The sequence below is a fragment of the Hevea brasiliensis genome, chromosome 2 (assembly GCF_030052815.1).
Source record: "Hevea brasiliensis isolate MT/VB/25A 57/8 chromosome 2, ASM3005281v1, whole genome shotgun sequence".
NCBI lineage: Eukaryota > Viridiplantae > Streptophyta > Magnoliopsida > Malpighiales > Euphorbiaceae > Hevea > Hevea brasiliensis.
Window position 1 is genome coordinate 104,335,866 of NC_079494.1, and position 72,089 is coordinate 104,407,954.

The 72,089-nt window shown below is 35.1% G+C and overlaps 5 protein-coding genes and 1 non-coding gene across 8 annotated transcripts; 2 read left to right on the plus strand and 4 right to left on the minus strand.

Annotated features, from left to right (window-relative positions):
- Positions 1-14,097: 14,097 nt before the first annotated feature.
- Positions 14,098-26,529, minus strand: LOC110632481 (serine/threonine-protein kinase 1). The gene is made up of 18 exons (XM_058137074.1): positions 25,725-26,529; positions 25,126-25,214; positions 24,930-25,037; positions 24,644-24,751; positions 24,103-24,193; positions 23,125-23,177; positions 22,531-22,593; positions 20,895-20,939; positions 20,267-20,302; positions 18,380-18,435; positions 18,169-18,250; positions 17,758-17,880; positions 17,544-17,658; positions 15,991-16,144; positions 15,485-15,701; positions 14,989-15,189; positions 14,817-14,902; positions 14,098-14,533 (listed from the first exon to the last, which is right to left on the minus strand). Exons 1-18 carry the CDS (start codon positions 26,452-26,454, stop codon positions 14,434-14,436), a joined length of 2,457 nt encoding a protein of 818 aa, XP_057993057.1. The 5' UTR covers positions 26,455-26,529; the 3' UTR covers positions 14,098-14,433.
- Positions 26,530-27,020: 491 nt separating this feature from the next.
- Positions 27,021-30,812, plus strand: LOC110632474 (ubiquinone biosynthesis protein COQ4 homolog, mitochondrial). The gene is given in 3 exon segments (XM_058137078.1): positions 27,021-27,087; positions 28,454-30,552; positions 30,554-30,812. Coding segments are annotated over 2 exon segments (573 nt in total). The 5' UTR covers positions 27,021-27,087; positions 28,454-30,051; the 3' UTR covers positions 30,626-30,812.
- A 1,694-nt stretch (positions 30,813-32,506) lies between these two features.
- Positions 32,507-35,474, minus strand: LOC110632487 (protein SPIRAL1-like 1). 2 transcript variants are annotated; one of them, XM_021780732.2, is made up of 3 exons: positions 35,318-35,474; positions 34,081-34,366; positions 32,507-32,768 (listed from the first exon to the last, which is right to left on the minus strand). In XM_021780732.2, the coding sequence occupies exons 2-3, from the start codon at positions 34,339-34,341 to the stop codon at positions 32,688-32,690; spliced, it is 342 nt and encodes a 113-aa protein (XP_021636424.1). In that variant the 5' UTR covers positions 34,342-34,366; positions 35,318-35,474; the 3' UTR covers positions 32,507-32,687. The 2 variants fall into 2 exon arrangements, with proteins under 2 accessions (XP_021636424.1, XP_021636425.1); XM_021780733.2 differs by having other exon boundaries at positions 34,081-34,370; positions 35,318-35,463.
- Positions 35,475-37,234: 1,760 nt separating this feature from the next.
- Positions 37,235-41,465, minus strand: LOC110632485 (putative methylesterase 11, chloroplastic). The gene is made up of 5 exons (XM_021780730.2): positions 40,677-41,465; positions 38,811-39,047; positions 38,574-38,717; positions 37,849-37,980; positions 37,235-37,743 (listed from the first exon to the last, which is right to left on the minus strand). Exons 1-5 carry the CDS (start codon positions 41,085-41,087, stop codon positions 37,459-37,461), a joined length of 1,209 nt encoding a protein of 402 aa, XP_021636422.2. The 5' UTR covers positions 41,088-41,465; the 3' UTR covers positions 37,235-37,458.
- Positions 41,466-43,066: 1,601 nt separating this feature from the next.
- Positions 43,067-51,624, minus strand: LOC110632482 (uncharacterized). Of its 2 annotated transcripts, none has more exons than XM_021780721.2 (13): positions 51,011-51,624; positions 50,702-50,895; positions 50,407-50,542; positions 49,690-49,899; positions 49,402-49,469; positions 48,025-48,139; positions 46,590-46,695; positions 45,995-46,088; positions 45,489-45,685; positions 44,401-44,500; positions 44,205-44,321; positions 43,876-43,932; positions 43,067-43,556 (listed from the first exon to the last, which is right to left on the minus strand). In XM_021780721.2, exons 1-13 carry the CDS (start codon positions 51,405-51,407, stop codon positions 43,455-43,457), a joined length of 1,893 nt encoding a protein of 630 aa, XP_021636413.2. In that variant the 5' UTR covers positions 51,408-51,624; the 3' UTR covers positions 43,067-43,454. The 2 variants fall into 2 exon arrangements, with proteins under 2 accessions (XP_021636413.2, XP_021636412.2); XM_021780720.2 differs by having other exon boundaries at positions 49,402-49,499; positions 51,011-51,623.
- On the plus strand, positions 51,516-51,587 carry TRNAT-CGU (transfer RNA threonine (anticodon CGU)). Its single transcript has one exon. It is a non-coding gene; the product is annotated as a tRNA-Thr (tRNA).
- Positions 51,625-72,089: the final 20,465 nt, after the last annotated feature.

Consider the following 72,089-nt stretch of genomic DNA (forward strand, 5'->3'; position numbering starts at 1 on the left):
GATAGACCGATTACCGAAAAAGTCTTCGAATTGGATCGAGGTTTTGGCTACCCCACCATTGTCAGACGTCCCGAGCGTGTCCCCGAAGTCAGAATCGGCAAAGGTAAACCCGAACCTTGCTTTTTCGTAATTTTCTAGTGCTTGAATAAGATTAAAAATCAATAAAATATTCGTGGTAGCTCAGAAAATTTTGATTCTTTTTGCAATAGCCTAGTAATATTGCTATCGACCACGGGGCAAAGTTTTAGAATTTTTAGAGCTTGTTTGGGCAGTTTTTGCAAAAATGATCAATTATAAGGATTAAATTAAAATTTTACATATTGTGATGGATGATTGATTTGATGGGCCCAGGAGGGGCTGTGTGATGTAATTGAGTTGTGGATATATGGATTGTGAATATAGAAGTGTGTTTTGAGCCCTTTTGCAAGTTGGGTAGGTCCTAGGTATAGGGGAGACTCTGCCGGATTTTCGGCACGACTTAGGACGTATTTGGTCTTTATAATGGATTTCGATGTAATTTTGGGAATGGATTAGTTGGCAACTCATTATGCCACTTTAGACTGCAGGAACAAAAAGGTGTATTGCCACATACCTAGTGTGGAAGAGTTTAGCTTTGATGGTGACAAGAGTGTAGCTCCATATAATTTGGTGTCAGCAATTAGTGCTAGAAAAATGTTGAGGCGTGGATGTCAAGGGTATTTGGCATTGGTGAGAGATACATCTGTAGAAGGTGTCAACATGGAAAATGTTCTTGTTGTCAGAGAATTCGTGGATTTCTTCCCTGAGGAGCTTCCAAGGTTGCCACCAGGAAGGGAAATAGAGTTCTGCATTGATGTCGTGCCAGGTACAAACCCCATATCAATGCCGCCTTACAGGATGGCACCAGCAGAATTAAAGGAGCTAAAGGAACAGCTACAGGAGCTTTTGGACAAGGGTTTCATATGTCTAAGCACTTCAACTTGGCGTGCTCCTGTTCTATTCGTGAGAAAGAAAGATGGGTCCTTGAGGTTGTGTATTAATTATAGACAGCTGAATAAGGTGATTGTGAAGAACAAGTATCCACTTTCTTGAATCGATGATCTGTTTGATCAGCTCCAAAGAGCTAGATTCTTTTCCAAGATAGACCTACGATCAAGCTATCATCAGCTGAGAATCAGGAAGGAGGATGTGTCCAAAACAGCATTCAGGACAAGATATGGTCATTATGAGTTCTTGATGATGTCTTTTGGACTTACTAATGCACCAGCAGCCTTCATGGACTTGATGAACAAGGTGTTCAAGCCATTCTTAGACCATTTTGTCATCGTATTCATAGATGACATTTTGGTATACTCTCGGATCGAGGAAGAACACGTGTGGCATTTGAGGATGGTGTTGTAGACTTTGAGGGAGCACCAGCTATATGCTAAATTTTCAAAATGTGAATTTTGGCTAGAAAGCATCTCATTCTTGGGACACGTGGTTTCTAGTGAAGGCATTCAAGTGGATCCTAAGAAAATTGAGGCTGTAACTGATTGGCTTAGGCCTACAACAGTCACTGAGGTGCGAAGTTTTCTGGGCCTAGCTGGCTACTATAGGCATTTTGTGCAGGATTTTTCCAGGATAGCAGCTCCCCTAACTAAGTTAACTCGGAAGAATGTTCCATTCATTTGGACAGATGATTGTGAGGAGAGTTTCCAAAAGCTTAAGGAGTGTTTAACCACCACCCCAGTGTTGATATTACCAATGAGTGGTGAAGGATATACCGTGTACTGTGATGCCTCCAGAGTTGACTTAGGGTGTGTTTTGATGCAGAATGGAAAAGTAGTGGCTTATGCTTCAATGCAGTTAAAGAGGCATGAATAGAACTACCCCACCCATGATTTGGAAATGGTGGCTGTAGTCTTTGCACTAAAGATTTGGAGACATTACCTGTATGGTAAAGTGTACGAGATATACACCGACCACAAGAGTTTGAAGTACATCTTCCAATAGATGGATTTAAATTTGAGACAGAGGAGATGAATGGAGCTTTTAAAGGACTATGACTGTACCATCCAGTACCACCCTGGGAAGGCCAATGTAGTAGCAGATGCTTTGAGCAGAAAATCTTATGGCAGCTTGGCGCACATATCAGTGGAAAAGAGACCTTTGATTCAGGAAGTACATGAGTTGATGGATCAAGGTCTGATCTTAGATATTTCAGATGAGGGGGTATTGTTAGCTCATTTTTCAATGAGACCAAACCTGCGAGAGTCAGAGTTTCCCAGCACAGAGACCAATAATTAATGAAGATCATAGAAAGAGTACAGCAGGGTGAAGGTGGTGAGTTTGGATTTGCCAATGATGGCGCCCTTATGCAAGGTTCTAGGATATGTGTGCCCGACGTGGACAATCTCAGAAATGAAATCATGCGAGAGGCATACTATACACTGTACAATGTCCACCCAGGCTCCACCAAAATGTACCATAATGTGAAAGATAGCTACTGGTAGAATGGTATAAAGAGAGATATAGCAGACTTTGTGTCCAAGTGCTTGACTTGTCAGAAGTTTAAATACCAGAGACCATCAGGGAAGCTGCAAGAACTCCCTATCCCAGAATGGAAGTGGGAAATGATTACTATGGATTTTGTGATGGGGTTGCCTCGTACCACACAGGGATATGATTTGATATGGGTAATTGTAGATTGTCTGACTAAATCAGCTCATTTCTTGCTTGTGAAGACCACATATTCTGTTGTACAGTACGCCCGGCTCTATATTCGAGAAATAGTTAAATTGCATGGAGTTCCTGCTTCCATAATATCTAACAGAGGGCCCCAGTTCACTTTTCGGTTTTGGAGAAAGTTGCAAAAGGCACTTGCCACACAGTTGAACTTTAGTACCGCTTTCCACCCTCAGATAGACGGGCAGCCCGAAAGGACAATCCAAACACTGGAAAACATGCTTTGCATGTGTGTTTTGGATTTTGGAGGTCAATGGGATGATCAACTACCCCTGGTGGAGTTTGCCTACAACAATAGTTATTATTCTAGCATAGGGATGGCACCCTATGAGGCACTATATGGCAGAAAGTGTAGGTCTCCTCTGTATTGGACAGAAATGGGAGAAGCAAAGGTGCATGATGTAGACCTAGTGCAGTACACTTCAGAGATAGTTCCTTTAATCAGGGAACGATTAAAAACAGCTTTCAGCAGGCAGAAGAGTTATGCAGATCCCAGACGGAGGGATGTAGAGTTTGCAGTAGGCAATTACGTATTCCTGAAGGTTTCTCCAATGAAAGGAGTCATGAGATTTGGGAAGAAGAGCAAGTTGGCACTTCCGTATATTGGACCTTTTGAGGTTATTCATAGAGTTGGAGCAGTTGCCTACTAGTTGGAGTTACCACCCAACCTTTCTCATGTTTATCCTGTATTTCACATCTCCATGCTCCGGAAATACATACCTGATCCTTCTCATGTGCTACACCTGGATGTAGTAGAGCTGAAAGAAAACCTGACATTTGAGGAGCAACCTGTAGCCATAGTGGACTACCAAGTGAGGCAGCTAAGATCAAAACAGATCCCTATGGTTAAGGTTTTGTGGAGGAGCCAGTCAGTGGAAGAGTGCACATGGGAGTCAGAGCGGGATATGCGTAGTAAGTACCCTTATCTATTTAATGTGTAATTCTGTACTTTATTCTGCCTTGTGTAAAATTCGAGGACGAATTTTCTGTAAGGGGGGAAGAATATAACACCCCTAATTTTTAAATTTATTATTTTGTGGGTAAATATTAATATTTTATTTTATTTAAATTTTAGGAAATTAATTGAAATTTTTCTGATTTTAGAAATCAAGTTCGATTTTCCGAAAATATAAAACTTTGATGATTTTTAAAAATTAATTTAAAGACCATGTGGCAAAACTAAAAATATATTTGGACTCTATGAATTTTTCTGAGTTTTCTAGAATTTTTTTGAAATTTTTGGGCATCGTTTTCGATCCCAAGGCAGGGTAAAAATTCAAAATTTTGTATCCTGAATCAGACCAACCTAATCAAACCGGACCGGTCGAATAAGACCAGCATTCTCCTTTTTTTTCCTCTCCCCCGCGCGTTCCCGTCTCTCTTCCTCTCTCTCCCATTTTCTCTCTCCTCCCTCCTCCCCACGCCACGGTGCCGCCTCTCCAGCCTCCCCACCTTGCCAACGCACCGCCCCAGCCTTTCCCCATCGCCAGCCGGCGCTCCAAATGACCGGAAAACGAGCGCTAACTCCTCCCCTTGCGGTCGCGCAATGCCTCACATTCCCGGCCAAAATTTGGCCCATCCGACCACCAATCGGACCGAGTCTTGTGTCAAACTTCATCTACACCTCGAGAGCTTTTCATAGACATCAAGAACACCAAAATTCATCAAGTAGTTTGCCCAATTTTTGTCTGGTAAGTTTTAGCCCATTTTGACTTTTGGGCTAGATTTCTCGCAAACCGTGAACCCCACGAGAAAACCGAGAGTACTAGAGCCCTCCACTTGTCGAGAGCTTCGTGGCAATATAAATTTCAAAATTTTTTGTAGCCGTTTTTCGGTGGGTCCCACGAAACTTCTTAGTATTTTTTCGAGCAGTAAATGAGCTTAGAAAATTTTGTAAAATTTTGTACTAACCCTCGTGTTGTGGGCTTCGTGTAGGTACCTTAAATTAGTGAAAATTCGATGGTTGCCTAGGTCTGCAAATTTCTGGCCAGACAGACAGGCTATTGAAAAAGTCTTAGAATTTAGTCGAGATTTTGGCTACCCCACTATTATCAGACGTCCCAAGCGCGTCCCTGAGGTCGGAATTGGCATAGGTAAACCCAAACCTTACTTTTTCTTAATTGTTTAGTCTTGAATTGAATTAGAAATCTATAAAATATTCATGGTAGCTCAGAAAATTATAATTCCTTTTGCATTAGCTTAGTAATATTGATAAGGACCGTAGGACAAAGTTTTAGAATTTTTAGAGCTCATTTGGGTAGTTTTTGCAAAAGGGTCAATTATAAGGACTAAACTATAATTTTACATATTGTGATTGATGACTGTATGGATGGGCCCAGGAGGGGCTGTGTGATGTGATTGAGTTGTGAGTGTATGATTTGTGGATATAGAAGTGCGTTTTGAACCCTTTTGCAGGTTGGGTAGATCCTAGGTATAGGGGAGACTCTGTCGGATTTTCGGCACGATTTAGGACATCTTTGATATTTTCTTAGCTTGTATTGAGTCAAATGTACTAAATAATTGTAATAAAATCATCAAGTGAGCCGGGACAGCCTTCCTCCTCCGCCTAGCCACCACAGTGACTGTGGTTAAGTTTGAGAGTAAAATATTATTTTTAATTGTAATTTCGATATTATTATATGTTCAAGCATGCCCATGCATCACTTATATGTATATATCTATGTAGTTAAACTCTAGACATGTTTTGTGTTGCATTCACAACTGTTAAAGTGCTATGGATGTTGTTTGTGGTCATTTGGAGCAGTGTGTGTGCATTGGCGTGCGTGTGGTATAGTGTTGGATATGGACAGAACGGGTAGACACGGCTTGAGATCTTCGCTAGGACCTGGTCCTTCGGGGTAGACACGGCTTGAGTTCTTCGCTGGAACCCCGTATTTGGTTTATTAAGCGAAAGTCCAACTTGAGATCTTCGCTGGCAGAGGTTGGATTAAGAGGACTGTATAAGGGATCAACTCCCATATATGCATTGTTTGACACTCTCAGGTGTGTGAGTGCTCCAAATTGCCATTTTAATGTGATTTGTATGAAATTTTTGACGATGTTACATTTCACTCTACAGGGTGCATTAGCTTTAAATAGCTATAGAGATTATGGTTAAAATTGATATTTTACTCTCTGAGTCGAACGCTCACTCCTATTCATTATTTTTTCAGGCTACAGGAGATTTCTTGTTGAGTTCTAACCTGCCTCTCTCTCTCAGGTCGTCTATTAAAGTCTGTAATGTTTGTATAATTTTGTTAACTCCTAGAATTTTCACATGTATTAGAAATATTTATTTGATTGGGTCTGTAATATAATTGTCATGTTGGACCTGTAAGCTTATTAAATGCATGTATGGTTGGATTGGATGAGGGAGCCGAGCTCCCATTTATTTTTATGATAATTTGATTATAAGGAGGGTGAGCTGAGCTCCCCAATTTATTATATATTGTGTTTATAGGTCGGGCGAGTTAAAAACTTCCCGTCAAATGATCCATATTATGGCCGAACTCTGTTCGGTTGAATTCTCGAAATTGGGCCCAAATAGGCCTTAAAGTTGATTGAGGAATAGTTAGGCTTACTACGGGTTTCGAAGGCTTTAGGCTGGCCTAGGTCCTAGTGTCGGTCCGGCCCATAGGTTGGATCGTGACACTGTAGACTGGGTGTTACAGGTAATGTATAGTACTTTACCATACATAATTGGAAATTTTTGAAAAAAAAAATTAATATTCTCTTCATATCGATTCTTTCATAAAATCCAATGCCTAATTGATGGAAATATAATCTTATTACCTAATTGATGCAAACAATAATTAAATTTTATATGGATTATTTTTCATATTTTTTATTATTAAACTCTGTTGAACACTAAATTCACATCAATATTTAAAACTTATAAATTTTTTGATATTACTTTCTTCCACCTTATCTTAAATCTCTCACTTACCCTTCTCACTTTTTTCACTCTTAACTTATCATACTTTCATTGTCAATGAGAAATATTTTAAAAAATATATATATATAAAGGTAATAATTTTAATATTAATAATTAGATCATTTTAAATTTAAAACATTCCTACTTTTTATATTTATATTTTTAAAAATGGAAGAAAATCAATTAAGTTATTATTATTATTATTATTATTATTATTATTATGAAGTGATATACATTTTCATCTAGCTAAGGATGACATCTAGGCCACAGAGTTTGAATTTGTGTGTCATATATGTGTCAATGGTGGGCCTTCTTGTTTCTCAAATTGGCACCATCAATTAATGGTATATTTTTCAAAATTATTTGTTTTAATGGCATTAATTTGGTCTTCTTCTTGATGATTATATTTGTTGAAATTGACTGCCTGAATGCGTATTTATAGACACTACAAAATGCCATCTCTTATTCTATTAATAGTTTTCCACACTTCTTTATAGAGTAATTATATCAAACAAAGTAGTATATATATTGTCAATAAAAATTGTATTTATCTCATTAAACTATTGGTATTGAAAATTATTAAGGGATTATCAAAATTTAAGCTCAATCTCTTAATTACATTACAATACATGCATTGCACTATCAACTCTATGACACATATTCTATTTAAGAATAATAACTAAACCTTAATTTTAATTAGTTGGAGTTGGCTATATAGTTTTTGTTTTTTTTTTTTTTTGTCATTCAATTCTGTTAGGTATTAGATTAAGGATTCATATCATTAGAGATGACTGAATTTTACACTAGCCATCAATTTATTACAACCCTCTTTTTTTATTCGAGTTTAGGATCGGCTATGTTTTTGTTAAGTTCACTTTCTACTCAATGACTTAAAAATTTGGCCTCCTAATTAATGGGTTATTCCCTCCCTAATTCTTTCAAAATTAATCCTAGTATTTTTCTCTTTTAATTTGGCTATTAGAATATGTATCAATATTTGCTAGTATTATTGTGCAATTGATGCTAACCAACTTAGTTGTTTCAATGATTAAGTATATACAAATATATAGGCTAGAAAGGGCCCAAATGATGCACAATAAACCTTTCTTCACCAATGGAATTGGGGTAACCTAATTTTGTGCTTGTCTATTAGTGCAAAAGAAACGTCCATATCACTTGATATAAGATGGAAAAATCCACTCCTTTGCTGGTGGTCTACTTATCTGTAACTGAGCCTTTGAGGGCCTGCCAAAGATGGACATATTCTCTTTTCTTGACAATCCCTATTATGCTCTATCTCAGCCTTCCATCTTATTGGAAATTTAGATATGACTTGAACTTGAGTTCATACTTTTAAAACTGATTTCAATATCACGAAAGTAAAGCTCATCTCTAATATCATTAAAGTAAAGCTCATTGATGAATATGTCCAATAATATTTAAGGGTTTATTCTTTTATGTCTGTCTGCGCTCCTTGTTTCTTTTATTTCCTTTATCTACAACCACTTTTCTATGTAAAAGTTAAATGATATAGAAAAAAAAACCACTTTGACAAGGCCAAACAATATCTATCAACTTCAATATCTTTGTTCCCTTCATAATGCCAATTAAAATCGCGTATAATCCCTTTTTTTCCTCTTAATTTCCTTTCAAATTATCAGGAAAAAAGGAAGCTACTTTTAGTCCATAGAAAATGGATATGACAATCCATGAACGAATTTATTTTTGGACAAATTAATGTTTCTTTGATGCAGTGCTGCCTTATCTCATATTCCATGTGTACTTGAGAGAAGAAATGACTTACTTCTCTAAGTTGATGTAATGTTTTCATCTTCCTACTATATATAAATCTTGACTTATGCCTGTACTAGTTGTCAGGCTGAAAATCTAATGAAATTGCACTCACAAGGTTGCTGCCCTGCCAGAAACCTTATTTTCAACCTGACAGGTGACAACTGACAACTACTAAAGGCATGCATCCTCTGCCGGCACTTCAACATTGACATGATGAAAATACTGTATAACATCAGCTGTAATCTGTTTTCAAGAAACATCAAATGAAAAATTAAATTTTTTTTCTTCTTCTTATCAAACACTAAAACTTCAATCCCATCATCTGCATCTATGATCCTTCTTGGCATACCCCATTGGGATGCGATAGTGAACCCAGGCTAAGGCACTCAGGTTTGTGTTAGTCCTAGCATCCCAGGCAATTGCATAGCCAATGGAGGTTGTGCTAGGTTTAGGCAGCACTCAATTCAACAGATCAACATAGACGATTTAAAAACATTTCTAACTACCTCCACAAACAATAGAAACAAGCAGGTTAAATATTTAACTTCTGAGCATAAACCTTTGTGACCGGGGAAAGAATAGTTCTATTTGCATTGAAATGTGAAAATTTAATTAGCCATCCCCACCATCACCAGACTACATTTATGAATGACAAAAAAATCAAGAAAGATGAAATTGGTTAGCTGAATTTTAAAGCCAAGCAAAGAGAACATTCAAGTCAAAACACTTACCCTGGGCTCTACCTCCTCTTCTTCCCATCCACCTGATTCTCCCTCTTCACTTGTTTCAACTACAATACTAAAACATGCATGAGCAACGAAGGCATCAAAATTCTTTAGTGAAACCATTAATTAAAAAAAAAAAAAAGAAAAAAAAAATCTGAAAGGCTAAAACTATTACCACCTTACTGAATGGTGTAATTAGTCACTGGTTATTAAATAATTCAATTCACAACGCCAAGCTCCGTAGAGAAGCCTATTCTCACTTCAAAACAGGTTAATCCTACTCAACCCAACAGTGAAAAAAGAAAAAACCCTTGAGGAACTTTTATCAAACATTTATAGTGCAGAACAACCAACAGATAATAAAACGTCGCCAAATGTTGTTTTTGAAGTTCCCCACCAGTATCAACAAACAGAGAAAATAAAGTTAAATTAACTATCAATAAACAGGGGGAAAAACAACAATAGCTTGAAAATCAGTACCTGTTTAGTGCCTAAGCAACTATCAACTACCATTTTTAATCTTAATATTTGACTTAGTTAATAAATGTAAAACCATAATTATTATATCCAGTATGAAATAAGGATGACAATAAATAGGGTAACTGTGAAAATAATCGAACCTAAATTTAAACTCGAATCTGATTAATATTATCAAAATTAGAATTCATTTTAAATTCGATTAAAATTTATTCTTAATTACTCTAATTCATTTAAAACTCGATTATTATTACTCAAAAGAAACCTGAATATGTTTAAATTTATATATTGTAATTAATAATTTACATAAAATATTATTTTGATTAATACTATATATTTTAAAAATTTAATAATCCTATAAAATATTTAAATTCCATTTTATATAAAATAAAATATATAAAAATTTATACAAATTATTATAAAAATATATAATTTATATTTAATTAAATATTTATATAAATAGGTTCGGGTAGCGAATACCTAATATATAAAATCCGAACTCGACCCAAATCTGTAACGGGTATTATTTTTCAAATCCAAACTCATCTCAAAGTCAATTATATATGTCATGATCCGATCCTAATGGTCGGACCGCTATTAGGACCTAGGCTGGCATAAAGCCCCCGAGACTTGTAGTAAGTCTCACTATTATCAAACCCATAACCAGGATCAAAATCAAGACCCAACATGTAAATAAAATAAAATAAAAAATTATAAATTTATTTGGGCCAACTCAATCCGATAACTATCAGAAATCCAATATTATGAGAGTTTAGCTCAATCTTGATACACAATATGTACAAACCATTTAATATTATTAACTTATTCATTAATTAATACAATATATTCATAAATCAATGTCGATAGATAAATAAACAAATAAATAGACACAATAAAAACTATTAAACAAAGAAATACCATGACCTACTGAGGAAAATGCATGTTAGACTCAAAAAATAAAATCGCTCCTCCTGCAACTTGGGAAAAATATTTGAACAAGAATATGCGTTCGACTCAAAGAGTTTAGATATTGATTATAAATGTAATTTTTATAACTATTTAAAACTAGTGCAATCCTACCATGAAATATACATTCATCACACATAACAATAATTCATTTAATATTCACACGAGGAGATAATTTGGAGTTACTCTCGTACTTTGTGTATCACATCAATATATAAATATAGGAGCTGATCACTTATACAGCTCTCTCAATCCAAATCCTACCAGCGAGTTTAACTCAAGTTGCACTTTCGCTTAAATCCAAATGCGGGAGCTAGCAAAATCAGTTCGAGCTGTGTCTCACCCTGACTTTCCATATCCCTAAGGATCGGGTTCTAGTAAGACTAGCTCAAACCGCGACTACCCGTCCAATCCATATCCATATCCATTTATAAATAACACACTCAGGTCCAAATTATCCTCAAGATGGCAATCACAAATAAAAAATAATAATTAAATATGTAGTAATCAAAATGTCCTTAATATATTAATTATTTATGTACATAATTAAATATTTATAAAATATATGAGCATACCAAATATATAATTAATATTAAAATTACAAAAATAATCAATATTTAATTCACAAACTAGTCAACCTAATTACAACTGGTACGACTGGAGAGAAGAAAGGTATAACAACAACATACAGGGCCTCAAGCATACCACAATAATAATTATAATGTCCATTCGAATCTACAAGAAATCTAATCTAGTCCTAATTTTTCAAACTCTAACTCAGATTTTCAACTCCTTTATAGTTTAAATAATTATTTTCAGCACTTCAAAAATTTCTTGTATTAATTAAAGTCATTTTACTTAATTTTATTAAGCTAAAAATATTTTACAGATTTAATCAGTTAAATTAATTAAGACACAAACTATGTACACAACTTGAGTTAGAAACTATCTTTACAAATTCTGCTACCTAAAACGCGTTGAAAATATCTGAAAATGCTGAGCTCAACTATAAGCATAATCCCTTTACGGGACAGCCAGTCGCACACTCGTACCGGCCTGAAAACTTTGTCTCGTGATCTATCACCTATCTCATAAATTGTTAATAATTATTATATAATTATATTTAATTTAAGAAAAAACTCAAAAATTTCACCTAAGGATCTAAACTATCTGATGGTCGCCTTTTCTAAATGATATCTGATCGGAGTAGAGTTGATTTCATCTCAAAAGTTTTACCGCTCTAAGTTAAATGGTGGTCTCTTATCTTCGATCTAATAGTCGGATTGGCCAGAATTGGCCTAAAAATTTGCTACTCTCTCTCCTCCATCTCGACGGAAACTCCATTAAATCCGGCGAGACTAGTCCCATTGGCAAGCCCAAAGCACAAGGACGCCATAGAGGTTGGTTTTGCGTTGATCGGATGGCTAGATCGCTGTAGACATGGCCGAAAAACTTTAGCGCCACTCTTTCTCTCTTCTATTCTCTTTGCCACTGCAGCTACTCCGATAACCATTTACTGGTCTGTGGGGGTTTGCCGGAAGCTATGGTTATTAGTGGAGAGGGCTTGATAGTTAGTGCTTGCTGGAAAATAAAGAAAGAGAGAAGGAGGGGGGGCTATCGGAGAAGACAAGGGAGAAGGGGGGGACCAGCTCGCTGCTGCGCAACTTTTGGGGTCTTTTTTTATTAGTTGCTCTTTAACTCCCTTAACTTTTCTGTTTTCTTCAAGTAAGTCCAAAATGTTTAATACATTCAAATTAAATTTTAATAATAATTTTAAAAATTGTAAAAAATATTGAAACACTAAAATTAAATCAATAAGATAATATATTTTATTAAAATGATATTTTGAATTTAAGAAAATAGTATTTCAAAAAAAATAGGATATTATAATATAAGACTCAAAACCGTCTTAGTAGAGTTTGAATTAAGTTACCCAAAAAAATATGACTCGTTATCGTCTCTAGTATAAACTTAATAAGGATGATAGGTTGAGTTGATTAGTCATTGATTTAATCAATAAAATACAAAAAAAAAAATAATGTACCTATTAATATAAGTAAATATATTTAATTGCCTATTTTTTAAATTTCAACGGTCATTAAATTATATTTACATATATTTTAGTGATATTTTTAAATTATATATAAGTAAATTATTAACATTATTAAAAGTTATATAAAATATGTGTATTTTTATAAATTACTTAAATATTTTGTTAATATTTATAATTTACAATTACTAACGTTGTATAATATGAGAAATATTCAGTTAATTTTATTGATAATAAAATAAAAAGTAATATATTTAATATATAATAATTTAATTGATATATATAAAATAATTTTATAAAAGAATTATATAGTAAAATAATTATTTTAAAATATATGTTTAAAGGAAATTAATAATCTTTATAGTCCAAAATTAATTAGATATATTATTTAAAAAAGAAAAAAATATAACAAACTAAAAAAAGTATCTTTCCTGCTTATAAATTTTAAGAAAAAATCCTTATCACTCTTTTTTGAAACAAAATCCTTATCACTTATTGATTTTAAAATTGTCAATCTTTATCCTTTCAACTTTGTTCATAGATAACAACTCCACTAATGATTCTTTATAAGAGCTTTACTCATCCCCATTGGCAATTTATGCTTCAAAAGATTTTTTTTTTTTTTTTTTGAAAAAGAAAGTTTTGATGGGATTTGATTTTGTAGAGTTTCGAGTATTTTTTGAAAATGAGTTTTGATTTTACATTAACATTTGTTTTCTCCATTGATCATCTAGTTAATGTTGATCATTTAATTGGTGTTAGGGACATTCAAAATTTCAGCGCCAATAAAACTCCTTTAGTTAAAGATGATAGTAAAAACAGTTATTTCATATATTTTGATTATGAAAATAAAATTTTTGATGGAGATCAAGGAAGACTTTGAACAAGTAATTTGCTAATGCAAGGAAGGAGAATCATCTTACGTAATTTGCTAATCCAGGTACATTCTTAATCTTACAATTTGTGATTTTTTTTTTCTTTAATTCCTTCATTCAATATATTCTTTTTTCAATATTTAGAATTTATGGCCAAGTTTCCATGCATTGTCTTGCATATGATTTTGGTTATATGAAAAATGCTAATAAAATTATGTTTGTATTCATGGAACTTTAGAAAAGAAAAATATTCATTGTGCATTAATAATTGAATTTTTATGTTTTTTAATGTTTATCACGTGACTTGTTATTAAAATTGTGCCAAGATATGATATTATTAATAATTATATGGTAAGGTCCCATTTAATTCAATTGTTCATCATTTGCTCTTTCTTTTTTTTTTCTTAAATGCATTTCGGAAAATTTATAATTTTGGTATGAAATAGTCAACTTAAATATAATGATAAGCATGTAAATTTTTCGCTTTATACATATTTTAAAAATGTAAATATTCTCCTAATAAATCCCAAAAAGAAAATTTTCATTTACCCGTGATAGCCATTTCAGAAATTAAGGACGGAATTTTTGGTATCTTGAGGTGTCTTCTTCAGAAAAATTATCTGCAAAGAGATGGTCAATTTCGTTCATACATTATTTTCTTTTTCCCGGCAACTTGCTTCACCATCAGAAGGGAAGAAACCACGCTTGGGTTTAGGTTAATTTGGATTCGACTGGGCTGAAGCACTTGATCAATTGCATAAGGCCATGAACTCATCAAAAGTCAGCATCTACAAGTTGGAGGACTATAAAATAATATACACAGAAATGTCACCTCTCTCGATGCCCAACAAAAGTAAGCGAATGCAACTTCTCTCTCTCTCTTTCTCTCTCTGAGTTTGAGACTATTTACAAGCGGAGGATAGTTCGGAGTGTATCACACAGATTTTGAATGGTCTGCTGTTCTTGAGTTGCTTGCAACTCTTGGAGTGGCATCTCTTCATAACACCTGCAACAATGCAAGCATAGGGTAAACAATAGGAAGTGAATTAGCGCTGCAGGAAGACCACCCACACGATACCACAGTTAAAGAAAACTTAGGTAAGCAAGAAATGATTTCTGAAAAGTGCAAGGGGAGGTAATTAACCAAATAAAATACAGGAAATATATGGCACAGAACTTGTGCAAGCATTTGCAATCAGATTAATGTTCTAAAGCTTGAAATCACTTTGAAAATCTAAACATGCCATTAACAGAACAAAGATATGATTGAACAAATCAGTAAGTACTACATTTTGTGGTAGGCCAAAGCCTGTGCCAGATTCAGCAGTGTAGAACTTGTGGTTAGTCTCTGGTACACACTTGGAGGAAGGGGCATCTGCAGCACATCAAATGAACAATGAACCCATAAGATATCTGTATTCGGACCCACATGTACACACATGAATGAGAAAGAAGTACAACCTCATTTTGTACCCGTCGGCCTTTTTTAGACAGCCCATCACCAGTAAAAAGTTCTTGCAGTGTTTCCACTGCTTGAGTGTCACCGTTATCCCTCTGTGTACCTCCAAGCACATTGTCTGACAAGAGAGCAATTGGGGATATATCTGTTGCCTTCAAGAATGGTATGGGTACTGTATTACCAGCCGCATATATGGACCAAAGCTGCAAAACAATGACTTCCAAATAAGCAGTCATCCAATTTGCAGCCACAATTAAACTCCAACAAAATAATCAAAGCCAAAGAATATGATTTTTTTTTTCTACTTTGAAAAATTATAGAAATATAATGGGGATACCTATCCCACTTGGTTTTCCTAACAGGGTAGGGATTAGCAAAACCTGCCTGCCCCACCCCATTGTCATTCATTGAACATGCTTGCTTCCACAGCAAGTTGGAAGACATTAGACACTGTTCATCTATTATCTTCTAAAAAAACAGTTCAAAATGAAAGACAACCTTGTCTTGTAACGCAAAAGCTTTTTTGCTGACAGTTTCATTCTTCAAAGTGGGTGTTCCCATACCCCCACCTCCTCCGACCTGCGATTGAGGTATGCTATTTTTGAAATTCTGTGCAGGAGAGCCAGATTCTGAAGGTGAAGCCCTTATAGTCTGTAATACAGAATGTGTTTCTCCAGCCAAAATGTGGTTTGCAGCAACTCTTGCATTATCCACCCTAGCAGAAATGACCCAATAAAATATTGCAGTGTAAGGATTTTTTATCAACTAACAAACATACATTAAAGTTGGAAAATTTCAGCTCTGATGGGAGGCCAGAGAATATACAAGCATTAAGGAGCATGGCACTAACTAAATGAAAAATATTCAAAACATTTGCAATTCACTGGGCATAATCTATGTTCAGAAAAAAATCCTCTTGCAAGAACTCAAATCTTCATTTTCTTTTGGAAAGAGAGAAGAAAATCATATGAATAAATAAATATCTTAAGTAAATGATTAAGTACCAAGCATCAGCTGATTTCCCTCCAGTGCCACTAACCGAAGGGCTTTCAAAATGTCCTAGATCCTGTAAGGGCTCTCTATTGTTATGGAGTTCTGTCTGCATAGCTGTCTTCTTGGTCTCTTCCCCACCATGAACTACTACAGTTCCAAAATCAACTGTATACACAAGCTATGTAAGAGTGGGCAACTAAGAATATAGTAAACATCTCATTCTCAAAAATAATGTGTTTCAGAAGAATATTAGTAGCAGAGTCAGCTAGGTAATCTGCCTGGATAGGGTAAAAAATAACTAGACACTGCATTAATCCTCACTCTCCAATTAACAAATCAAATTCTTTTATCCATGCCTTGAATCAACTAATTTATAGGTTTATTTTAGGCCGATATGAAAAGAAAACTCTTAAAAAAAAAAAATTCAGGGTCATAAGAAACTACCATAAGCATTCTCACCAGCTTCAGTCAGAATGTAGTACCAAACTTGCAAGAAAAATTTTTTCAGGCTCTATTGAAGAAGCCAGTGGTCAGTGTAATTACAGGTGCTAAAAGCAAACAAGTTGCCAAGCAAAATCCAGTGAACTAGCATTATGTAAAAAAAAATGAAATTTTATTTTGGAGGGTGGTTATTTAGGGGCAAATGCATATAATAAACTGGCACAATCAGCATTAACCCAAGCATGCTAGAGGACAAGGCCAACATTATAAAAATATATATATATAGAAAAACTAAAACCAAAAAAAGACTGCCTGTTCTGTTCTTCCAATTGAAACAGCGCACTCTAGTATCAAACATTTGGGCGTCCATTTCAGATGTATTATTATCTATGCAAAATATAAATACTGGTTAACCAAATAAATTTTATACTTATGCAGTACAACAAAATCCAAGTTAATAGCATGCTCTCAGACAACTAAGAACTAGATTGGCCCATAATGATAAGAAATTCCTAAATGTTCATCAATACTTATAAACCATTTTTAACAAAATGGATTACCATTTTTTCAAACTTTTTTTTTTCCCTTTTTTCTTTTTAGCTGGATAGGAGTCAACCAGCTGAAAGGGGATGGAATGAATGGCAAGATGGATAGAAGAGTTCCCTTTCCATTATGTTTGGCTGTATCAAAAGCTCCAGCAATTTCAGCTGAGTTGGACAAGATCAATAAGTTTGGTTGAGGCTCAAGTGTGGGAAGTGTATCCATAGACTGATCCACTACTTAGTAACTTATTGGGTGGCAGTCTTTAAGCATGTGGTAACAATTATATAAAATCATTATACAGCTGACAACAACTACCTAAAATCACCTTTCTCAGGTCATTAGTAAAGATCAAGTTGAGGCATGCAATAGAAAACCACTCTCTTGCATTTTTTCAGTAGTTCATGTAAAAGTTGTGTCTATAGCCCTCTCCCATACCTCATAGAATATGATATAAAACTAGTTATGAAGCACCTCTAAGGCTGAGGATACCTTTTTTCCTCCTCATAAGCCTCCAGTCAGAATATAATAATATTTTTTTGAATAAGAATATAAGAATTAAAATGCAAGCAGAAAAGCATACCTTCTCCAGCCAGTTCCACACCATCTGCAGAGCTCGGTATTTCATCTGCCATTTGAGGTCGCTTTGATGGAACAGTATCTCCATAATCCTCGTTTAGTTTTGGACCTACTGGTGGCTGTTTCAAGGGTTAAATATTATATATGAATTCCCATAAAGAGTTAAACAAAGAGAAAGTGCAAATAGCTTAAGGAATGAAATTCTGCTATATACTAACTTCTGATACAACTGGAGCAAGATTTTGTGCTTGCAGAGCCATTGAAGCCCTAATTTGCCTGGCCTTTTCGATCTTTGGTAACATTGCTGAGGCTCCACACTTGCATTTTTCGATCAACTTGTGCTGAGTTCCAAATATGGGAAAACAGTTCAAGTTAGCCATAATATAAAATTATTTTTTTATTTGAATAAAAAAATAGCTTTATATCTCTAACTCAAAGCTAATTCATAGTACAAGGTTGAACAAGATAATAATGAATCCATTGATAAGCATAGAAAATGAAAGAGCTACGAGTAATGAATTAAAAATTTAAAACCATGTCTACTGTAAGATAGGCAAAGGATATATGGTAAATTCGCGAAAAACCAATGCATAATTTTCATGCTCACATTTATCATTTTTTCATCATACCTTCAGCATCTCAGAAGCAGTTGGGCGTAAACGTGGTTCTTTTGTAAGGCATTTCGCAACAAAATCATGAAACACAAGAGACCTGCCAAAAAAAAAAAAAAACAACCCATGCTTTAACACCATATGCACATGCTCTTATGACAAAGAAATAGTCAGCCAACAACAAGAAAAAGCTATTAAAGGATTGTGGGTAAAAAAACTTAAAACAGACCATTTTTCTTTATCCTCAAGCATTGGAGCTGGCTCAATAGATATCATGAATAGAACCTATTAAAGACAAGTATGTCCAACAAAATTAGAAATGCTTGTTGAATTGCAAACATAAGGGATTATACTGAACATCATAAACCAAAAAAGCTCAAAAGATGCACAAGATTTATATACAAGTGCCAGGAAAATTATGAATTGCCAAGAATGCACCCATACTCCCAATAAATTCCCCAATAATGCTTACACATCATTCTACTTAGGGCACAGAGAGATCCCAAAATTTTCACAGTTCTCATCAGTTTCAGAACCAAATGTCAATGCAACAAGCAAAACACGATTACTTCATATTTGAACCATTTCATTAATTGACACTGCACGGAAAATGCAAACAATACCTACTAAACCTAGATCATTTGTTTACCCTCAGGAGATATTAGTTTTTTAAAAATTTCAGACCAAGAACCTATATCCGAACATGAGAACACAGGTACATGGATAGAACTCAGAAAAAAAAAATAGAAGCAAATTCCCTTGTTAACAATTTTGCATTGCTCATGAGAATAGGTCTTTTAAAGCAAGGTTCAAAGTTTCCACAATCCTTGATTTGAAAGGAAGGTGTTGGGAGAATCAAATCTTCCTTCCCACTCCACATCCGCCCGCCGCCCACCCCCCCCCCCCCCCCAACAAAACAAAACACAACCTACCTTAATCTCAGCTTATTCAGGTCAATTTGGCCAGATATCTAAATGCTAGAAGAAGAATCCAATTCAGCATTTATCATGTCTGTGCACTGCCACAAGTTAGTAGATTTGAAGATAAGCAGTCAAGTGTCCAGACCAGACATCAATACTTAACATATCAATAGAAGAGTATGAAACATAACAACATAATGCACAAACAACAGGCAATACAAGAAAAATATTTTTTTAATTTAAAAAAAAAAAAGTAGAAGAGGAAAAATATTAATACAATTGAATAGGAGCCACCTGATTTGTATTTGGATTTTCTCCTTTTTTTCAGACTGAGCAGTGGATACCTGTTAATTATATACCACTTTTGTAGCAATGACAAAACTAGTATGGCTTTTTTTTTGGTTAATCAACAAAGCAGTGCTGTAGTAAAAAGAAGAGCCAAAAGGGGCTGTCACCAATGCACATGAGTATAGCTTTAAAATCCTTCACAATAAAACCATACACAAAATGTACAACTCAACTCAACTAAACCTTTATCCCAAAAATTTGAGGTCGGCTATATGGATTCGCTTTCTCCACTCTAAACGATTTTGGGTTAAATCCTCATAAATGTGTAATGCTTCTATATCATGTTGTACTACTCTCCTCCAAGTCAATTTAGGTCTACTCCTTTTTTTCTTTCTATCCTTTAACCTAATGTGCTCAACTTGTCTAACTGGAGCCTCCGTATGTTTAAGCTTCACGTGATCAAACCACCTCAATCTCCCTTCTCTCAACTTATCTTCAATTGGCACCTCTCCTACCTTTTCTCTAATACACAAAATGTAAAAATGCAAAATGAATACAACTATAAGTCCATCAACCAAAATGAATTGCTGCATCAACTTTTCTTTACACTACCACGATCCAAACATTGATAATTAAACAAAGCCTGTGAACCATTCTTCCCAGCATAATAATAGATAAATTACAGTGTCAATTTCTACTCCTAATAACAATGAGCAACTTGTTCTGTTTCGTAAGAATTTTATTTTGATTACATCCTACACTTCATTAGTTATGACTTCACCTCTCCATTTCTCTGTCAATGAGACCACAAGTGAGAGTTAGACTTCTCACAAACAAGATTACCAAGAAATGAAGGGAAAAAGCACAGACAAGTATGAAAGTTAAGAACTTAATGATTGTGTACTGACCCTCATAGGATGCACCGTTGATCTTGGAGGAAGTCCCTGAAGAAATTTTAATTAAAAATAAGTAAAAAATTGAGATGAAGCTAATCGATTCTCTTGAACAAGCATATCTACAAGAAGAAATATCACTCCCAACCCCACAAAAGGAAGAGGAAATGAATCTTTTGAGAGACCTATTTCAGTCTCGGTCAAGTGCAATCAATGTCAGCTATTCGTCTGAATCCCCACCCAAAAAGAAGGCTCATGGTTTTTTATTCTGTTCCAGTATGTTAGGTTCAATAACAACTCGTCACCATTTGGTCCCTGCTTCTAACCGATGTTAGCTATTGCATAAGTGTTGAACTAGGTCCCTAAACCAAGAGACTTGTGCAGGATACCAAATTTCTACCCTGCTTCTAACCGATGTTAGCTATTGCATACTGTGTTGAACTAGGTCCCTAAACCAAGAGACTTGTGCAGGATACCAAATTTCTACCCAGACATAAACTTGCATAGCTTTTCATCTTTTACATCAAAAAGAGGGGAAAAAACCTCGTAAGCAAATTGCTACAGTACTAAATAAATTTGACATATGAAGAACCATCATTTTTTACAGAAATTCTTAATAGATTTGTGCACCAAATGAGTATACCTCGGCCATTTCAATTGCAGAAACACCAAGAGCCCATACATCCACCTGGAAGGAAAACATTAAATGAATTAGCGATAACATTGATTCGAGAGCAGCAATGAGACTTATAGAAAACTGGTGTATCTAAGAATCCAACCAACGATATCATGTAATGCATCTAAATTTTAAAATATGTATACCTATTAAAAAGAAAATCAAAATTTCAGTTGAAAGATTTTACCGGATAAGCATAACAGTCAGGCCCAAGTAGGGGTAGGTACGGACTGGCCCTTACTAAATTTAAAGTCTTCAGGTCCTAGGCTAGGATGAAAATTCTCTCAATTTTTTTTTAATAGAAACAAAAAGTATTTGGTGAAAGATGCACACAAATCTTACAGAAAGACATCACATATTATATACTTTCTGGCCTGGCCGAGCCAAGGACTTCAGGCTGAAGTTTCATCCTCAAACCCTTATATTCAGGATACTCTTAGGAGACCTGGCCCATGCCCACTCCTAGCCCCAACAGGTCACTGGCCCTGCTTGAGGGAAGTACTTGCCCTGGCCTACTTTAGAATCTAAGTGCAGGCAGGTTGATGCAGAACCACTTGCAAAGATTTTAGTACTACATATTTTCGGAAGAAACTTAGAAAACAGTTTATTTGGGTTTCTCAGGTGTCTTAATTTTTGTGTGACATTTTTGGTGTTTGACTTTGCTTTAGGGTTAGGGTTGATTTATGGTAACGAAATATAAATATTTTTATAAACCTTTTAATGTTGGGATGTATTTTGATGATCAAATTTGAAGTTGAAATTTACAGCATTGTTTCCTTTCCTTTGTGTTTTTAATTGTCTTTTGTGGTTTACATCATAGGGTTAGGAATTCTAATCTTTTGTTCAAGTAGGACCAAGGAAGATATAGAAGTAGTGAAACCTATCAGGTATCAACAAATTCCCACCATAATTAAACTTGTCATGAAGGATGTTTCATCCTAAAATGCATCTTTCGTTCCTGTATAGTAATATTTCAGAATACCATTTGTTGTTAGACAATTTTCATTTGGGTCTTTTCAGTCAATTAAATGAGTTCTGCTGCCAAATCATTTTTACATGCATATTTTCTTAAGTACTCTAAACCTTTTCCTTGTTTGTGTATCATTTTAAAATATTTCTCATTGGAAAGATAACTAAGAGCCATGGGAACAAGGTATTGCCATGTCCTTACAAACATTAGAATAAACATATTGATTAATTGGCAGGACTACAACGTCCATTCACGCTTACAACTGTCTGTCTCAAAAGTTTTTGACACTACATTAATGTAATGCACATGTATTGCATGGCAAATCAATTTCTTGCTTTTTTTCCTTTGCTTGGTCCTTGAGCACTATGATGTGTATTGGTCCAAACTCCCAGAATTAACAAATGTTCACCAACTAATCCAGGGCATAAAACAAGGGTTTTTTCTTTTTTTTTTGGGTGGTTAAAACAGTAATAGTACCTTTTAAATGCTATGGTCCTATGGACCCACCACAACAGAAAAAACATGTGAACCACATTGCTGCAAATGATTTACTATCTAATGCTATTAATGGAAAAGGCAAGAATGTGTGAAAATAGTTGGAGAACCAAACCCAACAGAAAAAGGATATAATACCTTTCCATCATAACGACTTTCCTGAATAACTTCTGGAGCCATCCAATGTGGAGTGCCAATGAACTGCAATTAAGATAAAACATTTCTAGAGAAGGTACATCAAAATAAAGTATGACTATACTATAGTATCAACAAAAGCCATATAACCAAGATTTACGGTACAAAGTATAATACAATGAGCCAAGTAACTTTGAAACAATTAGCAGGAGATCAAACAAAACAAGGATAAGGACGCAATAATGCAAAGGAGTTTATCAATTAACAGTAGCTTCAGAAAGGTAGAATGCTGACTATTAGATAACATAAGGACATGATGGACACAAACAAATTCTAGTGAGTAGGGTCAAGTGGTAGAAAGCAGTCCTGAGTAACATGGTTTTAAGTTATGATATATGCACAATATTACAAGGGAAAAAGCAATCTTGATTTGAAATGTGTCCTAATGCTGTTAAATATGAGTAACATTCACATCTGTGATTCATTCCCTAGGCATACTTTTAGAGAGAGATATACAATCTCACAGATAAATTTGAGGTAAATAGCAAGTTGTGGTACACATAAAAATAAACCCATGAACAATGCATGCCAATATACCGTGTTGCGCTTTGACATGGTCCTCGTAAGCTGCGCTGCAACCCCAAAATCACCTGCTCATAATGTCATCAAAGTAACAACAAATTTCTTAATCAGTTTGCCAGTAATCATGCACTGTAAAAAACAAATTTAAAGGAAAAAAAAAAAAATTAACGCTTAAGAAATGCAAGGTCAAATGTAAAGTTTGACTAGGTTAACAACACAAGCCATTACTTGAGAGACAAAGTTGACCATGATTTTCAAAAATGAAACTGCAAACACATCTGCAGGCTCCAAACCAGAAAGTATGAGTTTTAGTATTAACATAGTTGAAGTCAACTTTTGAACAGCCTTTATCGAGTTCTTTCAATTTATTACAAACTCCAGACATGATGATGTTGTCTCATACAAATGCCAATACTATTTGTTTTCACCATCCACCATTAACAAAGAAAGGCAAAAGTTGGGATTAAACTGAAACCTGTCATTCAATCGGCAGGAAAATCCTATAAACACCTATGTCATCTACGTATCTTAGGGAGAAATTATTATGAAATTATTGTTGACAATTAATAAAATTTGAGAATTTATTTATCTAGAGAATTTGTTTCCTTATTTTTAAGAATTTAATTCTCACCCCTTTGTTCCCCATTATTCTACTAGTTACATCAATTTAGTAGCAGGGCTTGTTTTACATCAATATGGTATTAGAGCTTGTTCTACATCAACCGCCTTTCTGCTTCATTATATCATGTGAATCAACACATAATGGGTAAACAAGCAACATATGCGTGAATGAAATGAAAAGCTGTTAACTAGCACCAAGAGCTATGAACACATCAATGTTCTTGCAAGGTTTTGATGCATGGAAAAGCCAATGATGTTATCAGATGGGAAAGTAATAAGATTCAAACATCACAAAACATTCCATTTCTTTCTTATAAACTAAAATTGACTTGGATTGTTTACTATTTAAATTTATGATGAAAAGGTACTCACCCAACTTGACCTCCCCTTGTTCAGTTAACAAAATATTACCACCCTTAATATCTCTATGGACCTTGAAAATTGAATGCAAATAGGCAAGGCCCTACACAACATTTCAGGAGAGAAAAAAAAAAAAAAAAAAAAAAAAAAAAAAAAAAAAGAGGAAGAAGAAGAAGGAGGAGGAGGAGGAGGAAAAAAAAAATCAAACCAGCATATTTAAAAATAAAATAAATTGAACAATCAACCAACAGTAATTCAGGAACTCGAGTCAGATTAAAAGAAAATTACTTTCCTATGGTGCATGCATGAACCCACACACAGACACACACGCAAATGCATATAGCCAGATACACTCTTAAAGAGGCTCCATACATATGAAAGTTTATAAGTTTTATAGCAAAGCAGATAAGCCATGGTAGGCCTTCCTTCATGAAAGTTGAAACCATGGTTAAGATACACACTTATTCTCTCCATTTGCTTCCAGAATCTAGCATAATTTTCTATAAATGACTCTCAATAATTTCTTCTTCCAACCAAATAAAGTCCCAGATACCTTAAGTGCTTCTCTACATATATATGCTATTTGATACTCCTCCAAAGGCTCTTCAGTAACATTCATCAAGTCAGCAACACTTCCACCCCCACAGTACTCCATGACTATCTGCAAAAACCAAGAAACTAGTCTTCAAAAACACAAGACAACAAAAAGTGTGTGCACATACACACATATAAATATAAATTACCATAAAATAATGCTTCCAATAAGGTGAAAGTGAAACCTATTGAACTAAATTAATTCAGCATCAGCCTCAACAGAAGTACAAAAGACGAGTTCATACCCAAAGATACTCTTCACCTTGATAGCTTCCCAAGTATCGAACAACGTTAGGATGGCTACACTGTTGCAACATCTCAATTTCACCTCGAATTTCTTCATAGCCCTCCTCCTAGATACAAGCAACATTGTAATTCAATTCCAGTAATTGAACCAAACAGTTTAACAACTTGTTTATATGTGAACAACAAAGCACTCACCCCCTCGGTTAATGATATAACTTTGATGGCAACAAGCTCTGAAGTTCGTAAATCCCTTGCCTTGTAAACAGCTCCGTAAGAACCCTTCCCTGGCACTCAAAAATCCAAACTCAGCATAGCTTGTGAAAAGAAATACAAGACATGCAGCTTAATCATATGCCATAGCAATTTTCCATTATCAACTTAGACACTTGAAATCAAAACTGCATTAACAGCCATAATAAACTCAAAAACTCACTCATATCATCGACTTGCTCAAAATTCTAACTTGGAAAATAATAATAGCAAAACTGTAATGAACCGAGAACGATACCATGAATGCCCTGATTTTCTAACTTGTACGGTTTATGAATCCAACAATCACAATCAAGCCCCTCAAAACCCATAAATATAACAAAATTTCTCCCTGCCTTAATATGCATAAGTAAATAAGACTTTCCAAGTGGGCAAGAAACAACACAAAATGCTGCTGAACAATCGAAGAGTCTCAAAAAGTAATACTTAACTTGAATCCCACATGATCCGCATCAGAAAATTAAACAATATAACTACAGTAGAAATGCATTTCGAAAATGAATGAGTACTCAATATTCACGCACCGAGTTCATTGAGCAATTCGTACTTCGTGGTAGGATCTTCCCTGGTGACACTATCTGGAATAGAGCTCGATGACATTTTACTCTGCTGCTGCCTGGCCTCCTCTCCCTGCAATGACGGAGACCCACTCCCTTTCCTCTGCTTTCCAGATCCTAACTCCCCCACCGCCTGCATGCTTGCCACCGCCCTCCCCATCGTCGATCCACCTTCCGCCCTTCCAGTCCTCCTCACCACCGTCCCACTCACCGTCGACTTTACCACGAAAGTGCCAAACCCCTCTGCATCATCTTCACCATCACTATCGTCTCCTCCATCAATTCTCTTACTATAATCCGCGAACGGAGAGCCTCTAGGTTTCCTCAGAGTCGACGCCATTGACGAAGACAACGACGACGATTGGGTCGGGGGACGACTCCGACTGGTTTTGACAATCATCGTTCCAAAGTCGCCACTGTTGTCGTCATCGAGATCTTCGTCGAGAGGAGCGCCACCGCCGAAGTCCTTAGGGAGGCGTTTGAGGAGAGGAGGGAGCGAGTCTTCATCTTCCTCGTCGTTGTCGTTTTGGTCAGCTCCACCTTTGTAGACCATTGTGGCGTAGATGCCGTCGTCGTGTTCATGGGTTTTGGGTTCGGGTTCTGGTTCGGATCCGGAATCATGGACTACGACCGTAGAATAAATCTCGGATTTCTTCGGGGTTTTGCGGGTCCGGCGACCGGTGGGCGGGTAATCCATTTTCCCTGTAATAGAGTATCCAGTCAGAGCCTTTTGCGAATCTTGTCACCGTTGCTGCTGGTAAGAGAAATTCCTCCACTCAAAAACTAAACGAGATCTCTCAACGGGCTCAATCTCGGGCTTGCTTGGCCCAAAATCTTGCCAATAGAGGGCCAAGAAAAATTTACAACTGGTTTTGGCTAGGCTTTTATTAAAAATTCAACAATATTATTAAATTAAATTACTATCAAGTCTCCATAATTTATCAAAATTAACCATTTAATTTTTATTTTCTAAAACTCAATTGAATGCCTTCATAATTTATAAAATCAAACTTTTTAATGTTTTTATCAAAAAAATATTATTTAACATGTAATCTTAAGTATTTATTCCGTTAATCTTTATAATTTTAATTATTTATATTATTTAGTATTTTTAATTAAGACTATTTTTTTTTACAAAAATTTATAAAAAAAATTAAAGAATTTGATTTTTTAAGTTTAAATTTTAATTGGATTTTAAAAGAATAAGGATTAAATAGTTAATTTTGAGAAAGTATAAGTACCTGAGAATAATTTGCCCAAATTATAAGGGAGCTTCTATTTTTCTGTTTCTATTCTCTCCCCAGCTGGTCTGTGCAGCGAAAGAGAACAGGTCTGTCCTCCACTTCTGATCATACTTTTCTTGCGCTCTCTGTTCATTCTTGAGCTTCTAAGGTTTGATTTTTCTATGATTGATTTACTTCAATTATTTTCAATTTGGGGATAGATTAACCATTAGAAAGGAACTGTTTGGAGCATTAGAATGGGAGGATTAGAGTTACATTACCCAAAAATTTAAAAATTAAAGGAACTATTTGGAGCATTAGAATGGGAGGATTAGAGTTACATTACCCAAAAAATTAAAAATTAAATGATTCATTTCATTACTTCCATCAAAAGTTGAAACCATGCGAGCTTTATACAACTACACGAATATTGCTATCTAACTTGGTGATTTCTTTCCCATGCCTATTTTATTCTCGTGAATTTGCATCCATTATTCTAAAAAAATTATTACGTTTGCTGCAGAATTGAGCTTATTAATGTGGGCTCTGTTTCTTGTGTTCTTAATCTGGTTTTGTGATTTTGTTTCCCATAGTTTGATTTTGGTTTGGATAATGCAATGACTAAATGTGGGATAAGGGTTAAAAAAGGCCTCATGTTTGAGCAAAAAGTTCATTCGGCCTTTGATGTAAAAGTTGGATCAATTAAGCCTTTTTACATCCTAAGGGGAGGTGTTCTTTACAGAAGGAAAGAAGCAGGGGGGTTTGGCTAAATCTCGATTTTAGGAATTGGAGGTGAGAGAGAGAGGACGATGCAGAAAGGAAAGGGGGATTATTGGCCACATAAACAGCCCAATTCATTGTCGTCTCTCAACATATGCTACACATGCTTCTTTTTCATGAAATTGAGTTAAAATTAGGATGTAAAGGGACCTACTTAAACATTAAGGGCCAAATTGACTTTTGGCTCAAACATGAGGGACTTTTTACCCTTATCCCACTAATTATTGTGTGGATTGGTTTACTCTGATGTGTGCCTATTTAATTGTCTGCTTGTAAGTTTAAATCCTTTTGAGGTAGAGCTCAAGACTTAATGTGATTTCTGGCGTTCCTATGCATTAATGGTGATCTAACATTTGTAGTTATATCTTTGTGTTGTTACCACTTATCATGGATAAGAAATGTTTTTGCTTTCAATTATTAATATTAATGCGTTATTAAAATGTTACTTTGGAAAAATGTCTATCCAATTCCCTTATTAACAGCGCTCTGCTAAACCCAACAACCCAACCCCCACCCCAACCCAACCCCTCCTTCCCTTTATTTATTTGTTAAATTGCTTTTATTGAGTCATGTTTAGCTAATCCTAGGCTATATTCTTTAAACTAGAAGCAGTTGTTACTTTCGCATTACGGTGCCTGTAGCAATTTTCCATTTTGGGTTAAGCTGAATTATTTTTTTTGTTTTGTTGGGTAGTTTGTGCAATGATATAGGGTGCACGTGTCTGGCTGAATGGGTGGCAACAGGCTGCAGTTGCACTTGGCTCAGTAGGGGGTGCATTGTTAAATCCATGAAGAGTAGATTTGATAGCAACTCTTAGAGAAACAACTGGGAAGCTTGCTTTTGAAAGGGTTCCTGAGAGGATGAAGAGGAGCCCAGAAGGCAGAGTGAGTTTCTTTGTCCAAAATTCTTTTTCTTTATAGTATTCTTTATATTTGGATTCATGAAATATGAAATGGTGATATGGGAATGCGCAACGAACGATTTGAGTTTTTCTGTATGATTGTTGTTTTTATCAATCTCATGCCTACTAATGCAAATAATTAAATCTTATCCAGCCTTTTGGCATTTGACTGTTCATCATGTTCTTAGATGACATATCCATAATTAATCATATTTAGAACTAAGCCAATCATATTTAGACTATCAAGAAGCTATTGAAACCAATCAAGCCATAGAGACTTTGGAAACTCCATGGAAATTGATGTAGAACCAATGGGGATTTAGGGTGAGAACAAATTCTCAAAATGGGGGGAAACTAATTCTCAATATATTTGCTCAAATCGATAGTCAATAGTCATAATAAATCCCATAAGTATGTGAAGAAACTAAGCCCTATTTGTCGAGTTTTGTAACCGTAATTATATTAGGATTAAGAAACCTAATTCCAACTCCAGGTGTATATTACAAATCAAATAAAATTATTAAATAAAATAAACCTCTTTCTATATTTTTTTTCTGAAAATAAGTAGTTCTAATAACTTTAGGATTTCCTACATGATTAAGTACTTCAGTCATTGTTTGGAAAATTGAGATTCATGTGAAATAATTTATGGGAGTCTCTTACTAAGAACATATCTGGAACTTTTTGTTGTGTTTTCAACATAAGAATTGACACATATTCAACTTATCTAGGTATGGTAATTAGAAATGTAGTAGGCGGTGGAACAGCAGCAGTGTAGTAGAAGTTTAATATTTCCATTTCTTGACATTGTCCACAGTTATAGTTAATAAGCTTCAAGTGATGGAATACCAATGAAATAACCTTGCAACTAGGTATTGAAAAAGTGACTTTGCTCCAAAATCATCAAATGAAATTCATCAATTTACTCTCTCTAGCTTATTGTTGGGCTTCAGGTGCATAGCAATGTTCTTCCCTTTTCCGTTGCAGAATTTACCATTTTTTATGGTCAATTGCTCATCCTTTCTAGAGCTTTTTTTTTTTCTTATGTGGTTGATAAGAATAGAATGCCATAGGTGATTTGGACAAGTGAGATCCAGTGGGCTTTCTGATTTGCCGTGGGCTCAACATCATGGTAGAGTTCATGGGATTTTATTTGAAATCTCAGGGAATCAACAACTGGTAAAGCCTAGAAAGCTGGACATCTTATAAAGATACTTGCCTTCAGATACATGAGTTTATCAATTTGTTGGTCTGTTTAACTAAGGATTTAAACGTTCTTCAAGATTTTATGTTGAAGACGAGAGAACTCTTGAATAAAGAAGCAAGCCTATAAAACTAGGATCCAATTATTCCCATTAACCTCTGTGTGAAGCTTTGTTTTTATATATCTATGAAAGGAAATCATTTGGGACTCATGTTGCAATTAGCAAAACCAACAAATTTATCTTTCCAACAAGCAGTACTCTTGGAGAGACCACGTGTCATATCTACACAAGTGGGGCATGCATTGGATATGCCAACAAATTCATTTGGTGCCGCCTATGCAAGATTCATGGGATCTAGGAACTTTTCCCTAGATGATCGCCCTCCAGTGTGATTTATGGACAAAGATGAACTAGCATATGTAGCCATGAGAGCTCCTGAGGTGCATGACTTCTGGCACACACTATCTGACATCCCTACCAACCTAATTGGCAAGTCAGCAGTAAAGGTGATAGAGTTTGAGCAAATGTACCTTCCAATGTGTCTAATGTCCGTTGTAGGGGGCACAACAAGATTTAATGAGAAGCAAAGGAGATTGTTCTTTTAGCACTACTTCCCATGGGCCATCCGAGCTGGAATGCAGTGCACAGATCTCACGTGTGTATATTATGAGAAGCACTTTTCACTAAGATTTTGATGATGTCCGTAAAAAATGAAGTTTAATTCCTGCTCCTGTTGCTCCTAAACAAGATGTAGCCTAATCGGTAGTAGTTGCAAAGGGTCTGTTGGATGGATGCTATGCATCATTTTGAGGATTACCATACTGTCACTCTATTTGAAAATATGTACATATAGAGATTTGCTAGCAAACATCAAATTGTTTCTTCGTTACTTGTTATTTATGTTCACTACCAAGCCTGCTAAGAAATGCATAATTATTTGTGTGCATGGTTGAGCGACTTCATTTGTATTTTAAAAGCATTAACAAACCGCCACAAACTGTCGGTCTGCAACAACCATTTTCAAACTTGATAAAGGTCAGTTTAGTGTTATCCTTAAAACTGCTATTAAGAAAAAAATATTTTATTAAATATATTAATTTGAAAGTGTTAAAAAATAATTTAAAATTAAATTTAATAAATTTTAATTATAAAAACACAAAATCTTTTTACTTAACAGCATCTAAAATAATATATTTTTTTTTTAAACAGTTTTGGCATTTTAACTTCAATCAAATAGACATTGTCATGAAGCCAGTATGTTATTAAATAAATTATAATAAATAAATAATCTTGTATTATTTTTGTAAAATTTACTTGTTATTTATATGCCGTTAGCATTAATTCTAATATTAAGAGAAAATTGATGACATGAAAACAAAGCAATACCATGCACACACAAATAGGTAGATGATTATTAGAGAGAGAGAGTTTTAGAGGATGTATATATATTGCAATTTAAATATTTTTATTTTTGTGATGTGATATTTTATAATATGTTGTTCTGGTATATGATACATGTTCAATTGTTCTTTTATATAGTTTATTCATTTAATAATATAAATTATTTTTTTAAGAATAATAATTAAGACAGATCTTGAAAATGATGTGAAGATAGAGTGATGGTATAAGGAGAGAGATAAATAGCAATGGGGAGAGGAAGAGAGAGATGGAAAGAGAGTAATAGTAAAGGCAGTGGGGAGAGCAAGGGAAAAATATATGAAGAGAGAATAGTATTTAAGGTAAATATTCAAAATGATGTGTAGAGAAAATGATAGTGGTAATGGAAGAGAGAGGAATAGTAATGCGAGAGAGAGAGAGAGAGAGAGAGAGAGAGAGAGAGTAGTAATGGCAAAGAAAAACTCATTTGCAAATTTTACTTGTTTATTTTAATTTACTGAAGTTTAGATTATGCTAAAAAGTATATATTTAATGTTGTTAGTGTTATAAAATTATTATAATATTTATTTGACCTTATAATGTAAAATTGTTAGATATTTGTAAAAAAAAAATTTATTTTCTTTTTACTTTTCCAGAGCAATTCAAAGGCTATGAAATCGGTGTACCGCGTGGCCTGGCCAAGCAGCGCCACATAATTAATTTTTTAAAAAATCTAAACTAAATTGAATCAAATTGACGGTTCCAAAGCAATTCAAAGGTTGGGGGAGAACCATGGCCAGCCCCCTTTGTGATGATTTCAGTCCGGGCTCGAGCCTAAAAATCATTGACGCTTTCTATCCTCATATTAACCGAGTCTGTCCTGATTCAGTTCTAGGCCCAGCCCGGACCATGGCCCACCCCCGCTTTAGCTACCGCTAATACCAGCGTTACTAGATCAAGGCCTAGCTATTGTTTACATTTGCCACTTGTCGTGAATAGTATGGCAGACTCCCAAATGGTATTTAACTCTTCATACGATTTAATTACCCTTCAATTCACCTGCCTTGTGCTCTTTCAGATTCAGTTCCTCGTCTCCATTATCAATTTAAGCACACCATTCTTGTCACAAAAAATTTTCTAACAAACGAAAACCCCAACCAACATCATCATGAATCCACAAAAAGGAAGCCAATCTACCGCAAGGAGCCAAGATCGCTCTGCAAAGCAAAATATTGCTGAGAACACGATTGTAACAGATGTTCATGCATATAAAATGCTCTTTGATTGAATTAACAAAACACCACCGCCATCTATATATTACATCGCATGATCCAGCAAGTTTGCTTAATTGCATTATAGATGAATGCGTTGCTTCATCCAAACTAAAGGTTCCCACAAGAATTGAAAAAACAGAACTTCCATCAGGATGGGATTTAGGTATATCTCAGTTACTACCACCACCAAAGAGGTACCCCAGAGAAGATCCACCACCAGGGGCAGCGTGGACTTTGGTTGAAGGTCGATCCTGAACCCAGTAAGAAAATTGTTAAGACAAAATATTTTGAATTATTCAAATCTGCCTTCAATCAAGCTCCATAATGTTCCTATTAAGCCTTGCTCAAAAGGCAGTAGAATGCATATGACTAACACCATTAGGAAGTTGAAAACGTTTTAACATATGGAACAATCAAAAGCATGACTCAAATAATAGTTCTTATTCAACTCTTACACTAAACATCAATTTTTTGGTGATATTATAAAGTCACTGATTATTCTCATGGTAAGCCTTGAAAAATAAAACACATATGACTACCGCACAAAAAATCAAGTAAACATAACTAAAGAAGCAATGAAGATCATGCGGGCAGTGATGCATTCTATTTTAATGACATGAATCAACAAATGACATATTATGTTCTCCAGGAAGACAACTCCCCCTTTCCACCCTCCTCGCTTCTTTACCTTTCGACATCTAGATGCTTTTTTGAAATCTCCTTACCTTTTCAGAGTGAGGGCTCAGTTTAAAGCCCCATTTGCATTGAGAATGAGGATCCAAAAAGCGATTTTCAGAAAAGAAACATTTTACATGCTATTGGAAAAAAAGTTTGGAAAGTAATTTTGGTATTTTGATACTATCATGACTAAAATACATCAGATTTAATTTTAAATCAATTTTTAATCCTCTCCAAATAAAATATTTAAGATTTAAGTTTTTTTTTTTTCTGAACAGTAGCTCTAACAACAATGCTAAACAAACCCTAATTATCTAGTCACAACTTATGAAGTGCATGCTACCACCAGAATCATTTTAGAAACAGAGAGACAAAGAAGGAGAAACAGTTATCAGCCAAAATACAATACTTCTAAGCTTAGAAGTCCCACCGTAGAACACTGGAGAGGGCTTTTGACTTCAAAAACAGATTAATAGGTTTGGAAGTTGCATGGCAAGGAGTCTAAAAACACCTAAGAAAATGTCTACCTTTCACTGAGTGGAAATTTTACACAAGAATTTTCTCTTGCTACAAATACAGAATACATACCGCACATATCTCAGAACTTTACAACAACAAATATTATGTGTAATAAATTGAAAAGATACTGCTTCTGTATGTATTTATGCATGACAGTCAGCCAGGTAGTTCCCATTCATTCCAAGAAAACAAATGAAACCTTACAGAAATTCAATCAAGTATGTTGCTTCATCTTAAAAAGATTCATGAGACATCATGAAGCTGAACAAATTTACAACAACTAAAACACCGCATAGACAACAAATGCAGATGGTAGACTATTTGCACTTTGCAAAACAAGGATAGCATAATCACTAAAAATCATACCGTGAGGAAGTTTCCAGTATTCTGGCCATCTGCCCGCATGTAGTTGTTTGCAGAAGAACTATTAATACCAGCTGGTATCTGCTTGGTAGCATCTACTGGCTGAGGAGTAACAGCAGGTTTGGAGGGAGGCAACTTATTCACTGCTTGGCCATCATTTGAAGCATGTTGGGCATTGTCTATGGAAGGCTTTGGAGCCTCTCCACTCCCAAACAGATAGCCCAATGAGCTTTGACCTCCACCACTGCTAACTCCACGACCCATGTTCTAGAAAAAGGAAATTTAAAACCTGCCTTCAAGAAACAAGATGAAACCAAAAGATCAGAACCAAAAATGAATCATGAAAAAAGGAGCAGCAGTTTAGGTACTCACTGCAAGCATAACACGAGATGGTGAACAAGTCAACCACAATATAACAATCTACATCACTAACATTCAAATTCAATATTGAGACATCACACAAGCTTGTTTGCTCAGCTTACAAGCTTCCAATTTCCAAAATTAATTAGTATTCACTTTTAAAACTAACAAGTCATGAAAGCTGACTCCAGAACTTGATCTGCACTAGAGTGTCCCTGTTAGTTGAAAATTTTAAGACTATGGGCATGTGAGGGAAAAAAAAAAATCTGCTTTTAAAAAAACTTTTGGGCTTCTGATCCTATCTCACTTTTAAGTGAAATCCATAAAAAACCACTTTAACTGTGGGCTTAGAATTCTAGGACTACATTCAACAGTAGACTGCACAGCATGACCTGTATCTACTTTTATAGTGAACCAGTAGCTTATAGAAGTCACAACAATTGATTGCGAGCAAGCGAATTCACAAATAAGTAGCAAAACATAAAACAAACAGGCAAAAGCATAGGCGTAACCAGCAAACAAAAGTCAAAACAGAAGAACCTTATCGAAAGCTTCTATTCCTAAATAAGCTAGCTAAAAAATAACAGCCCCGACCTACCTCGTTTCAGATTCAATACAAATATGAAATAGAAAAATGTCCAAATCCCATAATCATCCAAATTATCTTCAAGAAAAGAAGCGTCTCAATCCAAAAATATAGAACAACGACAGATCTAACAAAAGAAACTGCAATTTTAGTCTAAAGCTACCACTTAGAGTATTGAGATTACGAAAAATGGGCAAAAAATGCGAAGCGAAAACATAAAATCAGCAAAAGCAAAAGCGAAGAAGAAACTGGTAGAAGAAGAGATAGGAAGCAAATTAGGGTTTCGAAACATACCTTGCGAGTTTTAGGTTCAGATCTGGAGAGTGGAACCCAAAGCAGAGGAAGAGAGCGAAAGCAACAGCAAGTGAGCTCACAGAGATGGAAAGCGAAATGTTAGCGTTATGATAGAGACAACGGATGAGAAACTTACAGCGAACTACTTATTTATAAAAAATTATTTTTACCATTTTTTTAAATATGATTAACTCGGTTGATAGCAGACTGGCCGCGGCCTGTTTTGGTTTGATTACAGGTTAAAATCGCCAATTCCTATCTCATGGTTTAGAAAGTTTTGGCTTGAAATGGTTTCGATTTGAAATGATTTGGGATGTTCCAATCCGATTCTGATTTGATCCTATGTATTATCAATTTTTAATAAATTTTTAGACATTATTTATTTATTTTTTAATATAAAAGATTAAAAAGACCAAAATATAAATTAAAAGAAAAGAAAACAATCACTTGAATCGGATAGGTTCAAGTTCGGAACCGACAATTTAAACCAACTGATTTCAATCCTACTTCAAGGAGGCCTATAATCGACCTCCGATAAGATAGGTTTGCGCCAGTTTGTGAATCAAACCATTAAATTGGTCCAATCTTAAATTTGATCTGAATGGATCCTTATCTAATTCATGGTTTGAGCCAACTCATGAAAGAGCAAATTGACGAGAAATTGTATACTACATCGATTATTCTATGTAGGATAACCTATATGAAATGATAATCTAATGATAAATAAATATGTATACGTGGTGGGAATAAAAAAGTGTAACAACTGAGTAATTATTTTTTTTTTAATTTCACTAATTATATTTATATAATTGTCAATCTCCTATTACTGTATCATATTATATAAGATACTGACATGATATTACCACTTCATTGTATAGTTTTTTTTAATTAGAAGTGTTAATTCTATTAAAGATAAAATTTTTTATGTTAAATATATTAAATTGATGTGAAAAGATACACTTTTAATAAAACAATTACCTCTTGATAAATTTGTACAAATAACTAATGTGTGCATCCATGTCCATAACTTAATAGTATGTACATTTTTCAATTTAATATATATATATGTGTGTATTAATTTGATTATTCTCTACCATTTTTTAGTAAACTTAAAAAATGTTTAATGTGCAGTTAAAAAAAATAATATGATTATTATTTTCAAATTAATTCAAATATATACTGGTTAGGAATCTTATTGTAAAATTTAATTAAATAATATAAACTTTGTATCATTAAGCATTAATTATTTAAATTTTTACTAATTTGAATATTATTAATTTGTAATTTGAAATATAATTATCATACTATCATTAGTTCAATAATACTTCAAAAAAAAAAAAAAGCCATGGAAGCATTTTACAATATTGGGATTTTCTTTATCTTAAAAAGGAAATAAAATGTGAGAATAATGTTTCTTTGGGTGACTTGATCTTTAAGCACATTACATGGATCCATAACTGAAGTAAGCAAATGGAATTGTTCTTTAAGTGCAAAGGGGTTTTCCAACACCACAACAATGTTAATCATAAAGCAGGCTACTTCTTTTAAGGAGAGGCTTCCTGATTCAACTTCTTATTTATCTCTCCAGTTTGAGTTCAATCAGAGTAAATAATATTTTTTAAAAAAATTATTTTTATAAAAATAAATTTTATTTATTTTTTCTTAATATATCTTTCAAATCTCTATTTATATTATTTTATTAAAAATTAAATTATTCATGTTATTAAATTAATTTTAAAATTAATAAATTAGATTGATAAAAAAAAAAAAGAAGAATTAATTAATTTCATGTATTTCAAAGTATATTATTAGTATTTTCAAGAAAACAAACAATAAAATTCCTTTTGGCCACACATATTTTTCACTAATTTACATTGATGACATAAGAATATGAATCTTGCTTCCTAGCAAAGCATATGGACAGGGAAATTAAGCTTTCTTGGTGACAAAAAGACGCCAGTGGTTCCAATACATGAAGAAAACACATGGGGAACAATTAATGGCATATGCAGGCACATGTTCATGTTGCGTTCAACTTTGATCATATCTATTGATTTGATGCCAAAACACTATTGCTACCTGCCCCAGTTTGCAAGATCTTTAGGCATTTTATTATTTCAGGCTGTGTCGTGACAAAAAATTCAGGTTTTCTTTGGTGGAATCTGCAGTATCTCTATTAGTATCCTATGCAGAGCCTGGGGCTTGGAGAAAAATGGTGCATGATCAGAACCTTTAACTTGGAAAACTTGTTTTGGAGGATTGGATTCAATCATCGATTCCTGTAAAGAGACAGGTATCACACGATCTTCTTGAGTTTTGATATAAAATCGAGGTATCGATCCATAGTTCTTGTCAGAAAGAGAAAGCTTCTCCAGAAGTGGAGCAAATGGGATTGGTCTCATTGATACAGATGCCAGGGCAATGTCCTGAGATGTAAAAATTTGGAAGGAAGTAAAAGATGTGTTACAATAAGAAATGTTACCCTGTCAGAAAGTTGTATCAAAGTATAATGATACATGTGAAAATTTTACCTTAGCTGAACTTTGGTTGAACAATAAATCTGCCAAAAAAGCCTTGTCAAGGTCAATAGCTGTTGGAGGCTTATCCTTCCCATTTGCATACAGGAACACCTGAGCTTGTCTCATCTGATCAGTGAAGCCTGTCTGAAGTAGCATGAAAATGTATATTAATTCCAGAAATAAACAACTAGGTGAATGAATTGTGTCACAGAATAAGATTTCAGTGTCCCACGCCCAATATTTCCCTTTTTTTCTTTTTTTCATTCTTGGGCAAAAATTCTTGTTCTTGGTAAGATTTCACAGCCATTTACCTGGCTGATTTACTTGGAAGCAACCTAACTTTGTCTTTATCAATTTTTGGTGCAGGAACAATTGTCAATAGAAGATACTATGAACTATGAATTATTGAGCAATTGGCCATGTGATGTGAAGGTACATTCTCAGTCAAAAGAAATGAAGAACCAAGTCAAGTTTACAATGATCCATTTTCCCCTTAATGGATGGGGCTGCAGGGATGCCACTTATTCTTGTCCTTACAAAAATATAAGTATCTATCTCAAATGCTTGTTCATTAATTAATGAATAATGACATATGACAATAATTTTTTTTTAATTGAATTCAAGGATGAAAACAAAGTTGAATCACGGAAAAAGATCATATGGCTGATTCAACTAGTTTGGGATTAAGACTTAACTGTTATTGCTGTGAATTTGAGGATGAAAAACAGATAGCATACCTGTTGGGATAATATATCAAGGGCACTCTGCCCATTGTTCAACAATGTTGCAGCAATAAAAACAGATTTAGCAATCTGAGAAGGAAACAACTCCATCATACATGATATGCAAGCACCACCAATATCATGTCCCACCAAGATCACCTAAATGGTAAGATACAGTATTAAGAACTTTTATATTCCATGGAATATGATATAAGATTGTAAAGTGAGAAGAAGGAGATCACAGTCACAGACTTTCTCTCCTTCTTGGAGCTTGTTAAAAATATCAGTAAGTGGCTTTATGTATTGGGATAGAGTCTTAATGCTATTTGTATCAGATGAATGGGTGCCAGATCCTGTTAAGTCAACTGCATCAACTCTGAACCCACTTTCCACTAGAAGTGTTATGATTTTATACCAACACCAGGCACCAAAACCACCTCCATGAACAAGGACCAAATGCTTGGTTTCAAGGTCTTCAATCTTTAGGTCCTGAAAAATACATGTAGCTATTGTGGTTAAACCATGGAGAAGGAAGTGATTGAATGAAGAAAAAAAAAATTAAGACCATGAAATATTTATTTTATGGGTAACTTAACTGCCAAAATCTCTTAGCATTCAACAAACTATATACAACTGATTTCAAATTCTCTATACTTTAATTATATCTGTTAAAATATTTCCTTTTTAATACATAAAATATTTAAATAGCCTCAAGAAATTGGTTGAGGTGATAAAATATTTCATTTTAATATATAAAATATTTAAATAATCCCAAAGAATTGATTCAGGTGATTCATGATCTCAGGTTCAAACTCCATTATTGGTTTTTTAGTATAGTGTTATGTCTAAATTCAATTAAACCCATCAATGGAAATATTTTAAGCTTTCAACCCAACACAAATATAGTGAAGATACTTTCCAAGTGTGTGTGGTGTGTGTGTGTATATATATATATATATTATTTTATATTTAAAAATTATATTTTAAAAAACAAGCTGGAAAAATAAATAAACTATTTATTACTTGCAGGCTTGTAGCAACATATGTTTATTTCTTTTAAAATATATAATAATAATAATATTTTTTTTTAATTAATAATATTTTTATAATTGATAATAAAGAATATAAATATCAAAAATTAAAAGGTAAATTATTATTAGATTCCTATATTTTATTATAAATAATTATTTAATTTTTATTTTTTAAAATCTAATTAAAATGTCTCTATATTTTGTAAAATCAAATTCTTTATTCCTTTTATTAGATTTCTATTAAAGAAAATATTAATTAATTTATTTTAACCTTAATAAGAGGGACTAAATAGTACATATAATTAAAAGTATAAAAACTAAAAATTATAAATATTTAAGGCTAAAAACAAGTTGATTAACAATTTTTTTTTTTTACAAAATAACTAAAAAATTTAATTTCCCACCTCTAATAGTAAAATTATATTGATAATAAACATAAAAAAATTGTGTAATTCCCACTTTAATACTAAAATTTAAAAATTTTCAAGAAAAATATAAATATTTATTAAAATAAAATATTATATTGTGAGGGTAGGTGAGTACTTGCGTAACTAATTTACAACTACCATAACTAAAAGTCTCAAGTGAAAAGTGGCGTCACCACCGACGCTGCTGCTTTTGGTAAACGTTGGCAACCATTATTATTATTATTTTTTTTTTGGAAAAAAAAATAATATTATTATTATTTTCTAAAGAATTTTCTGCTTAATTATGAATTTGACTAAATAAACATTGACTTTCGGATTTATGGGTAGAATTTTTTTAGCAATCTGACAAATCGCGAGGAAAACATGATTTTAATAAATAAATAAAATAAATCAAATGAAATTTCTTTAAATTCTTTAGAAAATGTGAAAACTGGGAGTTCTAGGCCTAAATACTAGAAATACTGTTTAAATAAAGACTGAATAGTTAAAGAACCATGATTGCAGACTAGAATTAAAATGAGAAAGTTACCCTATAATTGTTTCATAAATACCCTTATTAATATCTGATTGGAAAAGAAAATTGAAGGATGTATAAGATATAAATTGAAGAATGAAAAATCTCAAGAATCCAATGATGTTCCATATGAAATTAAGCATACCTGGTTAACAAGCTGGCTTGGTTTCAACAAAGGATCGGCAAGAGATCGCTGTCTAGAGCTTGAACTCTTTGTAAAACCTTGCTTCTTATGGGATCCCTGCTGAGAAGCATATGTTACAGAAGAGGATCTTGGGAATGGAAGAGTGCCATTTCTTTGATGATGGCGAAACAGCATAGCTGCAGCAATAGCTTGTTCTCCTAAATCTTCATCAAGCTGCTCTTCGTTAATATTATTAAGATTATTCTCCTCTTTCTTGGAAGAAGAAAGAGAAGGTAATATGAAGCCATGATCTTTTCTATTGGAAGAGGAGGAAGCCAATGAATTAGGTGGTGAAAAGTAAGGATCATGTTTGGAGGTTTTCTTTCTCAGCTCCTTCTGGGTTGAGCTGAAACAGCCAACTGAGTTTCCCATTTTCTTTGCATGGAAAGAGAAGCTCACAGATGAAATATAGTTGAGAAAGGTGAAGGATTCAAACTTATATAAAGGATGAGAAATGGAATTAGCATAATTTGATCCTTCACCAATACAAAAAAGAGGGTTACATGGATTCTTCTCAGTATAAAATAAAGATTTATTATACAAGAAATTATTTAAAACTAATGCAATTCTTTATGAGGAATAATTTAAGCCTGAAGTGAGACAAATGAGGAACAATTATTTAAACCCTCAATTAAGAACCCATTTTTAGACTCTGTACAACTCTGCAAGACTTTTATTCATTATTAAAAGAAGATTGGCTGATTGGGTGTGCAAAAGAGAAGAAAAAGATAGATTAGATGGAGACAAATAAGAGTATTAAAAATGGTAAGGCCCTGTATGAAAGAAAAATAAAAACCTTAAGATAAAGAAATGTTGGAAAATTTCAACTACCAATTTACGCAATGTAAAATTCTTGTTTAAACTTAATTTATTATGTATTTAAGATATAAAATATATAAATTCATATATTTAATAAGTGGATATCATTATATATCTTGTATCTATAATATACCGAGTTTAAGTAAGAAAAATTTATAAATCATACATGAGAGGAATCTGACTTACAGGAAGAAGAACAAAGAGTTGGAATTCTTTTTGGCTTTTTGCTGTTCAAAAAATAACCATGCCAATACTAATTCAATCAATTTCTTTGAATTTCCAAAATATTCCTCTCATTGATTTTGCAGGCAAAATTAAGGTTTTAGATTAAAAATGATAACAAAGTATAATTTATCAACCCATATAATATGGAAGTACACAGGGGTGGGATAATCCTTTAAATAATAAATCCCAAGGGATGGACAAGACTATACATACCATAAATCCCACTGTTTGGATGCATCATCAACTGCAATGGAGATCATCTTTCTGCTGCCATTTCCAGCTTCGGAGTCAAAAATAAGGACAACAGGACACAAATAGATGCCAGGTATTGGGCAATTCGCAGTATTTGATTCAAATTATCCAGAAGAAAAGAGTTTAACCATGGATAAATGGTTTCAAGAAAAGCATTCACGCCAAAAACCATAGAATTGAAATTATCAGTCTGCCTATCAAATAAGCTAAGTAAAAGATCTTTAAAAACCTTGATAGAAACAGATGCTTCAAAATCATAGTCTGCTAAATAGACCGGGGTAATGATTTTCCGAAAAATCTGTGGAGGTAACTTTTCTTTCAAGCCATGAAATCTTATCAAGAGGACAGAATAAGATCTCTATAAAGCCCTTAGTATTCATTTTAGAAACTTAAATTAATGATATGTTTTTATTTCAAATAATATAAATATTTTTATATTTTAATAAAATTATAAAAATTAAAGAATTATATTTTTAAAAAATAATATTTTTTTCTTTTAAAATAATTTATTTTTTTTAAGAGAAATATTTTTCATTTTTTAATCCCAAACATTATTTTCTGATCAGACATGGTAGTCAATCATTTTTTTTCTTTTTCTTGTTAACTGGGCAGTTAAGTTATTATTATTATTATTATTTTTTTTTTAACGAAGGCAGTTAAGCTATTTGAATTTTATCAAATAGGTCCAAATTATCCATATTGAGTCCTGCGATGATAATGAATTCCACTAGCTCGAGCTCGATTGATTACTCGCCTTCACCTCCACGCCTCCTCATCCTCCTGGCTGTAGCATCTACCATGCAGAATGGCAACCTCACATCCTCCGCTCACATTCTAAAACTATAGGGACTAGGTTATAAATTTAACCAAATCTACAGAGATTAAATTGTAAGTTTAACTAAATCTCTGTAACTAAATTATAGTTTATCAAAATAATTTTACATTTAAGTTTCGGTTTAACAAAAAAAAAAAAAAAAAAAAAAAAACCCTGCAGAAAATTTTAATAATTGGTGAGATTTAAATGCTAACAGTCACTAAATAACCTCTTGTAAAGCTTGTAAAGAGAAAATAGAAAATGATAAATTAGGGTTTAAATGAAAATCTCACAACATACACATCTTAACAGAAAGTCTTAAAGCGCTCCGACACCTGAAACTCCTCCAACACTTGCTGTTGTGATAGGCACTGGATTCAATCCAGTAAGAATACTGATTGCCCATATTCTTCTCAAAAGCCAGTTCAAAAATCAACAGCACAATTGGCATCTCTGATGCCTTCCAATTCCATTGACAGAAAAAGGTTGCAAATGCTCGCTGAAAAGGTGCAGCTGCCGGATGCTGGCTCAAGATCGCTCCTGGTTGGCCACAGTTCTAGGATCAGAGGAACACGACTTGGAGCAGCCATCAAGGTTTGTAGTACCAAGCACTGATGGTATATACGTTGCTATGGCATATTTATTACTACACTCCCAGCAGATGCCTGGTTTGCCGCACGATTACTTCCAAAATTCTTTCGATTGGATTCCCTTGCAATTCTTGAACCAAACTGCAAAAGTAAAGCCCTAGATTTTTATTGTTTTAATAATCAAACACAAAGTTAGAAATAGAGGGTTTTATTTTATATATATATATATATATATATATATATATATATTTTTTTTTTTTTTTTTTTTTTTTTTTTTTTTTGTGGCAGAGCAATTGTCTTTAACTTTAGTATTTGTCAAGAAAATTCAGATGAAGATTCATTTTGCTTTTCTTCCTACAAATTATAGCCAAAAAATAATTGCTTTGGTAAAAATTTAACACAGAATCTATCCTATCCTAGAAAAGCTTGGTGAACATTCTTAAATAGAAATAACACAAACCTGGATTGCTCGTTTCGGAAGAGCTGCTGCCTCATGTAAACAAAGCAATTTTGCAACCTTCAAGACAGATGATAAAGAAACAATTCATATTTACCACATGAAATGAAAATTCTATGAACCTGAAATTGATTTGTCAACAGCATTCCAAAGCAGATAAAACTTAGGAGGTATCAAATAAATGGCAAACTTCAGTATTAGAGGCGCTAAAAGCAATCAACTCATATGGACGTATAATTGTCCAAGCAAACTTGATCTTATGGTCGTATCCCCATCAATCAAATCCTACATTCAAGAGAATGAAAAATGAACAAAAGATATAAAGTACTGACCTCTCTCAGGATCTTCTTATCACCAGTCCCACTGGGTTGATTAAGGTTAGCAACCTCCCACAAAGGAATATCAAGAAGAGTCCTAATAACATCTTCATCCAAGAAAGGGAATCTAGCCTGATGAAAGCAATTAGATAGTTAATATCCAAAGTAAGGAAAGGAGACGAGTGATAATTGTCTGAGTTGTCTGTAATACCTCCTTTCCATTATCTGAAATGCATCTATCATCTCTTCCCATGTTTCGCTTCCATATTCTTTGCATGTCCAACTTCATCTCCTCATTGAGCCCAAGCCAACTGATGATAGCATGTCAATAACCATACAACAACAACATGAGCATGTCTCGCTCCAAATATCTCCATATGATGTGCTCAGACTTAAACAATAACATATGTACTAAAGCTCTAAAAGTCGTTCCGTCTAACTGGAAAAGAAATTCAAAGATAATAATTGGATACACGATTGCATAAAAACCTAACAGAAGTACCTTGGCACCAACATCTTTCTATTGTTAAGGGCCTTAAGTTTCAAAGAACCATAACGAATACATCGACGCTCCAAATAGAAAAGGAAATTTGCAGCAAGTTTAACTGAGGCTTTGTTTGGAAAACTTCCTCTCCTCACTTTTTCCAATTGTATCTTACAAAAGCAAAAAAAGTCAAGAAAAGCCCAGCGCTCAAGCACCCGTACCCCAATTCCCACCACCACAACCCGCCGGCCGCCCCCCCCCCCCCCCCCTGCGGGCGAGGGAGCCCCGCACCGGCAGGCCATTAGAAAAAAAGAGAAGCAAAACATTATTATTCTGTTGGTCATGCAGTGGACAAATTTCATCAAAAAGTGTTTATGTTTCCAGTCATGTTTAAGCTCCAGTAACGGATTCATAAGCATATTATGGAGCTGCTTTTTTACTCCCCTTTCTTTTCATTTACAGAAGCTAAGTCTTTATCCCAGGGTAACAAAAATGGGCCAATTCATCTTGAGGACACTTGATACATAATGCTAGTTCAACCTCAGATATGTTCTTCACATTTTTATGTTCATGTTCGCACAAGTGTGTGTTTGTGTTCAGTGGTAGAACATACCTAACTAATTGGCAAAAGAAATAGGGCAAGAAAACAATAGAAATTTATTTTCTAACGTGCAGAAATTAGAAATGATTACACATGCCACATTACATTGCAACTTTAGAACACCATATGCAAAAGAAAATAACTTGACAGCTGGACTTTATAAACTGGTATACATGGTATAAGCTATTTGAGAATGATGACAAATGAAATATACCTTCCACATCTATATTTTGTTTTATGCCTTCCATAACCAGCACATTGCTCATCAGCACCAGAGCCAACCAGGACAATCCTGGCCTTGGATTTGTATCTAATGCGCTGTTGATTCTCATCATTGTTATTGCCAGTTCCTTCAGAGACCCAACCATAACCTCTTGCAGCCAGCCATAAAGCAATTCCTATATTCAGGTCCTGAAACATTATGTGAATAAATAACTTTTTCAAGTCGGGCAAGTGCACCACCAGACAAGAATTTTTCTAATATGTTTAAATACATGCATGCTAATTTTATTTTAAAGCAGATATATTCATCGCTGGTAAAAAGACCTTAAATGAATCACCAAGGTAAAATTATGCTTACATGTATATCATGAAATGCTCAAAATCATAATATATATTATATTTCACAGAACAGCTTTAGAAATTAGCAAGTTATATGCTTCCATGGATGCCACAAAGCACTACACATAATATACTTATTCATAGAATGAAACCAATTACCATGTAGGTATTTGCAGGGTTAATGAGAGACATAACATGCTTCATTTCCAAAGTCAACTTTGACAAATCAGCATCAATCTCTACAAGTTTCCACCTGCATCCCCAATCAAAACTGAGTTTAATGCCGGAAATGCAAATGCCACAAAGGGAAGATCATTCAAAACAATATTAAATCAAATTGTATGACTGAACTTGGATTCAATCATCAATAAAATGGACTCATTACCAAGGGGAACTTGTTACGAACAAAAGATTGATGCTCAAAATTTTTGCCTCTTTCTTGCTGGATGGGGAACTTATATTTTCCCTAATTCATTGTAAACTGTGAAAATTGACCTGGTGGTTGTTATTCTGGACTCACAGTTCAATTTAGAGCTTTTCATTTTTTTTTTGGCTCAAATGTATTGTTCTCCAATTATCACTAAATACTATTGCAACCTTAGCCATAAATGCACTGCATGCGTTCCCAAATTTCCCAACAGCACTTACATATCTTTGATATACAAAACTAAAAATTTTAAATCAATCTTAAGTGAAAGTTACAAAGGATCAAGACATACAAAATCAGATCCAAGAGAAACAATTAATTCTGTACCTTCTCAATGGTGCAATTCTTCTAAGTTCCTCTACCCCTCCCTTGGCAGAGATTCTATCAGGAGCAAACTGACCATCAAAGCTCACATTCAGTAAATCAATTCCATCTGCAAATAGAATTTTATTGGAGAATTAGCTCAGCCAAATATCCATAAGACTACATTTTGACTGGTTGTCTATGGGTCCAAAATATAGGAGATGGGCAAACTTACAAGAAGAACCAGAAAGTCATTATTGTCAGATGTAGTTTTCAATATTTTAAACGCACTGACAAAATATAAAATTAAGGAATAGTATTTCCAATTTGGTCAGACAATCAACTTGTATTGGACCATGCAAAACTCAAAAAGCACTTGATTCCACTTCAGCAGACCACCATAACAATTAAGAAGCACATTTGTTCCAAACAAAATGTTGCAAAGCCAAGAATGACAAGAATGAAAAACATCAAAGACAATGGCAGCTATTTGAAAGATCCTTGTTGGAATAACCACAAAGAAAGGAGAGAGAGACCTACATTCCCTAAGTTATTAGTGGCCTCAACAAAAGAAATAGGGGTGCTCGGATCTGGTTTGATTCCAGTTCTTGCTAAGAACCAAAACCGAACCAAACATTATCAGTTTTTTGGTTTTGCTTTGGTTCTTCAATGTTTCGGTTTGGATTCAGTTTGGATCTTTGACATTTGGTTTGGGTTCTTTTTTTCTATGATTCTAGTTCAGGTTTGGTTTGGATCTCAGTTCTTGAAAGGATTGTATACAATTTCTGCCATGGAGAGTTGAACCAGAATCACCATTTGAGTTTTAATTTAGTTGCCATTTGAACTATAGCAAGACTTTTTATATTTTTCTTCCAATATATATATATATAATAGTTAATAAATATTAATTAATACCACAACTTACACTGCGAGTCAAATTCATAACAATTGAATTCGGATACAAACATTTACTTATATATAGCATCGCCTTTACCATTACAATAAGAAACTAATTCTAATTTATTAATATGTAATTATTAACGCAAACAAAGGAATGAGAGATTTTTTTTTTGACATAACTTATAATTTATTTTTGCATAATTTAATTAGTTATAATGAAGTCAATATATATATATATATATATATATATATATATATATATATATATATATATATATTGACTTCAGTTTGGCAGTTTGGTTCGGTTCTAGGGTTCAGTTTGGGGTACCCAAGAACCGTACTCAGCCCTAATTAGAGACCTACTTTGAGCATAAGGGCAAAAGATGATAAATGATAGTTAAAATGTTGAGCATTATAACTTCTGCTTACTATGACTATGAGCATAATCAACACTTATTAATTTAAACACTGATTAGAAAAACACAATCTTAAGAGAAGAAGGAAACATAAACAAAAGGAAAATGAACAGTCCAGTTTAGTAGAAAGTAGAAACACTTACAGCTGGTATCTAGGCACTCATCCAATAATGCTGCAAGTATCATAGAATCCAAACCACCAGAAAACAGGACTGCCATAGGAACAAGTTCCTCTTGTCCACTATCAGATATTCCTGCCTATGCATTCAAATCAAAAGAGTTGTATTAAACTGAAAGAATAAATCACTGAGCATAAAAATTAAAAATTCTAAATGAAGTTTGCTGGAGATTGCAGCAATCAGAAATCAGAACTTAATTCTCTGCTTGTGCTAATCAGAAAATTAAAGAGAGGGAGGGAGGGAGCGGGGGGCGGGGCGGGGCGGGGGAGAGGGAGTAGGACATGCTACCTATTGTAACAGCACAAAGTAGTTTAATGTAAAGTTATATATAACAATAATAATCTATATTATTAATGCAGTATAGAAAGCTTAGAGTTTTATTTAAAAATTTTAATTATTATAGAATTAGGAAATTTAATGAGTTTTTATTGTGTAGGACTTTTATTATTGTTAGATCTATTATTTACGAGTTTATCTTATTTAGTATTCCTAATTATAGTGGACCAAGGTTTCTATTCCCAAATTGATTAGGGTTGTAAACTCAATAAATATGGCTAAATCTTATATTATTATTAGTTTTGAAATATGATTATTATTGAGATTAATAAAGTTATTGAGAATTAGTTCTCTTTCCTCTTTGTTCTACATCAATTATGTTGCTCATTTCAATCAAATTTCACACCCCCACGCGCCACCCTCCTCAAGAACCCAAAGAAGAGAAGTAAGGAAAGACCATTAAAATTTGATAAAAATTGATCTGACTTGAGATAATACCAGTTGCAAAGCAACAGGCTCTGTTTGTTTTGCAAAAAATGTTTTTCTAGTTAAAGAGGTTCTGAATCACTTTCACAAAAAATTTTCCCATTTTGGGAAAGAGAAGTCATTTTTTAGACTTTCACAAACTAATAAAAAAAGAAATAAACTATAAACAAACAACATTGTGCACATATCCACTAGTCTACCAACTACCATCAATCTTCTCCAGCATGTGACAACCACAATTAACCTTTTATTGTGTAGTTTCTCATATGAAATTCCTAACAGAAAAATTTGAAGTCCTTGTAGGTCCAAACATTTTCAATCTTTTTATTGAAAGAAAAATAATATATCTCCATGTGCCAGAAAAAGTTCCTAATTGATTTTCAATATAGCAATCAAACAACAAAAAATAGTCATTTTTTCATAAAAAGAATTTACATAGACAAGTTATTTTCCTTGAACAAATGGAGCCCTATTTGAATCATTTGTTGATCAAACTACAAGAAGAAATACTCTTGAAAATAAACAGGTGGGTTATTTACATTCATAAGAAATGCAATTCAATTCAATAAAATTCCACACCTGAAAATTTTTATGCAGTGACATGCGTAGCATCACAGATCTCCTTAAAGAACTTAACACATTCTGAGCTGGCAATGAAACAAAGCTTTCATCAGGCCCTACAAAGTCAAAGAAAATTTACAATTAACTATCCTCATTCTTCACTAGTCAAAATGAAGTATTTATTAATTGAAGTTTGGAATACCCATGCTTTTCATTTTATGCACCATGGTGGTATTATAGCCTGATTTAAATGGCATTACATCTAAGGAGATGGACTCATGTTGTATTCTCCCAATAGAGTCTTACCACATGAAAAATATATGTCTTCTGGTTTAGGTTCAACAGAAACTCTCTCCCATTTAATCAGGTCTATTAGCCTGGCATTAGCCCATTCATGTTTCTTGACTTCACCAAAAAGACATCCATACAGTTTTGAAGAACTCATTGACAAACTGTACACCCCACATGAAAGCTCCTCCCAAAAATTGGGGTTTGTACTATCTTCAACTCCAAGATCTGCACCAACTTAATGACATGTGTTAGAAAATTGTTACCAGTGTATCATGATTTACAGTTGCATCCATAAAGTGATGCATATTCTATGGTTCCCCAAGGTATGTAGTTAATATGAACATCAGATCATTGCAGACACTACCCCAGATTTTAAAATGGTAATAATGCTTATTAAACAAATTTATATGCAAAGCCAAATCTTTTTATTGATCTGGTGGAATGCACTCTAGTAATGCATTCAATAAATATAAAACAATGGAAATTAACAGGGAATAAAACCAGACAAGCATAAGAGAAACAGACAAAAGCAATCAAGAATTTTGATTATGCTGAAGATAAAGAAAATAATATTATCCAACTTGAAACAATAAAACAAAATGTTAACAGAAAGCTTGCTCCTTTTATTGGAAATCATTGTTCCAGATCATGCAACTAATCTTCACAAGCATCCAGAAAGCATATGGTAATTAGAGAATCAAGATAAGAAAAGCTCTACCAATCATTATATACCAGAACTCCGATCAACAGAAGAAAATGGTGATACAGAAGATAGCAGAAACCGAGAGTCCTTCATGGTTGGCCAATGAACAAGAAGGCTACGCCTACCAAATGCATCCCGTCCAAACCACAGTGTTCTTGAACTATCCTATAAATGATAAACCAAGCAAAATAGCCAAATGGAAAGTTTAAATAAAAATAAAAAAAATAAAAAATAAGGGGAAAGAAAGAAAGAAAAAGGCCCCAAAAATACCAATGCCACACAAGTTCTGACAAAAATAAATAGAAGCATAGCACACACAACTACCTGCCAATAGATTACACCCCATGGGCCCTTGATTGTTGAAAGAACATCTAGAACAGAACTTTTCCCTTTTCCACTGCTAGAGCAAGCACTTGTATGTTCTCGAGAACTGCAGGAGCAGCACCTTCCCAGAGTTTTCATGAGAATTTCACCATCATTGCTATCACTCTCAACATGAATTCCTCCAAAAATTTCACCTTTAAAAAATTTACAAACACTGAATTAGAACCCAAATGGAATAGTCAACAAAAAGTAAGTCTCTTCACTACCTTCAAGAAACATCCATAGAACACAGCACAAGTATGAAATTACCATTATAAATAAGAATATTGCCGGAATAATCGACTAATGGTTGAGTTACAGGAGTTCTTCCTCTAAGTTGCAGTGTGGCGCCAATGAAGTGCAATTGGCCCATAGAATATGGAACTTGCAAACAAGTTTCTCCATTTGCACAATCCAGCAGTTTAGCACCACCGTCTTCATCCTCGATTGCTGAGAACAATTCTTGGTCCTTCGAAGAAATTATGACCTTCTTGCTGCCCAAGCTATCAGGACCTCGTCTCCGGAGAGCTGCTTCGAGATCATCGACGGAAAACACAAAATTTGAACTGCTTACCGGCTCAGGGTTAGGACCAGGAGATTGAGAATGGAGGAGAGCAGCCGATAAGTCGATGCGAATGCCACAGATGATCAGGGCGATCCCGCACATCTTCTCCTTCTCCGATCCCTCTCCTCCTGCTAGGGTTTTGTTATAGCGGCACCCTTTGAAAATTATAAAAAAGAGTATTAGCCATTTAGCCTCAACGAATTCCGGGCTGCTTCCATAGCATAGTGGCAGTGCGTTCGCTTCGTAAGCGAAAGGTCGCGAGTTCAAACCTCGCTGGGAGCTTGTGTTTGCGGGGGTTTTTGTTTCTCACATTTGAGAAAAAAACCAAACATGGAAGTAAAATATATTTAATTTGTAGATAAGGGAAAGATAAAATAAATAAAATATTTTATTTTTGTTGAATTTTCAATTTATCCTTATATTTTTAAATATACTTTAATTATTATATGATATATACCTTACAATTGTATAATAAAGTTTTAATTATTAAAATGAATCAAAATGTATATAAAATCAAAATCAAGTAAATTTGAAGTAAAGTTAAATATATCTAAAATTTTAAAATATTACATTTTATTTGTTGAATTTACAATTTATCCTTATATTTTTAAATATACTTTAATTATTGTATGACACTAAAGCAATTATAGCCCGTAGTAAAGTTTTAATGCTCATTAACCCAACTCTAATGCCCATTTGGCCCAATTTCAAAAAACCAAGTAAATTAGACCATAAAGTGGACCTTTCAACGGGGAGTTTTTGACTCACCCGACCTGTAAACAAAATATATCATCAATTGGGGAGCTCAGCTCACCCTCCACATACTCATATCAACATAAAAATAAATGGGAGCTCAGCTCCCTCATCCAATCCATCAAACATGCATATAATTTTACAGGTCCACATGACAATTTATATTACAGACCCGAATCATTTAAATATTTCTAACACATGCGGAAATTCTAGGAGTAAATAAAATTACAAAACTATTGATAAACAACCAGCTAAGGAGAAAACCACGATAACCACAATAAAATCCTCCTGTAGCCTGAAAAAAATATTGAACAGGAGTGAGCGCTCGACTCAGAGAGTAAAATATCAATTTTAACCATAATCTCTATAACTATCTAGAACTAATGCAACCTGTGGAGTGAAATACAACAGCAACCATATTTTCATATCATAACAACAAAAAGGTAATTTGGAGCACTCACGCACCCTGTAACATCAATCATAATATATGGGAGCTGATCCCCTATACAGCTCTCTTAAATCCAACCTGGTGCCAGCGAAGAACTCAGCTCGGACTTCCACTTAATAACCAAATCGGGGGTCCCAGCGAAGAATTCAAGCCGTGACTACCCCCCGAAGGATCGAGTCCCAGCGAAGAACTCAAGCCGTGACTACCCGTCCTATCCATAGTCCACACCACATCACACGCACGCCAACGCACGCACACTACTCCAAATTACCACAACAACACTCATGGCACGTTAACAGTTATGAATGCAACATAAATCGTGCCTAGAGTTTAACTACATAAATATTTGTATATAAGTGATGCATGGGCATGCTTGAACATATAATAATATCGAAATTACAATTAAAATTAATATTTTACTCACAGACTTGACGACAATCACTGTGGCGGCTGGGCGGAGGAAGAAGGCTGTCCCGGCTCACCTGACAATTTTATTACAATCATTTAATAAATTTGACTCGATACAAACAAAGAAAAAGATCAATACATCCTAAGTCATGCCGAAAATCCGGCAGAGTCTCCCTTATACCTAGGACCTACCCAACCTGCAAAAGGGCTCAAAACACACTTCTATATCCACAATCCATATATCCACAACTCAATCACATCACACAGCCCCTCCTGGGCCCATCAAATCAATCATTCATCGCAATATGTAAAATTTCAATTTAGTCCTTATAATTGATCATTTTTGCAAAAACTGCTCAAATAAGCTCTAAAAATTATAAAACTCCGCCCCGCGGTCCTTAGAAATATTACTAAGCTATTGCAAAAAGAATCGTAATTTTCTAAGCTACCACGAATATTTTATGGATTTTTAATCCTATTTAAGCACTAGAAAATTACGAAAAAGCAAGGTTCGGGTTTACCTTTGCCGATTCCGACTTGAACGCGCTGGGATGCCCGACAATAGTAGGGTAGCCAAAACCTCGATCCAATTCGGAGACTTTTCCGGTGATGCATCTGCCTGTAGGAAATTCGCATCCGGACAACCGTCGAATTTCCGCGAATTGAGGATACCTACACGAAGCCCAATAATAATATATAAAAATCGTGGGGTGTTACATTCTTCCCCCTTACGTAAAAATTCGTCCTCGAATTTTACACAAGGCGTAATAAAGTACATGATTACACATTGAATGTAAGGGTACTTGCTACGCATGTCCCGTTCGACTCCAGTGCACTCTTTCACCGATGGCTCCTCCACAAAACCTTAAACATAGGGATCTGTTTTGATCTTATTGTCTCACTTGGTAGTCCACTATGGCTACTGAGTTGCTCCTCAAATGTCAAGTTCTCCTTTAGTTCTATTACATCCGACTGTAGTACATGAGAAGGATCGGGAATGTATTTCCTGAGCATAGAGATGTGAAACACGGGATGAACGTGAGAAAGGTTGGGTGGTAGCTCCAACCGGTAGGCAACTGCTCCAACTCTATCAGTAACCTCAAAAGGTCTAATATACCGAGGTGCCAACTTGCCCTTCTTTCCAAATCTCATGACTCCCTTCATTGGAGAAATCTTCAGGAATACATAGTCGCCATCGCAAACTCCACATCCCTCCGTCTGAGTGCATAACTCTTACGCCTCTTGAAAGTCAAGTTTGCTCGTTCCTGATTAAAGGAACTATCTCTGAAGTGTACTGCACTAGGTCTACATCATGCACCTTCGCTTCCCCCATTTCCGTCCAACACAGAGGAGACCTATACTTTCTTCCATATAGTGCCTCATAGGGTGGCATCCCTATACTTGAGTGATAACTGTTGTTGTAGGCAAACTCCACCAAAGCTAGCTGCTCATCCCATTGACCTCCAAAATCAAAACACTCATGCGAAGCATGTCTTCCAGTGTTTGGATTGTCCTTTCGGACTGTCCGTCTATCTGAGGGTGGAAAGCCGCATGAAGTTCAATCGTGTGCCAAGTGCCTCCTGCAACTTTCTCCAAAATCGAGAAGTGAATGGGCCCTCTGTCGATATTATGGAAGGAACTCCATGCAATCTGACTATTTCTCGAATGTAGAGCCGGGCGTACTGTGCCACAGAATATGTAGTCTTCACAGGCAAGAAGTGAACTGATTTGGTTAGGCGGTCTACAATTACCCATATCGAATCATATCCTCGCGTGGTACGAGGCAACCCAGTCACAAAATCCATAGAAATCATTTCCCACTTCCATTCTGGGATAGGGAGCTCTTGCAACTTCCCTGACGGTCTCTGGTGTTCAAACTTCACCTTCTGACAAGTCAAGCACTTGGACACAAAGTCTGCTATGCCTCTCTTCATGCCATTCCACCAATAGCTATCTCTCACATCATGGTACATCTTGGTGGAACCTGGGTGGACACTGTACAGTGTATAGTGTGCCTCTCGCATGATTTCATTCCTGAGGTTGTCCACATTGGGCACACATATCCTAGAACCTTGCACTAGGGCGCCATCATTGGCAAATCCAAACTCACCACCTTCACCCTGCTGGACTATTTCTATGATCTTCATTAATTGTTGGTCTCTGTGTTGGGAAACTCTAACTCTATCTCGCAAGTCTGGCCTCACTGAAAAATGAGCCAACAAGACCCCCTCATCTGAAAGATCTAGGATTAAACCTTGATCCATTAACTCATGTACTTCCTGAATCAACGGTCTCTTCTCTGCTGAAATGTGCGCCAAACTGCCAGAAGATTTTCTGCTTAAAGCATCTGCTACTACATTGGCCTTCCCAGGGTGGTACTGGATGGTGCAATCATAGTCTTCCAGAAGCTCCATCCATCTCCTATGTCTCAAGTTTAAATTCCTCTGTTGGAAGATGTACTTCAAACTCTTATAGTCGGTGTATATCTCGCACACTTCACCATACAGGTAGTGTCTCCAGATTTTTAGTGCAAAGACTACAGCCGCCATTTCCAAATCATGGGTGGGATAGTTCTGCTCATGCCTCTTCAGCTGCCTTGAAGCATAAGCCACTACTTTTTCATTCCGCATCAAAACACACCCTAGGCCAACTCTGAAGGCGTCACAAAGACAGTGTATCCTTCACCGCTCATAGGTAGTGTTAACACAGGGGCAGTGGTTAGACACTCCTTATCCTCATCATTATAACTGACTCTATCGAGCTCTCTTCCTGTCCTTTGAATCTTATCCACTTCCCTTTTCCTATTTTTGGTATTGTTGGTATCTGTTCAACCTGCTGTACTTATTCCTTAATTTTAGTCCTATCTCATCCTTACACCTTTTCCTTCAAAGATGTCTATCACATCATCAACTTTAACTTTCTTTTTATTTCTTAGTCTTATCTTGATTACTAGTTTCATTACTTCGAGAATTCTAACCCTATGATTTACTCCTACCAGCACATTCTTCACCTTATGTAACACTTATAATTACCCATAAAAAAATTTTCTTGTATCCCCTTTTTTCCAACTTAACTATCAGAACATTATCATTCCCTACCAGCCTTAGTAGGAAATTGCTTATCCTGGATGAATATGAGCCCCATAAACTATAAGTTCCATCTGAACTAACACGGCTGTAGGAAATATGTGTCATGCCTTAATTCCAAACAAGATACTTCACGTGTTCATTCTCCTTAATATAATCATATATACTGCCCATAGCTTTCTAAACTTCAACCTCAAATTACCCATCAGCAACAATTTCATCTATTGAAACTCATCCATAAATAGTACTTCATCTAGCTCATAGTTTAAAACAGTCGTAAGCCTTAGTAGCTAACTCAATTTAATTCCTGTCATTACTCTGATCGTCCTTTCATACTTAACACTAGGTATGCACTTACTGTCATTCTCATATCAGGAAATTGTATATGAATTGGTGCCTATCAAAATCTCAAATAACTAGGTCTCCTTGCCTCAGTCTCTGCTCCTTATATAACGCCTGAATCAAAAACACGAGCTAAACTTGAAAAGAAAGAAAAATATCCTCTATATTCAACTACGCCCGATTGTCCATATAATAATGTTTAACCTATGTTTCTTAGTTTTTCTCTTCAAATTTCATCATCTCCTAGCACAATTGTGCTCTACCTATAAGGTATCATCTACATGAACCCTTTACTATACCATCGTCCTTCCTGACATAATATTTTATAATTTATTAACTTTACTTATACTCGATCTATGATTCATATCTATCATCGTTTATATTGTGCCCTTAACCCTTGTTGAATCCTGAAAGATTTCTCTCGCTAATAGATTCTTCAAACACTAATTCCACCCTTATCTATGGTCATTAATTTGATCCTTAAACTTTCTAGTGATTTATTACCATCCATACTTGTCACTTTTTATTCTACCCCTACTGTTGCTCTGTCGTTATTTAGTCATAGAAAAGTGATTCTGTTGATCACACTAAAAATGTTTGCCTGACATTCATAACGAACCTCTAACTACCTTCTCACTATCTCAAAAGCCTAACCTAAAACCTATGTGTCATTATCTATCATTCTTTTCCTCTCATCATACCTATTTGATCCCTTAGACTGACTTTTATTCAACTTACTGCTTACTAACTTCTCTTTCTCTACCTATTTAGGTAGTCCGCAATACCATCGCATACCTTCTAACATTTACTCATTATTATTGTATTCCATACCTCCATCACTTTTCTCACTAATGTGGTCCCATTTTGGGTTTTCCATCCTTGTCATTCTCCTTGCCAAGAATAACACTTAGCCTATCCTATATCTAAACTTTGTTCCTTTTATTATGCGCTCTTTAGGTTGTCCTTTCATTTATTTCCTTTGTCTTACCCAAAATAGAACTTGACTATTCTATCCTTGGTTCCATTCTTCTTCCTAACATAATAGTTGTACTTGCTAACTATATCTTTCAGAGTCTCTATCGCGTTATCATATGTCTGTGCTACTCAGATTTGGTCCTTTGACCACTCTAGCTAGTACTTCCACTAGCATTTAGATTATATTGCATCTGCAATCAATTGTCCAAACTTTCATTCTGCACTTTCTTTATCCATTGGCCTTCTGTGATTTATCTTCGCTAATTTATTACTCTTAACACTATTATAATTAGATTATACTATTGTTTTGAATAATTTGAAATTAGAAAGGAACTCAGCAAATTACAGTCATACTTTTATTGTATGATCTCTATTCTTATCCTTTAGCTTACATAATACCCTTACCACCTCGAGAACTGATTCTGTAGTAATTTTATTTATTTGTTATTATTATTATTATTATCCATGTTTACTCAATTAGCCAAAACTTAAGGTTCCGGGCACCCAAACCCGTCATCCAATTCAAAGGATTTATATCCATCGTGATCTGATTATATATGATTCCTATAATAGAACTTGCATCCTCTCCAGGATACCCGAGCCAACTACTCTCTACCACACTCTACAGTCCCATCTGGGGCACTATTTTGTGGGTCACCATTATTAGTAATAACTTTCGATCCCTTCTAAAAAGATAGGACTATACCCTAACTTGCTGCAACAAAGATACTACATTTACCACCTTGCCCAAAACCATGTCAAATTAATGTCTCCTTTATCATATCATAGCTCTGTAAATCATCAATTCATAGTTTCGACCTTCTCTAAGTAGTAGGGTTGTACTTTATTCCATACTGATACCCACAAGATATACTATTCTCACTAAGCTCTAAGCAAAACGTCTGTCGTACTACAAAAATGATCCAAAATTCCATACTGATGACTAGATGATCTCACTCTATAGGTGTCACCTTTACTTTGCAACTAGTCCAAAGCCTCTGGTCTGATGGCAACTCTTACTGTAACTCTAGCTCATGCTAGGGTAACTGAGTCACTGACTCTAATTATCACCCAACTGTGACCTTTCAATATTCTAACTCTAGACTCTTAACCAGGAGTTCCCAACTCCTTTGCAGATATAGAACTGCATTGCGGAATTATCAGCCAAAACAGACCGCACGCAACATCCTCATCATAAGCACTACAGTGAAGTACGCACTCTACACAATAATCTCATGTCGATGCATCAGAAGCTTACAGAGCAGACATCGAGAACATTGTATAGTTACTACGATACGTCCTGACCAACTCGGTCTCTTAATCTCTTATCTCTCTTGAATCTTCTATTATCATAAACTTACTCTGACTGGGTCATCCACCGATGGTATCGTGATGGTATCCTCATCCTTATCTAGGGCAACTGTACTTTCAAGACTCACTTTTATGTACTCGTGCCTTGCACGAAATGGGCACACCATTTAAACCCATACTGACGAAAATATAGTATTTATTGGAGTACGTGTTTCCAACGTAGACCTCAATAAATTTGCTAAATCTATTTCATGTTTCTATGTACTCCACGAAAATCAAGACACTAACTGAGGTAATCTTATATTTCCCGAGGTATAACGTAGAATCTAGAAACAAAGAATTACAGGAAAAGACGAAACAGAATCCTATACTCCGCATGTGACTCCTAGTAGACTCTTCCCAACACTTAGATAATTTTTTCCTATGAATCTGGAGCCTAAGCTCTGATACCACATTTGTCACGACCCAACCTATGGGCCGGACCGGCACTAGGACCTGGGCCAGCCTAAAGCCCCCGAGGCCCGTAGTAAGCCTAACTGTTCATTAACCCAACTCTAATGCCCATTTGGGCCCAATTTCAAGAAACCAACCGGACAGAGCCCGACCATAAAGTGGACCTTTCAACGAGGAGTTTTTGACTCACCCGACCTGTAAACAAAATATATCATCAATTGGGGAGCTCAGCTCATCCTCCACATACTCATATCAGCATAAAAATAAATGGGAGCTCAGCTCCCTCATCCAATCCATCAAACATGCATATAATTTTACAGGTCCACATGACAATTTATATTACAGACCCGAATCATTTAAATATTTCTAACACATGCGGAAATTCTAGGAGTAAATAAAATTACAAAACTATTGATAAACAACCTGCGAAGGAGAAAAGCAGGTTAACCACAATAAAATCCTCCTGTAGCCTGAAAAAAATATTGAACAGGAGTGAGCGTTCGACTCAGAGAGTAAAATATCAATTTTAACCATAATCTCTATAACTATCTAGAACTAATGCAACCTGTGGAGTGAAATACAACAGCAACCATATTTTCATATCATAACAACAAAAAGGTAATTTGGAGCACTCACGCACCCTGTAACATCAATCATAATATATGGGAGCTGATCCCCTATACAGCTCTCTTAAATCCAACCTGGTACCAGCGAAGAACTCAGCTCGGACTTCCACTTAATAACCAAATCGGGGGTCCCAACAAAGAACTCAAGCCGTGACTACCCCCGGAAGGATCGGGTCCCAGCGAAGAACTCAAGCCGTGACTACCCATCCTATCCATAGTCCACACCACATCACACGCACGCCAACTCACGCACACTGCTCCAAATTACCACAACAACACTCATGGCACGTTAACAGTTATGAATGCAACATAAATCGTGCCTAGAGTTTAACTACATAAATATTTGCATATAAGTGATGCATGGGCATGCTTGAACATATAATAATATCGAAATTACAATTAAAATTAATATTTTACTCACAGACTTGACGACAATCACTGTGGCGGCTGGGCGGAGGAAGAAGGCTGTCCCGGCTCACCTGACAATTTTATTACAATCATTTAATAAATTTGACTCAATACAAACAAAGAAAAAGACCAATACGTCCTAAGTCGTGCCGAAAATTCGGCAGAGTCTCCCTTATACCTAGGACCTACCCAACCTGCAAAAGGGCTCAAAACACACTTCTATATCCACAATCCATATATCCACAACTCAATCACATCACACAGCCCCTCCTGGGCCCATCAAATCAATCATTCATCACAATATGTAAAATTTCAATTTAGTCCTTATAATTGATCATTTTTGCAAAAACTGCTCAAATAAGCTCTAAAAATTATAAAACTCTGCCTCGCGGTCCTTAGAAATATTACTAAGCTATTGCAAAAAGAATCGTAATTTTCTAAGCTACCATGAATATTTTATGGATTTTTAATCCTATTTAAGCACTAGAAAATTACGAAAAAGCAAGGTTCGGGTTTACCTTTGCCGATTCCGACTTCGGGAACGCGCTCGGGATGCCTGACAATAGTGGGGTAGCCAAAACCTCGATCCAATTCGGAGACTTTTCCGGTAGCTGATTTGTCTGGCCGGAAATTCACAGATCCGGACAACTGTCGAATTTCCGCGAATTGAGGATACCTACACGAAGCCCAATAATAATATATAAAAAATCAGGGGTGTTACACAATTTATCCTTATATTTTTAAATATACTTTAATTATTGTATGATATATATTTTGTAATTATATAATAAAGTTTTAATTATTAAAATGAATTAAAATATATAAAAAATCGAAATCAGGTAAATTAGAGGTAAAGTTAAATATATCTAAAATTTTAAAATATTTTATTTTATTTTATCAAAATCATTATTATTTATTTATTTTAACATCATTCTAATTTTTTATGTTTTTAAATATAGTAATAACAATTATTTATGCCACTACAACTATATATATATATATATATTGTAATTTTTTTATATTATTTTTGTCTGACCTAAATTCTGAGTTAAACCGACACTAGAACTTAGGTCAGTATAAAGCCCTCAAAACCCTTTGTAAGCCTAAATATTTCTAACCTAACTATAAAGCCTATAAATATAGCCTGATTTCGAGAAAATAAATGGACAGAGTCCAACCATAAATTGACCTATCCAATAGAGTATTAACTCATCCGACCTATAATAACAACAATAACTAAATTTGGGAAGGTTAGCTCACCCTCATAATCTTCAAAATAATAAATAATTAAATGGGAGCTCAGCTCCCATATCCAAGATAGATACTCTTCTCAAACATTCTAACATACCCATATAATATGTTGACAACTTCAAAGAAATAAATTATTGCAGTCCCAATCAAGATTAGAATACTACTAACACATGTGGAGTTCTTGATTGTAAATCAAGGAAATGAAATATAACTAAGTTGCTACTAGTAAACCCGCGAGAAATGAAGCAAGTTATTCACAATAAGAGTCAACTTGTCACTTGAGGAAAAATAGTTGAACAGGAGTGAGCGTTTGAATCATAGAGTAAGATATTGATTTCAAATACAATTTCTATAACTATCTAAGCCTAAATGCATTTCTATATATAAAATGCAACAAACACACATATTTTCAAACAGTTCAAACAATATTCACATAAAAGATAATTTAAAGCACTCACACACCCGTGTGTCACATCAATGTGTATATATGTATAGGAGCTGATCCCCTATACAGCTTTCTTAATTCCAACACCTGTTAGCAAGATCAACTCGAGCCAGACTTTTCTTGATAATCCAAATGCGGAGGTCAGCGAGATCAACTCAAAGCCGTACTCACCCCGACTTATCCATAAAAAGGATCGGGTCCCAACAAGTCAAACTTCAGCCACGACTACCCGTCCTACCCATATCTATAGTCACACCACATGCACGCTGACACATGCACACAGCTCCAAATTACCTTAAGATGACATCCACAATAGTCTCATCAAATAAGAATGCAATACAAGGCTTGCCTAGTATTTAACTACCTAAATATATTTATATGTGAATGCATGAGCATGCCTTCAATATATAATAATATTGAAATTGTAAATAAAATCAATATTTACTCACAGATTATCCAAATATCACTAGAGTGCCTAAGAAGATAAGGAAAGTTGACTCGGATCATCTAAATAATCATATTCAAGAAATTTATCAATATTAACTCAAAACAAAGAACTAAAGAGCCTAAGATGTAACACCCCTATTCGAATAGCCTGGTATATTTTATTGTTCCGGTGACCGATGTCAGTCTGGACAATTAAGGGGATTAGAACCATATCTAAGACACCAAGATAAGTCTTAAATGAAAATAAATAGTGACTACCTGATAGATAAGTATGAATAAGAAAAATAGAACATAAAAGGTTAAATGAGTCGGGAGTCACAGCAATGGGTAACCTTCCCAGGGAGTGACTGCGAGGTCAGTCTTAACCCGAATTCTGAATCGAAAAATTGACGCCGAGGTCCTTACGACTATTGTGAACACAGTGGAAAAGAGAAAATCACAGAAAAGAATTGTTAAGCAGGTCAAATAATTAGGTCAAGAATCCAGAATAAATATCGAATAACTTGTAAACCGGATCGAACCAGCGATGGCCAATGTGGTCAATTTACCCCTAGAGCTGACTCCTGACCTAACTGTCTAATAAAATCAGAGAAATAAAAATTTCTGAATCGAGAATTAAATTAAAGAAACAAAAAAATTAAAGAAAAAGAAAGAAATTGAAAAAAATGATTTATTACATCATGTGGATGACATCACACATGATGTAATAAGTAATTTTAATTTTAGCAAATTTTTGACCAAGTCAAAAATCATTATTAAAGACAAAATACATTAAAATTAAAAAAAAAAATCACTCTTTCTTCCTCACTAAAATCGGCAGCCACCTCTCATCTCTGCACCATTGTTCTTCCTCCATGAAAGCTTGATACAAGCTTGTAAACTCCCACTTAACCCTACTTTGCCCTCAAATTGTTCCATTAAACCTTGTTAACCTCACTTGAGAAAGAGATTGAAAAAGAAAAGAAAAGGAAAAAGGGAGTGAAATTGAAGAATTGGAATTCAAGTGAAGGTAAGCAAATTACTTTGAAATTTTAGTTTTGATGCACATGTATTAAGTTAATTTAACTTAGATTTTAACCTAAAAATCAAAGAAAACAATTGTTGGAGGACTTTTAGTGAATTCGGCTAGCATTAGAGGGAGATGGAATTGAATGAATTTGATGCATTTGAATGGTTGTTTAGGTTTAATTATGTATGTAGACCATGAATATACACTTTGATTTCATTATATTTTAAACTTAGGTAATTAGGGTTCTTGAACATTTTGAAAATTTGGGAAAAATTGGGGAAATGGTCAATTGATGCAATTGACCTTAGTTGAGTTGAGAAATTGTCAATTGGGATCATTTGTGGTGTGTGTGAATTGATAGAACCAAATTATAATTCGGATTGGTTAGTGTACAAATTCTGGTAGCTTGACCTAGGTCCTTTCCAGAGACAAAACTGAAAATTTACCAACCCAATTGGTGGGAGGCCAATTGGGAATGAAAACAGACACATAATGGCACATTTTTTATTGAGGAATCATGCCCAGAAAATGACCATAACATAGGAAACAATTAGGTCAAACCCGAGTATAATGCACTGCCACTGTGCCAAAATGACTAATGAACAGTGTTTATTCATTTGGCCATAACTTGGGCTATACAGATCCAAATGACCTAATTTTTGTGGCATTGGAAAGGTATGACATAGCACTACAACTTTCATGAAGAACATTAATCCAAATTCTGTCCATAACAAAGTCATTTTGCCACCCAAATTTAGTAGTCCAAAACTGTGAGAACCAAATTAGGTGCCCAGAAATCTGGGTTAAACTAATCCGGCCAGCCATGTTCAAATGGCCATATCTTGGGCTACAAAACTTCAAATAGAGTGATTCAAAAAGGGAAGTAAAGTTAAGATAATAAGAAACAAGTTTTATGAAGAATACTTTGCCAAATTCACATAGAAACATGATCAATAGAATAGTACAAAACAGGACATTAAATCTGAAAATTTTGAAATTGTACCTAAGGGAACTAAAATTTGAAGAAATAATCAAAACCTTCATTAGGCACCCAAAATGTGGTATGTCAGTGTAATTGGATTTCCCATACCTATTAAGCATAATAAAGTCAATATTTTGACTTGAATAGTATCATGAATAGTAACCCCGAAATGAAAATTTTCAAGAGTATTAGTTTAAGCATATTGGGGATGGAATTGAGCATATATGAATTAATTATTAGATTTATTGTGAGATAAGATACTAAAACACTATCAATTGTGTGTTTCAGCTGAAAAAGACTCGAAAGGGACAAAGGACTGAGTCAAGGGCTAGAGGCGACTCATGTTAGGTTTGTGCACAATAAATTTATGTAATTGTTTTCCAATTGAAAATTTGAATTACTATGCTTTATGAAATCGCTATGTTATTTATGAATTGTGTTGCCACTTTGTGAATGCAAAATGACTTTGGGAATTGTTTGGGATCTCTCATAAATTATTGGAAATAATTGTTTTAAATTGATTTTGGATTCACACTTAGCATGACAGTATCACATTATTCCTCCTCCATTTATGGGGTTGAGATCGTTTATTTTCCTCCCTCTCTGGCTTACCAGCTGAGGTCAAGATCGGATGAGTAATTATTAGCTAGCTAGCCACCTCCCTCATTGATTTCGATTAGTGAGGTTATAGATCACTTTGTCGTGGTGTACAACACGGCATTGATTGAAAATTTTGTGTCATGGCTTAAGTTGTGTATGGATTGGCAACACTGTGTTTATTAAATTGTTTGACCAAAATTGTGCTAAAAGACGCTTTAAAAAATTTGTGAAATATGATTATGAAATTTTTAAACTGTGAATTGTTCATAAATGTTTTATATTATACCTTTACATTTTATTGTGCACCACTGAGTATTTTTATACTCAGCGATAACTTCTTTTGCTGTCGCAGATAGAAGCAAGGAAAAAGCAGCAGAGTGAGCTGCTGATTGTGGGGACTACCTAGAGACTTTTGTACGGGTATTTGATTATACCCTTGTAATTTCTTGATATAAATAATTTTGTAGTCATATATATTTTTGTAACTGAGCAGTTTTACAATCATATGTAATAATATGGTCTTTTAGCTTTTTATGTCTGTGAACTAAATTATGAATTTAATCAAATATTTTAAATGCAATGTGAATGGATTTATTTAACTATATTGCAAATGTTATGAATTGTGGAGATTAGATGGATTTGTGTTGATTGAGTGATTTGGTGGTTGAGATTTGATGAAGTGCTATTATTGGAATTGTTTTTTCACAGGTAAATTTTTTGTTTTTTCTCAATTACTGCCGGCACTGTACCAAAATTTTTTCAGAATTTGCAAAAAAATAAAATTGGTTAAAAATTTTACATAGCTTTTCAACTTTAATTAAATGTTTTTAGTTCCTACCAAAAATGCTCACCGCTTTCAAAAAGTAAGAAAATGGTTTAAAATCCCTTGCAGTGTACTTAATGGGTTATCGATAGGTGAAGTTCAGTAAGTCATTAGGCATACTACGGGATCATGTTATACCTTACAGAGGGGTAAGGTGTGACATGTTTTAGTGGTATCAAAGCATGGTTTTGAAATGAATTTTGATTGCGCATGTGCATATTTCCTTTGATAAGTACAACTGCTCAAGTATCATAAATTGATACATATGACATATTTACATCATGAATATGCACTAATAGAGGTCAACCTCCTTATGTTTGATCTCAGGAAGTAGAAATTTCTGAAAATGAAATGGAAGAGGGAGATTATTCAGTAGAGCAATTTATTGAGGTTGAGGCTCAAGGGGACGCCCCAGCACTCCAGAATGTGTGTGGGTCAGCCACTCCAGCTCCTCCTCAAGCACCGCAGTTTCCTACTCAGTTTGCACAGCAGATGGCTACGTTATTTCAACAAATGGCAGGAAATTACCACCACAAGCTTAGATGCAAGCGCCAGCGGCACAACCACAGTCCCCAACTCGATAATATGAAAAATTAATAAAATTTAGGGCTACCGAGTTCAAGGGCACCATGGATCCACTGGAAGCATAACAGTGGTTAGAATGGATGGAAAGGGTATTCAGAAAGCTACAATGTGTCGAGGAATTAAAATTTGAATATTTAGTCTCACTTTTGCAAGGGGATGCATATAAATGGTAGAAGACTATTCCCCACAGCCTTGTTAAGCCACCTGTTCTTACATGGATAGATTTCTTGAGGGAGTTCAAACAGAAATGGGTCCCTGATACCTATGTTGACATGAAAGTGCAAGAATTTTTGAATCTAAAGTAAGGGGACAAGACCATAGCAGAATATGAGCGGGACTTCTCAAGCCTAAGCCACTATGATGGAAGCTTGGTCTCCACCCCCAGAGACAGATGCAAGAGGTTTGAGGCTGGGTTAAGGCCTACATTGAGAATACAAGTAGTGGGGTTCTGACACCAAAATTTTTTTGAATTGATATCACAAGCTTTGGAATGTGAGAGGATAGAAATGGAAGGGTCAATAAAGAAAAATACTCAAGAGAAAGAGAAAACAAAGAAAGCTACTAGCCAATCTACTAAGAGCAGTTCTAGGAAGCGGAACCAATCTGGGGGATTCGGCTCCCGCAGATTTGGTAGAGGCAGATTCTCTGGCCAAAGACTACCCCGATCTAGTCAGCAGACTCAACAGGCATCTCAGGGAGCGTTATCAGTCCGGTAGTGTGAGACTTGTGGTAGAACACACGGTGGGGTGTATTTTAAGGCTACTGGTGCATGTTTTAACTGTGGAGAGACCGGACATTTCGCCAAAGATTGTATTAGTCCACACAGATCTGAACCTCCTACCACATCTGAGGGATCAGCCCAAGTGTCTACTCCAAGAGGGTCATAGCCATCTGGTAGAGGTAGAGGCAGAGGTAGGGGTAGCACCCCAGGAAGTCAAAGCATTGTTAACCAACCAGAACCCAGTAGCGCACCAGCCAGAGTGTACATAATGCGTTAGAGGGAGGAGGCTGAAACATCAGATGCAGTAGTTGGTATTTTCTTTATCCTTGACTAAGACGTATATGTGCTATTTGATCTTGGCTCCACATATTCGTATGTCAGTACTAGTGCGATTTGTTCTACTGCTATTCCGTGTGTAAGAATAGACTATGATGTGCTAGTAACTAGTCCATTAGGCCAGGAGGTCAGGGTAAATAAAATATATAGGGATTGTTCTTTGGTGATCCAAGGACACATTTTTCTATCCGACCTGATTGAAATGCCCTTTAGAGATTTTGATATCATCTTGGGCATGGATTGGTTAGCCAGGCATCACTCTATGATTGACTGTAGACTGAAGACAGTCACTTTTGGTCTTCCCCAGTATGGTGATATGGTAATACACGGGGAGAGGCAATTATTGCCATCAAATATCATTTCAGCTGCACTAGCCAGAAAGATGATCAGAAAAGGGTGTGAAGCATACTTAGCACATGTGATGGACACCCAAGTGGAGAGTCCAGCGTTAAGGGACATCCCTATTATATGTGATTATCCGGACGTATTTCCTGATAAGTTGCCAGGATTACCTCCAGAGAGAGAGGTGCAATTTGAGATTGATGTTATGCTTGGTGTGGACCCAATCTCCATAACACCATACAGAATGGCACCAGCAAAACTAAAAGAATTAAAAGTACAGTTGCAAGAATTGCTCAACAAGGGCTTTATCCGCCCTAGTGTGTCACCTTAGGGAGCGCTAGTGTTGTTTGTTAAGAAGAAAGATGGTACTCTCCGCTTATATATTGACTACCGGTAGTTGAATAAGGTGACAATAAAGAATAGATATCCATTGCCTCGCATTGATGATTTGTTTGATCAGTTGAGGGGTGTAGTTGTGTTCTCCAAGATTAATCTGGGATCGGGTTATTATCAGCTGAAGGTGTAAGAGCAGAGTATCCCTAAAACTGCTTTTAGAACCCGCTAAGGCCATTATGAGTTTCTGGTCATGCCATTCGAGTTAATAAATGCTCCAGCTACTTTTATGGATCTGATGAACACTATCTTCAGACCATACCTCGATCAGTTTGTAGTGGTATTCATAGATGACATATTGGTTTATTCGAGGAGTATAGAGGAGCATGATAAACATCTGCGGATTGTACTGCAGACTTTGAGGGAGAAACAGCTATATGCAAAACTATCAAAATGTGAATTTTGGCTGAAAGAAATATCCTTTTTGGGGCATATAGTATCAGCTGAGGGCATCAAGATAGATCCAAGTAAGATAGAAGTTGTCCTTAATTGAAAGCCACCCAGAAATGTCACAGAGATTCACAGTTTTCTGAGTTTAGCTGGATACTACTGCCATTTTAGGAAAGGGTTCTCCATGTTGGCATCTCCACTGACCAAGCTGCTCCAAAAAAATGTGAAATTTCAGTGGATGGATAAATGCCAACAAAGTTTTGATGCATTGAAAAAATGTTTGACTCAGGCTCTAGTCTTGACTTTACCTACCTCGGGTAAAGAATACACAGTATATAGCGATACTACTCACAATGGGTTAGGCTGTGTACTGATGAAAGATTGAAATGTCATTGCATATGCATCACGCTAGCTGAAACCGCATGAGAGGAATTATCCGACACATGACTTGGAGCTAGCAGCTATTGTGTTCGCTCTTAAGATCTGAAGACATTATTTGTATGGCGAGAAGTGCTACATCTACACATATCATAAGAGTTTGAAGTATCTGGGCACTCAGAAAGAGTTGAATTTGAGACAGAGGAGATGGTTAAAATTGATTAAGGACTATGATTGTCTGATAGACTATCAGCCAGGAAAGGCAAATGTTGTAGCTGACGCCGTAAGTCATAAGACTATGGCAAGTCTACAGGTTTCTCCTTTGTCTATGGTACATGAGTTAAGAGCATTGCATGCCAGTTTAGAGATTAATAACAAGGGCAGACAACAGTTGTATGGCATGTACAGCCAGTGTTAATTGATCAGATTAGAATGGCTGCTCATAATGATGAGAAATATCAGAAGCTATTAGAAGAAGTCAGAGAAGGCAAGAAATCAAAATTCTCAGTGAGAGATGACGGCTTACTGCTACACCAGGGCAGGATGTGCATTCTTAATAATATTGATTTGAGGCAGATCATTATGAACGAAGCACATGAGTCTCCTTTTGTTATGCACCCTAGTGGTAATAAAATGTATAGAGGGCTGAAAGAACACTACTGGTGGATGGGTATGAAAAGAGATATAGCAGAATTTATTTTCAAATGCCTAATTTGTCAGCAAGTGAAGGCAGAGTATCAAGTACCAGCTAGGTTATTACATCCACTATCAGTATCGGAATGGAAATGAGAGAGAATAACTATGGATTTTGTGATGGGACTTCCAAGGACATAGAAGAGTCATGATGCAGTATGGGTCATTGTGGACAGACTGACCAAGTCTGCTCATTTTCTGCCAGTCCGGATGGACTACAGTTTAGAAAGATTGGCCAAGTTGTACATTGATGAGATAGTAAGATTGCATGGAGTACCAGTATCCATTGTATCTGACAGAGATCCTAGGTTCACTTCTAGATTCTGGGATAGTCTTCAGAGAGCCCTAGGAACTAGATTGAACTTCAGCACGGCATTCCACCCACAGACAGATGGCCAGTCTTAGAGGGTAATTCAGATTTTGGAGAACATACGGCGGGCTTGTGTGATTGAGTTTGAAGGCAGTTGGGACACACACTTGCCTCTGATTAAGTTTGCTTATAACAACAACTACCAATCAAGCATTGGGATACCTCCATATGAAGCTCTATATGGCAGAAAATGTAGAACCCCATTATGTTGGGATGACATGGGTAAAAGAAAGATGATTGGGCCTGAAATTGTTCAGCAGACTGAAGAGAAAATCAGATTGATTAGAGATCGACTCAAGGCTACATCAGATCGTCAGAAGTCCTACATTGATTTGAAGAGGCGAGACATTGAGTATACAGTGGGTGAGAAAGTATTCCTCAAAGTTTCCCTTGGAAGAAAATTATGAGATTTGACAGAAAGGGAAAACTGAGTTTTTGTTTTATTAGGCCATATGAGGTTCTGCAGAGAGTGGGTTCTTTGGTATACCATTTGGCACTACCTCCAGAGTTGGAAAAGATATATAACGTCTTCCATGTGTCAATGTTGAGGAGGTACAGATATCTGACCTATCTCATGTGTTACCAGTGGAAGAAATTGAAGTGAATCCAAACCTCACATATGAGGAAGAATCCATAGAGATTCTGGCTTATGAGGTGAAGCAGCTACGGAACAAGCAGATACCGTTGGTTAAGGTGCTGTGGAATCATCATTCAGGCCAGGAGGCTACTTGGGAACGAGAGGAGGATATGAGGAGACAACACCCACAACTGTTCAGAGACTAATGCCAGGTAAAATTTCGAGACGAAATTTATTTTAAGGAAGGAAGAATTGTAACACCCCTATTCGCATAGCCTAGTACATTTCACTGTTCCGGTGACTGGTGTTAGTCCGTACAATTAAGGGGATTAGAATCACATATAAGACACCAAGATAAGCCTTGAATGAAAATAAATAGTGACTACTTGATAGGTAAGTATAAATAAGAAAAATAGAACATAAAAAATTAAATGAGCTGGGAGTCACAGCGATGGATGACCTTCCCGGGAAGTGACTGCGAGGTCAGTCTTAACCCGAATTCTGAACCAGAAATGTGACGCTGAGGTCCGTAGGACTATTGCAAATACAGTGGAAAAAAAGAAAATCATAGAAAAGAATTGTTAAGCAGGTCAAATAATTAGATCAGGGATCCGGAAGAAATATCGAATAACTTGTAAACCGGATCAAACCAACGAGGGGCAATTTGGTCAATTCACCCCTAGAGCTGACTACTGGCCTAACTGTCCAATAAAATTAAAGAAATAAAAATTTCTAAATCGAGAATTAAATTAAATAAACAAAAAAATTAAAGAAAAAGAAAGAAATTAGAAAAAGTGATTTATTACATCATGTGGATGACATCACACATGATGTAAAAAGTAATTTCAATTTTAGCCAATTTTTGACCAAGTCAAAAATCATTATTAAAGACAAAATACATTAAAATTAAAACAAAAAAATCACTCTTTCTTCCTCACTAAAATCAGCAGCCACCTCTCCTCTCTCGATCATTGTTCTTCCTCCATGAAAACTTGATACAAGCTTGTAAACTCCCACTTAACCCTACTTTGCCCTCAAATTGTTCCATTAAACCTTGTTAACCTCACTTTGAGAAAGAGATTGAAGAAGAAAAAAGAAGGAAAAAGGGAGTGAAATTTAAGAATTGGAATTTAAGTGAAGGTAAGCCATTTACTTTGAAATTTTAGTTTTGATGCACATGTATTAAGTTAATTTAACTTAGATTTTAACCTAAAAATCAAAGAAAACAATTGTTGGGGGACTTTTAGTGAATTCGGCCAGCATTAGAGGGAGTTGGAATTGAATGAATTTGATGCATTTGAATGGTTGTTTAGGTTTAATTATGTATGTAGACCATGAATATACACTTTGATTTCATTATATTTTAAACTTAGGTAATTAGGGTTCTTGAATATTTTAAAAATTCGGGAAAAATTGAGAGAATGGTCAATTGATGCAATTGACCTTAGTTGAGTTGAGAAATGGTCTATTGGGACCATTTGTGGTGTGTGTGAATTAATAGAACCAAATTATAATTCGGATTGGTTAGTGTACAGATTCTGGCAGCTTGAACCTTTTCAGGGATCAAAAATAAAAATTTACCAACCTAATTGGTGGGAGGCCAATTAGGAATGAAAACAAACACATAATGGC

Coding starts and splice junctions, on each gene's coding strand:
- LOC110632481 (XM_058137074.1), bottom strand. CDS start 26,454: ATGGATTACCCGCCCACCGGTCGCCGGACCCGCAAAACCCCGAAGAAA. Junction 20,940..22,530: donor AAAGTCGTTATGATGGAAAG/GTATTATATCCT, acceptor TTTTCCTTCCAG/GTGGATGTATGGGCTCTTGG. Junction 16,145..17,543: donor TGTGGAACTGGCTGGAGAAG/GTATGCTTTTCT, acceptor TTGTGTATACAG/TTGATTTTGGAACTGTAGTA.
- LOC110632487 (XM_021780732.2), bottom strand. CDS start 34,341: ATGGGTCGTGGAGTTAGCAGTGGTGGAGGTCAAAGCTCATTGGGCTAT. Junction 32,769..34,080: donor ATACTGGAAACTTCCTCACG/GTATGATTTTTA, acceptor TACTGGGTTCAG/GATCGACCTTCAACCAAAGT.
- LOC110632485 (XM_021780730.2), bottom strand. CDS start 41,087: ATGGGAAACTCAGTTGGCTGTTTCAGCTCAACCCAGAAGGAGCTGAGA. Junction 39,048..40,676: donor CAAGCCAGCTTGTTAACCAG/GTATGCTTAATT, acceptor TGTATTTTTCAG/GACCTAAAGATTGAAGACCT. Junction 37,981..38,573: donor TTGATATATTATCCCAACAG/GTATGCTATCTG, acceptor ATGCTACTTCAG/ACAGGCTTCACTGATCAGAT.
- LOC110632482 (XM_021780720.2), bottom strand. CDS start 51,407: ATGTGCGGGATCGCCCTGATCATCTGTGGCATTCGCATCGACTTATCG. Junction 50,896..51,010: donor CAATATTCTTATTTATAATG/GTAATTTCATAC, acceptor AATTTTTTAAAG/GTGAAATTTTTGGAGGAATT. Junction 45,686..45,994: donor ACCCTGCAAATACCTACATG/GTAATTGGTTTC, acceptor ATAATGTTTCAG/GACCTGAATATAGGAATTGC.